The sequence below is a fragment of the Passer montanus genome, unplaced genomic scaffold, assembly GCF_014805655.1.
Source record: "Passer montanus isolate IOZ18808 unplaced genomic scaffold, ASM1480565v1 scaffold5, whole genome shotgun sequence".
Taxonomy (NCBI): Eukaryota; Metazoa; Chordata; class Aves; order Passeriformes; family Passeridae; genus Passer; species Passer montanus.
Window position 1 is genome coordinate 10198292 of NW_024369929.1, and position 72089 is coordinate 10270380.

The 72089-nt window shown below is 44.9% G+C and overlaps 1 protein-coding gene across 4 annotated transcripts; it reads right to left on the reverse strand.

Annotated features, from left to right (window-relative positions):
- Window positions 1–29795: 29795 nt before the first annotated feature.
- Window positions 29796–48099, reverse strand: MINAR1 (membrane integral NOTCH2 associated receptor 1). Of its 4 annotated transcripts, none has more exons than XM_039723556.1 (4): window positions 47931–48099; window positions 38705–41060; window positions 37038–37292; window positions 29796–33535 (listed from the first exon to the last, which is right to left on the reverse strand). In XM_039723556.1, the coding sequence occupies exons 2-4, from the start codon at window positions 41012–41014 to the stop codon at window positions 33338–33340; spliced, it is 2763 nt and encodes a 920-aa protein (XP_039579490.1). In that variant the 5' UTR covers window positions 41015–41060; window positions 47931–48099; the 3' UTR covers window positions 29796–33337. The 4 variants fall into 4 exon arrangements, with proteins under 4 accessions (XP_039579490.1, XP_039579489.1, XP_039579491.1 ...); XM_039723555.1 differs by having other exon boundaries at window positions 47772–48099; XM_039723557.1 differs by lacking the exon at window positions 47931–48099 and adding an exon at window positions 46541–46930.
- Between the last annotated feature and the right edge of the window lie 23990 nt (window positions 48100–72089).

Sequence of the window (72089 nt, forward strand, 5' to 3'; positions counted from 1 at the left end):
TGACAGGACACATGCATGACCTGCAGCAATGACAACATCCACATGAGCGGGCTGTCAGTTTAAAGAATAATTTGCAAATCTTTACAGGTTTCCAACACCCTGCTGACCTCAAAGTGTTCCTCTTCTCCTCAGACCTGTGACTAACACACATTTACCCACAAAGTGCCATTCTCCAGGTGAAATAAGATCCGGATGAGAAGCAGTTGGCTCCAGATCAACTGAGAGAAGAGCAACAGCCGTTGGTGAGCAGCTGGGACCATGGCAAAATAATGGAAAAAACCCAGTTACCTCACCCTGTGCTCACAGCATCTCTGCTGTTCAGGAAGATGGATGGTCTTGGGGTCATAGAAGCCTCATCTGCTCTGGTCACAACCATTGCCAAAAGCAAGTGCTGATTGCTGAGTGAATTTCCACAGGCTCCTTTTGTGCCAGCTCCCTGAAAACAAACCACCTCACACATTCATGTGCTCAGTGAGTGTGGAATTTGGGCTCTCTGTACCGTGGGGTGCATCCTCATCCTGCCACCCACACGTCGGATACGAGGCTGAGGAGTGAAAATCACCATGTCCCCCTGCCTGGAAATGGTTTTCCTTGCAGGAAGCAGAGGTTTAGCTCCATCCCTCACGGGCAGCAGATGGCCCAGCTGCCCCAGAGAACTGGGGGAACGTGTGCTGGACCAGCTCTGGCTGTGCCCTCCCAGGACAGGGAGGCAGATTGAGATGTCAAGGGTACATCTCTGGTTGTTGCTGAGGCAGCCCAATGGGCTCCCCTCTTTTGTTGTCTACCCAGAACCCATTTCTACATAGTAATATGACTTTTGGAAATATAAAAGATGCTTTATAGCTTTGATACCATTCTCAATCTCAGATTTATTGGCCAGGTAAAGCACATGAACTGCCCACGAAAAATACAACATGGGGCTCCTGTGACAAGGGCAGTGTGAACAGACCAAGAGGGTGTGTATAAGACTTACAATAACCAAAGCAGGAAGTTTTAAATGAAAAGAGAAGCAAAAGGTAAATTCAGCAAATAACTGTCGACTAAGTTTCCTAAGGATAACTTTAATCATCCCAGAAAATTAAGGTAACATCAGAAAAATCCATGAGCATGTGAAGACAAATATCAGAACTTCTGCTCCCTTTTAGTGCCCTATTGCTGGGTTTAGGACAGTAAAGACATTCAGAAAGTGCAGCTGATCCACTGTAATGTGTAACATCACAGCTGCTGACTTGTACTGGCTGGGAAAGCATATTCTGTCCTGTTCTCTTCTGCTCAGCTCACATTTCCTGGCACAGGTAATTCATATCCTGACTCTGTGCCCTACAGCAGCAGCATGAGCAGCACAAGTGGAAGATTTTATTTATATGAAAATTTTCTTGCCTGCTTCATAGAATCAAAAGTCTGGAAAGAACCTCAGCAGCTCAGCAGTTTACTCTCTCTAGTCCTTTCCCCACAAAAGCTCAGCCATGGCTATGGTACTTTTGATAAATATTTATCTAACCTCTTCTTGGAAGCCTCCAGCTGTGGAATCCCTGCAGCCTCCCCAGGAAACCCTCAGCCTTGCCATTAGAAGGTTTTACTCTTATTTAGTCTGAATCTTCCTTGCTGAAGTTTAAGCCATTACTTTATCTGGAGAGAAGAAAAGATTATTTTCTTCCTCTTCACAGCAAACTTTATAAGTCTCTCCCGTTAAGCAGAAGATCAGGGAGGCAAGGCAAAGGCAGAAGCAAAGGCTGAAGCAAAGGCTGAAGCTGTTTCTGCCCCTTTTGGCAGTTCTCCTCATTGCAGGGAATTAAGTGTAAAGAGGTACTTTCTCCCAGTGCAAGAGGCATGCTGCTGACATGCAAGTCAGGCTTTGTGCCAGCTGAGCAGATGCATGTGTATGCAGGCAAGGGAAGGCCATGTCTGGGCATCAGGCATGGAAAAGGAATTTAAATCTAGACAGAAACAATCAGGCTGTTTCTAGTGCCATATTTTTGCCAGAGGGGAGAAAAATTTATGTGGGTACAGTATCTTATCAAACCATGATGTTTCATTTTTTTCCCCTTCATTTCTTTGAAATCAGAATTATGTAAGGTGCTACCAGCACTCAAACACCAGAGCTGGAGGTGCAGCATTGAGTGGCACCAATATTCCTGCAGAGGTGGGAGATGCCCATCTCCAGGACTACCAGGCAGTGACAAATCACCCAAACCCTAAAAGTCACAGCTGGCAAGAACCCCTTTCAGAGCACCAAAGGGCACAGCTCTGGTGGCTGCCATCTTCATGAGCATGGCAGAAGTCTCTGACATAACCAGGTCTGTCCAGCCTTCCCTGCTCCCAGGAGCAGCAGCCCAGTCCAGTCCCAAGAGCTGTGTGGAGATAACAGGAACCAAAGGGGCAGCAGGTGGTTCCAGCTGACTTCATCACATCTTTCCCCAAAATAATCTGCTGGACAGCTGTGAGGAGGAGAATCTCATCTGGCTGCAAATCAACATAAGCAGGGGAGATGGGATGTGGAGTCAGGCAGAGAGGCTGTCGTGGATTATTTATGGTTCTCAGTGGATGGACAACTTTCCTAAGTTAATAACCCTGCAGCAGAGCTTTTTTTGCTACTTCAAGAGCCACAAAGCACATCTGGTCTTGCTTCCCAGGCTGGTAAGTACTGAATTGCCAGGGAGACAGTGTCCTTGATGCTAAGAGGACTTTTTATCTCATTTTGGAGTATATATCAATATAATCAACAGCCAACACTGGGGAAAGAGAGTTTGTCTCTGCCAGCCCCTGGCATATTACAAGGCTTAGAGGATGCTCTTCTCTGCAGGGCTTTGCAAGAAGGGAATTTCTGTCTGTCTTAGCCTGAGAGCTGCAGATGTGTGCCAGACCAGGGCTACAGGGAGCAGAGAGCAGTTCTGATTGAAATGTTTTTATCTGATGTCACACACAACAGCTTTTCCTTTTGCCATCCCATATTTCTGAGGTGGTCGCTCCCCTTTTGTCTTTTCCTTGCAAAATCTCTTCACAGAGTGGATCTTTAGCCTGAACGACTCCTGAAAATAATTATTTTTCTAATTTCAGGAAGAGATTTTGAGTTTTAAAACTCCCCTTTGGTGTTTTCCTTGCAAAATCTCTTCACAGTGGATCTTTAGCCTGAATGACTCCTGAAAATAATTATTTTTCTAATTTCAGGAAGAGATAAAGGAGATTTTGAGTTTTAAAATCACTCCCAAGGGCCACAGCCAAAGTACTGAGGCTTCCCAGAGTTTGGTTTGTGGGCTGGAAGCAGCACCCAGCAATTATCTGCTGTGCAGAATAAGCTGTTCCTATCACATAACATTTCTGTGCATTAAGCTGATCTGTGTTGACATAAGTGGGATATTGGGGAGTGTGTACTGGGACTCCTGATACTTTGCACAAAGCAGACATGGATAATTGAAAAAGATGTTCCCTTCCACAAAGCACTGCAGGCCACCTCATCATCCCTCTCTTCCTGTTCCTCTGCATGGCTGAATGGAAAGTGAGAGCACTGCTTGCCTCCTGCTGCTCTTCCCATGTCTCCCTTTCATGCCACAGGCAGCAAAGCTCACTGCTGATGGATGGTCAGGTGGGAGATGTGCATTTTGCCTCTGCCATCAAACCATGGCACAGTGGCTGGGACCTGGGTGGTCAAACAGGGCAAACCTCTGATAAAACCCAAGTGAAGACCACCAGGAATCACATCTTGTTCCTCACAGCAGCTTCGCTTCCTTATGGCTTCTAAATGTTTCTGCATTTTCATTCAGATTAAACAGTTCTCATTGCACACCAGGCCAGGTAAGAAACCAATCCCAAAACTCATGCCCAGAGGTCAGGGATGCAGGACAAGAGCTTGGACTCCCGTGGGATTGACTCCAGCCCACTGGACCATCATGCACAGCCACATTCCCATCCTCTGCTCAGTGACCAGAGCAACTGTGCTGAAAGAGAGGGAGAGGAAAGCAGAAACACAGAGTCCAGCACCAGGCTGCTCCCACCAGGCGCTGGGATGACCAGGGCAGCAGCCGTGCTGCCTGCACCAGGGCTTCCCAGGGATGCTGTGAAGCTGGTACCACTGAAGTGCCATGATCTACAGCATCAGCCCAGCCCTGCTCTGCCTGGCCCCTATCGATCCCCAGCCTGGGCCCAGGGGAGCTGCAGCTCTCTTCCAAGACAGTTCTGTGCTGCATATTTTGACTGGAAGGTATGATTAACTCTGAATGTCAAAATGTACTTAGGGGTTGAGGAATAAACTCAGGGGAGATGAATGTAGTGAGACATGCTATTATTTAAAAATACCCAGAATGATTTATGCACCTTCTGCAGCCCTCATGCACCCCCTCACTAATGCTTATGCATTTATGGACTTCAGTTTTCAGCTGGCAGTGAGGTGTTTCTGCCTTGAGGAGCAGGAAAAAAAGTTCCTGACATCGAACTGAAGCTCATAACCCACTATAAACCCAGCACTGCATGGACCTGGCCATCTTCCACACTTAGAAACTCGGAAGCACCCAGCAAAATGATCAGGCCACAGGTTTACAACAGTCAGGAGGAAATATTTTCCCTCCGGTGTGCTTATTGAGTGCCATGGAATTTTGGAGACTAAAAGATAAATAAATTCATGGACAGATTAGACAAATGTATAGAAGACAGGACCAAGTAATGGCTATTAATGAGATTATCGAGATGAAATCACTGCTTAGAAAATCACCAAATTCTGGTTAAAGGAGAGGCAGAGGAGCTGGATGCTTAGGGAAGTGCTGCTCTGCGTGTTCCCCAGCTTGTACTCTTGTTTAAGCACCTTGTTTAAGGCATGAGCTGGAGATGGAAGGATGGCTGCTCTGATTCAGAATTAATTACTGTTAAAGTTCTTCCTCCAGCCTGGTCGCCTCCCCACAGGCACCATCCAGTCCTGACTGTGACACCCCAAACCTGGTGCTGGAACTGCAGTGGAGTCACCTGGCATCAGAGCCAGGGTGTGCCTCACTACCAGCAAGAGTCTCTTCAGCAGCAGTGAGCCTTAACTCTGTGAGGAAAATAAATTATAGTATTCATTTTGGGGGGTTATAAAACCAGTTCATTCTACAGATATAAACATTATAAAATAAAGTGTAAAATAAATCATTAAAAATGGGAACACGGCAGGAGAAGAAAAGAAGTAGAAAGGAAAGGAGAGGTAATGAATCTGGAAGGACAGATAAGGAGCTGAAAGATGAAAGAGGAAAATAAAATCAGAAAACAGACCTGCAGTGAAAGGAGAGTGTCACAGAAATATACATTTGAGGGGCAAGCTCATTTGGTGAATAAAGTCAGTGAGATTTAATGTTACCTGCAGATTTACAGCTTAAACTTTCAAGGAAGTAAACTTCTGAGTGGTTACAATGTCATCTAACCTTCCAGAAACATCACCAAGTGGTTAATGTACACATACACACGCAATAGGTAATTTTACTGAGGTATACATACACACACTATTTTAATATGCACTTACATATGTAATTGTTTTAGTACTTTTTTCCAGAGGAAAAAAAAAAAGCTTTTTGTGAAAAGTATCAAAGTTTACTGCTGTCAAAGAGGGAAAGCTACATGCATTTCATCTGCTGTTACTTCCCAGCCATGCCCGAGGTATATCACCAACAAAATGTTACCCAACAAAGCCTGGGAATGTGACAACTGAGTGAAAGCTCTGCAAAAACAGACCGAGCGATTTGTAAATTAATCTGGAATGAGACAAGTATGTCAAACATACCCTTCCAAAAGCACAACACATTTTAAAATTCAATGCTATGTCACCAGTGATGGCAGTTTCTTGAGAGGCACAGCCATGGGGGGATGTTCCAAAGCTCCAGCTCCCTGCACACAGCTCCTGCCTGTACCTGGGCTGGAGCTTGGGGTACAGAGAGTAAATTCTTGTGCTCACACACTCTGTAAGAGCATAAGCCATTGCTTTATAGCAGCAAGGCTTTCTCTGACCTTTAGAAATTGCACATCAGAAAATGGCACCTCATTATGCAGCTGCAAGAAGTTGGAGTAAATGGGCTTTTTCCACTGTTAAAAAAAAAAGAACAAAAATAAAACCTACAAAACAAACAAACAAATCCAAACCTGTCCTGCAGCCAAAATGCATTTGGGTCCTTTCCTCAGTACAAATCCTTCTCTGTGGAGTAATAGAGCTCAGTGAATAAAACCTGCCCCTCCTTCCTAATTCACTCCAAAGTGGAGATGATTAAAATGAACCATTTATCTTGGTCCCCTCTGCACAGGGCCGAGTGCTCCGAGCTGTGAGGAGAAGGTGTAGTATTGCTTAGCAAGGAAATTCCAACAAGGACATGGCACAGTTTCTTAGGACCAAATCCAATTAAAACATTTCCATTTTCATCTCCTGACCACCCAAAGTAAAGCAGAGAGCATCTAGCTCCGGAGCACTTCAAAGCACTGTTTAATTGTATGAATATTTTAAATGTAACACAAGAGAGGCAGATCCTCTGCTGCTTTCAATTAGCACAGCTTCACAAAGTCAGAGCGATGCACACCAGTGAGGAGACTGGCCCCAAATGGGGTTTAGGGGAAAAAAATCCACTGAAAAGCACAATAGCGCAGTACTAAAATTGAGCTTTTGCAGAACATTTGAATATTTCTAGTGTTGCTCCTCTGAGTGATGCTCTATATAGTGTTAAAATTTACACATATCTGATTTTGGCCATTTTCCCTACCTGGCTAACCTTGCTTGTAGCTGGTGAGGGTACAGCCTAAACCTCTCCTGAGTCCTGCAGAGCTGGACATCACTGTGTCCTGCCTTAGAACCCCTGGCTGTAAGGGAAGGTGCATCCCCACTGACACGAGATTAACCATTTCTGAAAGTCTGAATTCTCCAGGCTTTAGTAGGAAAAAGAACTCAAATACCACTTGAAATGTGGTACAGAGTGCTGGCTGTTGGAAGGCAGCCTCGCCTGCAGCATGTCATGTATTTCTCTGGGGCTCTGCGCAGTGTTTCTGGTACAGCTGCTCTTGCAGTTGTCTCATTCAGGGAAAAAAACACAGCCTGAAAAGAGCCTTCTGCTGCAGAGCCCAGCTCAGAACAGTCTGAAAGGGCCAGGGAGATTACGAATAAAATACTTGTGTTTCCTTTTATGTGGAACAGGGCAGAATTTCAGGATCTCAACAGGAGAAGCTACAATTTACAGGAAAATATTCCTGGTGGAGTTTGAGATTTACATTCCTGCAAGAGACCTATTTTAGATGGTTACACTCCCCACAGACAGAGTCCAATTATCTGGGGTTTTTCAGCCATTTCTGTAGAACCCTGTTAAATTTTTATAGAATCCTCAGAATTCCCACTCTGGTGGATCCTCCGAGGTTTTGTCATTAAGGCAATTCCTGGAAGAGCGCTCCGTGTTAGAGGGAGGAAGAAATAAAGTACGAGTTGCATCCCCAAAGAGCCCAGACACACACAGAGCATATTCACAGGGGCTGCAACAAGCAACCCAAAATTGTAAAAGCTGATGGCACATCCCTAAGTTGCTCTTTAGAGAACTTTGCAAAGTCTTGTGCTTGTATCAGTGATAATGAAAGCGATTAGCACAGTACGATTAAACTCCCCCTAGGACTTTTTTTTTATTTTAAATTAAAGGTTGGAAGTTAGATTTATCCTCTTCTATAATGACTTTTGGATTATACTCTCTGAACTGCACAGTTTTAACTTGTATAAAAATATTAACCCATGAGAGAACTCACAGAGGGTGAAGGTGCTATCAAGTTGTAGAATTCCATCTAAAAACTTCCCTTCGCCACCTTTTTTTTTCCCTTTATAGGTCTTTATAGTAACTCATAAATCCTCATTTTATATGTTTCTTAACCTCAAGATATTCAAAGTAGTATCAAGTGCAACTGATCCCTGCAAATTTCAGCTCCCCCAGCTGCAGAAAAATTGAGTTAATCTGAGAAGGGAAGTAAGAGAACTTTGTACTTTAAACAAACAAAAAAGAAAACACATAAAACCAAACTCCACACACAACCACCTCAACCCCGAGTAAGAGCTTTCTCAAGGTGAAAATTAAAATCATACCCCTGGCACTGGTCACTTCCCTGCATGGGAAAGAGCACACTGGAAGGGGCTCTTGGCTCAGGCTTGGCAGCTCCCAGCCCTCCTCCTGCCAGCCTGAACCCCTCACAGCTCAGAGCTCCAGGACAAATCCTGCTCCAGCATCGTGCTGGCAGCCTCTGAAAATCTGCAGGATCCCCACAGTGCACTTTGCTCCCCCAGAAAAGGGTTTTCCACCCCCCTGAGCCTTGCTGGCTGCTCAAAGATCTGCTCAACAGTACAAGCTGCAGTGAGTGGATGCTGCAGGGCTTCACCACATCCATCTTTCCAACAGTTTCACATGTCACTGACAGAGTAGCCTATTTAGTTTCAAGGTCTTTGAAGAATTAGCATGTGCCAGACCCATAGTGCTAAACAGACTCTCTGAAAGTTAATGGGTGACAAACTGCATATATTAAGTGCTCGGAAAATTGATCGGATGTCAGGTGAAGGAAATTTTTCCACAGATACTCTCTTTGGGCAAACAGCTAGAAGAAAGGACCTCAGACATCTCCCATTTTATGTGTGAGGGATCTTCTCAATCCCCTTTTAATCTGAGCTCCCCTGCAGCAGTGTCCCAAGGATTTCTGCTGCCATCAGGCCAAAAGCAGAGCCCCAAAATGAGGCTGTGGAGCCCAGCAACTGCATCCCACAGATACACACCCAGTAAGTCCATGTTTCTTCCCATCCCAGACTAATTTTTTATTTATTGCCCTTCCAAGAAAAATATATTTGCTGGTTTTGTACCCTGATCTGAACATTTTTAATGTTGAGATCAATTTCCAATTTCTGGCAAATTTCAGGATCAAGTGGACTTCTAAACATAAAATAAAACAAAATTCCAATGGCCAAAACTTCTCCCCTATATTTAATATTAAAATCTAATCTAGTTACCTGCCCATTGAATTCTAAAGTACAGAGATAAGGTCCAATATTTGCTACTCAAGACACTGAGAAGTCTGTGTCTCTTGCTGAATAAATTCTGTCTCTGATTTTGAAAACAAGTGATTTACTCTTTAAATATTTGTGTAACATTTTGTTAGTATGAAAATAGTCTTTAGATATCACACTTTCATAATACTTTTTTTGAGAGTTCAGGTTTTCTTTACTGTTAGTCATCAAATCTGCCGTTTTCTACTCTCTTGACTTCCACTGTGCAATGCCTCTCCTAGGAGGCAATTATAGATGCTTTTTTAGTATTCTTAAATGTTATCATATGCCTCTGAAAAACAGTTGTCAGATCTCTTACAAAAATCTAAGGGATTGTTGTTTTGCTTGGAGTGCCTTTGCTTACAATAAATCAGATAAACAAGACTAACTAAGTGCAGCTTAACTCTTCCCACTGTGACTTGAGACTTTCCTGAACTACACGTGCTGCACTTTTCAAGCTGTGCCAGCTATTTTTACCCATTAACTGAAAATGAATTAGGGAAGAAGCACTCCATAATATCCTTTTTTTCCCCCCTCAAATCAGCATGAGGGATGAGCAGGGTGCCTGGCAGTTGTCTCAGCACATACCTCTTCCCTTGTTAGACCAACAAAAGGGGTTGACACCCCAAAGCAGTGACTGAGGATAGTCTGGGTGCTTGAATTCCAAGAGCTGCCCTCAATAAACACACCAAGCTCCTTTGTGCCCTATGTTTTGCCCCTGCTTTTGTTGCAGGCTGCTGGGATCCTGGCAGGAGGCTTGGAGCCAGGGAGGCTCCTCCTGGGCAGTGTCCCTGTGTCCCCCCAGCCCTGTGCCATGGAGGAGAACACCAGCAATCCCCAGACACCTTCAGCTGAGTGCACCACAGTTGCTGAAAATTCACCCCAGAGATGTCTGTGTCACCCAGAAAGGCAGCTGGGACAGGGGTTTGGTCCCCTCAGGCACACAGGGACCTGTCCCCTGGGCTTTGCCATCCCCAGCTCAGGTTCAGATCACAGCAGTGAGCAAAACCAAGAGGCCACCTCTGCCTCTCTGCCTCCAGCCCCAGCATCAGGCAGGTCCATCCGCCAGGATCTGGGACTGGAAGGAGAACCCAAACAGAGCAAGAGAAGCTCCTGAGATTAGGATCTCAAGGCACCAGCAAGCAAAGAGGGTGCAGACACATCTCTCTCCAGCATTTCCTATTGGATCACCCAGGCAAGTCTCTGGCAGGCTGCAGACAACCCTCAAGGGAATCCCTCCTCATCCATCCTCACCCAGGGGTAAAACAGGAGCTTCAGAGAGCACCAGGTATTGCAGCTTGTTGACAACAGCCTTATTAACCCAGCAATTAAATTTGACCAGCCCTTTACTAAGAAACCACTTGCACACAATGCTTGGGGTATTTAACATTCCCTGATCACTGCATAGCTCAATTAACTTGTACCATTCATTTCCTGAGTTTATAAAAACAATAAATAAATCAATATGCAGCTATCACTTCTCATCTGAGAAAATGAGTGGCATCATCCCTGTGTTAGTGCCTTGAGATGGAAAAGAGTAGAGGAACAGATCACAGAGAATTTGCAATAAACAAAATATTGTTACCATCAAAATAGAGAAAAGACAGTGGAAATAAAGTAGAAACACTTATCAGCAAGATTCTCATCACTTGAAAGGGACCTGGATTTCATCCTGCCCCTTTCAGAGCATGGAGCTCAGACAGGGAATACACAAACACCTCTCCAGAGAAGCATTGCCTTTCACACACATGAGAATGTGCATTTGTAAGGAGACAGATGTACAAAACTTAGAGCTACTGCTTTCCAAACAAGCCACTCTCATTGAAATTCTTGATGGATTTGTGTTCCCAGATATTCTCTCAAAAAACCATGTCACTGTCAGCAGGGGAGTGACTGGGAGGAGAATGCACAATCTGTATCCTAAATCAGAATGATCTCAGCAAATGAGCTGGCCAAGGAACAGCACAAGAGAAATGGGCCATGTGATGAAAACACATAAATCTGTCCTCCAGCAACCTTGATGCCACAACTTCCTGACACCCTCTCAGAGGGCTGGACCTCTTGTTTCCCATTCTTTTTCATGAGTAATTCAAATTCCTGAAGTGGACTGAAAACTTCAGCCAAACTTGTATCACCACACACTGTCCCAAACACACGTAGGACCTCTGCAGTGTGAATCCCTGTGCAAACTGGTGTGTCCATAGGTGATCTCTGGCCCTGGAGCCCAGCCCAGAGGCGCTCAGGTGATTCAAAAACCAGTAAGTCATCACACAGAAAATCTATTAACCCCTCTGACCAATGACTTGTGGAGCAGTGATTCTAGGACTGAGCAATCCAAAGGCAGACACAGTTTCAGCAGATCCGAGCCACCAGCAGATCTCTCCTCAACTTTGCAAGGTCACAGCCCTGTGACATCTCCTGTGCTCAGGTGGGAGGTGCTGCAGACCCCCAGGGCACTGCTCTGAGCTGGTGTCTGAGGGTCCCCCAGCCCACATCCCACCCCAAGGTGGCACACAGCACCTCCATCCTCCTGTGGCTTGCCCGCATGGGTAGGAACCACCACTCACCTCCTAAACTGCCTAGCCCCAAGCAGGAAAAATAAGGATGAGAACAGAGCAACAGCAACTTTTTAATGCACTTTTCCAATGTAAAACCCACCAGCTCATTCACAACCATCAGAGAAACTTGCACCAGCTCCAAAGTCTCTTCCTTCAGGCCCAGAATTCCACTGAAAAGGTTAACTCAGAAAAACTCACTGTACTAAATAAGTTGCAAGGCTTTTCCTGTGATCCTCGTCTCTCACCTGGGGTATTTCCTAATTGCTTCATGACAGCTCAGCCACCAGTGCTGCAATGGGTGCCATGTTTCCATAAATGCTCTGGGCTGAGCCTGGCCACAGAGAAGCTCACTGAGAACAGGAGTCAAACCAGCTGTTCATTTGACCTATGTATTTTTATTTTTTTTAATATGCAATTGTAAATCTTATCTCTTCTACACATATGGCTGTTCTACAGAAAAGGCTTTTTCTGCTAAGAGACCCTCCAGGGGCATAGCATTAGCTGCAAGCAAGCAATGCAAATACTGAAATGCTTTATAACCATACAGAATAGAAATGCAAAAGCAATATTTGACACAGACCTAATTTCCAAATTACTTATTTAAAAAAAAAAACAACCTGGGTGACCAAGTCCCCTGTAGGTACATCCAAATAACAAACAGTACAGTTTAAAAAGCAAACTGCTTAATACTACCAGTGAGACACAGTATTTAAAAACTTAATTCCCTTTATTGTGACTCTTCAGATGACCTACACCCATAAGTAAGCCAGGCAGAAATCAAGGACAGGGGAGAACTGAGGCATTTTGTCTGCCATGGAAAACTGAAGGCAGGAGGCTTCTGAAGAATAAACATCCTGCTGTGTAACTTGCACACATCAGAGCAGAGAAACAAGTTTTCAAGGAAAAGTTGAGTTTTTTACCTGAACACAAGACTACTCATGCAGCCTTTCCCCAGGAGACTAAATTATTGCACTGCTTGGGAAAAAATAGATCAAGTTTAGTGCAAGCTAAGGAACTCCACGGAGCAGTTTGGAGCAGGAAGCAATTACTGCTGCCATGTGGGCTGCTGGAAGCCAGAGGCAGGGACAGGGACAGAGAGCTGGGTCATGTCAGAAGCACCATAGATATTCAACACTTTCCTCTGGGCAGCTGCTCAAGATACCACCTCAACATTTCTGAGAATTATTTTGTTGGGGTTTGGGCTGCCATGTGAATTCCCAATAGGTTTTTCATGGTAAGTTTCTGAGTTCATAGAGATGATGATTTGATTGAACCCATAAACTCAGCTGAAACTGCTGAGCTTCATCCAATTATGAGGTAAACCAATGTAAAATCCAAGCAGTGTCTGGGCAGCTGAGTCAAAGGTCAAAATTTATAGGAGCAAACCTGAGGTAGTTTCGTGCATTTTCAGGTTTCTGACACTGCAGAGAGAGTTTTTTTGTATAGTTATTTGCATAGCTTGACAACTTTTTAAACAAATATTTTAATATCATTTCAAATGTCTAGACATCCCTGAGTACTTTAGCACCTTTTTGGCACCTGCCATAACCCAGCTAGTTTTACAGGGGATACTTATGGGTTTTTCTGGAGTCTGGGTCCAGCTGGGTTTATGTGAACCCAGCCTCACACCTGGAGACGTCTGCCAGATCTGTGGTTATCACCAGCACTGCTGCCTTGTCATTCTTGGCTGGAATTCCCCGTGTTTGGTGATTGAGAATGAACCACAGACCGTGACATTTACAGAGCCAAGATTAATCAGAGAAAGGAGAGCAACCCATTTACAGGTGAGCAAGCCTTTACAGAGTGAAACATTTTCCCTCTACTGCATGTGCTTTTTATTTTCCCTCTCAATTTATTCCTCCTCACACTCCTCCTCATCTGAAACTTCACTGTGGTTTTGCCAAGGCTCACTTTGGGAGATGAACCTCACCTACTGGAGCACCTTTGCCAGGCACTGGGTTATTGCTGGTCTCTTCCCAGGCCTCTCCTTTCACTGCAGCCATCATTATGTGCACAGGAGAAGCCCACAAACCTCCAAAAAATCATCCTGTGCAGAGGCTCCAAGCAGCACAGGATGCTGCCTAAGCAAACCTCCTCTCTTCAGTACATCTATATTTATTTTTCTAAGCCACTGAGGAGACTCCAACAAAATGCAAAACCCTCACAAGTGATTTTCTAAGATAAGTGAGTTGTCAGCTTTGCTGTTCACATCAGGTTTGACAATCTCAGGTACAGGCTGAGCTTTTGCTCTGCTTTTAGATTATTTCTGAAATCCACGAGCAGCCTGCCAGCGAGCCTGACTTTGATAGGTAGCGAGCCTGGGTCACCTCACTGGCAAGTTTTCACTTGGGTATCCTTCCTAGGATGAAACATCCCTATTTATCATGCAGGAAATGACATTTTCATGTTACTGCAGTAGTTGGCTGATTTGGTACCATCAGAGGAACAACTGAGGTACAAGCTACCTCTCCTTTTAACTACAACGAAGAACAACAGAGAGATTCATGCTCTTGTCAGCTTTTTTCTGATCTGCAGAGGCAGTTCCTCAGCATTCACCAAGGTGGGAAATGCAGAAATTCTTTTCCTCGTGGTAAAGACTGCACCATCACTGATGATCACTGAGGCTCTGGTTTTATCATCAGCCAAACTCAGTTCCCTGACCAGAAAATGGTCTCATTCTTGGAGGGGCAGCAAGATTTCTGCACTCTTGGATGGGTCTACATACACAGGAATGAGGGATCTGCTCATATCTTTATCTTTCTGTACAAGAAAAGAAAAACACTTAAAGCCTGGCTAGGGCAGAGACTTACCCAGCACTTGGTCTCCCTCATCCTGGTCCAACCACCAGAAAAACTCAGCTGACCACATTAAGGTAGTAGAAAGCACTTTAAAGTTTATATCTCAAATAAAACTGCAATTAAATGAGTGATTTCTTGCTTAAATCTCTCATGGGAGCAGGGTGTGAGAACATTAGGGGCTCCCCACACAGAAGAGAAAAAACTCCTGGCCCGTCTATGTGTGTCTGTTCAGACATGTGTGCATCAGGGAGAGAATATCTACCAACAAATAATGATGCTAATCCTTCTGTTAGTATTTAAAAATTGGAAAAGCTGTGTACATCTTCAGGGAATACTTGGAGCAACATCATGGAGTATGGCACATCTGGAGCGCAGCTGTGATGTATGTAATGGTGCAAGGTGCCAAAGGAAAAAGTGTCACTTGGAGCTGGGAGTTCTGAGCACAGCGCCAGCTCTGCAGAGCCTCACCAGGGGCAGGCAGCAGATCCAAACACGGCCCTGCAGTCTGGATATTATTCATATTTTGCAAACTGAGGGTGCCCCTGCTCCCCACGTTCCCACAGCTACAGGGAGATGGAAGGAGGAACGTCCTGTTCTCCCCTTCCCAAGGGAGAGATGTGCCCATTCCTCTTCTCTGTTACAAATCTCATGGCAGGATCTGCTTGTCTAAGGTTTTCCAGGGAATCTTAAGGGCAGACTAAAGCTGAATCTGAAGACACATGATTGATTACGAGCCTGAAGGTGCTGAGCAAAGCACCAGGCCAGCAGGAACCACCTCTCACTGCTGGGGAGGGTGGGGGTGATAGCCTGAGTCTGCTGAAGTTCTTGGTAAAACGTCCTTGGTGAGCAGGATTTCACTTCCCAAGCTTTCCTGGGAGTTTCATGCTAACAAACCATGCTGCTGGTCCTGCTGCTGTGCTGCACAGCAACTTCTGGCTGAGGGAAAATCCATACCATGTATCAGCTTCTTTTCACACTGCTCTGCAAGGGGCAACCAGGGGGGATCCTGGCTCCTCCTGCCTTCCTGCAGGATTTCAGATAACCTCTTAGAAGAGCAGGGATGAAGCTGTTCAGAGATGCTTCCAGCAGCCACTGGCAGCATGGAGCACTCAGCAGCATTCAGGGATGACAGAAAGAAAAATTATCAAATTTCAGGAGGGAATTAGAAGGAGTTTCTCTGTTTTCTGGCTTGACAAAAGCAAATAATGTCAGTGTTTAAAAAAGACATTTCCTGACTTTAATCACACAAGTCAGAGGTTCATAAGCTTTTATTAAAGGCTCAGACAAGAAATCTGAAGTAGGTGGTTAGTGAATGCTACAAAGCCAAATTGGAAGTGTCCTCTCTTTCCAATAACATGCAATCATGTAAAGCTAAATCATCTGTTTGTGATTTTGGAGGTACAGTGGGATAAAACATATTTCAAAGTAATTAACAAAGCCAAACGAATGCGTCAGAATGAACGAATTGTATGTATGGCTGGAGAGCAAAAACTGGGGGTTTACTTTAAAAGGAACCAATGCCTCATTTTTTCCTACTGAGCTCCATAAATCCTCTTATTTAAACACAGGGGTAGTGAAGATTAGCACTTCTGTTTTCTAGCTTTCTGGATTGGGGCACTTTGCCCCTCATAGTCCAGCACATGAATCACTCAAAAAAAAACCCCACTACTGTAAAGAACAAAAAAAGTAGTTATCAGTGGTTTAGTCACGACTATTGGAGAAAAAAGTTTGCTCTCTTCTCTTTCCTCCCTTTTAGCCTCCAGATGTGGGTAGAAGGAAAATTCACTTGAAAAATGCTGCTGCTCTTTGTGTGGTGAGCTGATTGAAATAAACCTTACCTGCCTTTGCATATGTTTGCAGTTTAAAATGGATCTGTATTTACACTAGATGAAATATTTACCAAAATGATTATGCACATTTTTCATTTGCATAAGTCAATGAATTATATCACTAATGCTGTTTGAAGGATTGGAGTAGTTTTTGCAATGAGAAGCAATGCTTTGGCAATATTCTTTTTTCATATTGTTAAAGAATTGGCTATTTTTGGCAGGACATTTGCTATCAAACAAATATTCAAAGCAGTTATGAAGGTTTCTCATTAGCAATAAATATTAGAGTCTCAGTTTTTAAGTCCTTGCCACTTATTAAGAAACTCAAGCAGACAGCTCTGCACATTTAAGCTCAGGCCCGCTTCTTAATGCAGTGGGGGAAAAAAAATTCTGAGAGAAACCTGTTGCTGTCAGCAGAGTCACCAGAGGAGAGGAAAAAGGGAAGGAGAGCAAACACATTTAAAAACTGAAATACCCACAGCAAAGCCAGGCTCCCAACAGCTATAATTTGCTGTATGTCTCCAAAGGCAGAGGAACATCACTGTGCCCCAGCAGCCAAGGCTTTGCCCACACTGCCATGCTCATACAGCTCAGCAACAGTATTTCTTCTCTGGCAGAGACTCCATCTGTTGTGCTGTTGCAGCATCTGAATTTGCTGGGGTACTGCCAGACAGGATGTTTTCTTCTCTCTCTGGAGAAACAGCCATCTTCCAGATGATCCTTGCTCTGCTGAGCATGAGGAAGCCACACTGAGGTGTTCTCCAAAGAGAAAGACCCCTTGGGAAAGTGCTGTGCCAGCCTTTACCTGAAAAGGTGGCTTGAACTCTCCAACCCAGTTTTGGTTAGTCCCAAATCTTCCTTCTTGTGCTCATTTGAATGGGAGGCTCACAGAGAGCTGATATATTTACACTGTCCAAGTGTTGTTCTTTGCTGTAGAAACTTATGGTGGTAATAGCATCATAAATGCTTTATTACACATTATTGTCAAATTCCTTACCTTAGTCTTCCAAAGGGAAGAGGAGCTTAACAGTACAACAGCAGCCTGGAAGCATTAGGGATGCTGGAATAATCTTTCTAATTGATCTTGGAAGAGGTAAGCAATGATTTCCTTTGAATGATTTTCATTAACTGAGCTCCTTCTTATTGCTTGGGTGTGGGTTATGAATATAACAGTTTTCACATGAGTGTGCCTTCAGTTCAAACACAGTTCAAACACAATATAATCTGCTTCAGTAAACAGGTGAAAGAATGCAGTTTTCAGCAGCATTTTTATTAAGTACTGGCAAACCCTTGTGCATGTTAATGCTTGATAAAAATGCAGCCAGCCCAGATGCAAAACACTGTGATGAGTTAAAGCATAAGGTTAAGCAAAGTATACCCAGTACCAAATGATGCCAACCATCCCTGCAAACTCAGGTCAGAAGCACTAGGAAGAGGAAGGGGTGTCTGTGCTCCTCAACGTGTTAAATTTCAACCATCCACTTTCTAAAAAACTGTAATTTATCCCAGGGAGGCTGTCTAAATAACCTCCACAGAATAACCTGGTTAGACATTTGCAAGTGGATTGCATCTTGTACTGTTGCTGAACTCATTCTGTGGGAGAGCATTGACAGCGTGTCACTTACTTCATATTCACATTTACAAACACAGTGAGAAGAATGGGAAATTAGATGTTCTTATACCCTCTAGATACTAAACCCTACAATTTCCTGTTATTTGCCATCAGGTTTTTTTATTCACTTTTGGTTATGTATGTAGCCTACACAAAATGAGCTGAGGAAATCACTTGGTTAAGCAACCAGAGAATGGTGTGTCCTTGACCACAAGCAGTTGAGAACATGAGCCATCACCTATTTTATATGAGAGCTCTGTGATCCCTTTAAATCATTGTAAGCTGGCTCTGCCACCAAAACAGCTTCTGCTGTCCTCCCTTGCTTCATCCTGTCCCACCCCTGCATTTCAGTCAAACATCTCTACAGCTGCATGGCAAAACAGAGAAGGGATCTGAGCCAGATTCAAATTACCCTGATGAAAACCAACAACTGTGTCTTATGGTGGCCCTAAGGCATTAAGAAAGGCATTATTCTATCCTGGAACAAAATCTTACAGGATGTTTCCAAGTATATTGTAGTACAGCATTTTCCTTGCCTGTGAGAATAAGATATTTCTATTTAAGCAGTAAATACCAATCCTTCTGCAAAACCAGCTCTGTTTCCCAGTTGTGGTTGTTCCAAATTCTGCACCACCATGCTGATTTCAGAGCTCTGGGGCAGATCTGATTTAGTGTGACCATGTGCAAGCCCCCTGGGCCCTCAGGGCTGCTGCTGATTTCATTGGAGATGCACAATTTTGCAGCAAATGTGAGGCTGTGCCCATCATCCACGGCATTCACTTGAAAGACTGCAGCCACCCTGGGATAAAATCCATGGATTTCACCAGGGGGTTACACCAAGAAATGCTCTTAGCCCTGGAGTTCGATGAAAATACAAGTAGCCTGAGCTGCAAGAGCAACCAGAACTGGTGAGCAGTTCAGAGATGCTCTTTCAGAGAGTTGTTTTTGCTACATTACCTCATTGCCATTTTTCTTCTCCGTTAGACTGTGCTGTTATGACTCTCTCATTTAGGGTCATCTCAGGTCTGCAGGACATAGCATTAGAAAGGAGAGAGGGGGGTATTTTTAGGTCTGCTGTAGAAAAACATGAGTAAGCATAGATGTTTACAGTAAGGCTAGAGAATGGTACAAGGAAGAAACACGAAAATAAAAAGATTTTGCTACACATCACCCTTCCCTGAGCAGTAGTCACAAATTAAGCTCATTTAGGCAGGAAGATCTGGGAGTTAGGGTAGAGTTGAATCCAACTACACCATGCATGACCCACTCTGGGAATGACTGGCATGACAGGACTAACTTCAGTCAGCTATCCAGTTGAGGCTAATGCGAATCTGTGCCCTGCTTACATCCAAACTTCCTCCCCAGCACAGGGAATCCATAGAAAAATCAGCACCAGGTCAGTATCTATCACAGCTCTACTACAAACACGTGCTCTGCCCGTGCTGGGGAGCTCAGTGATTTCTTGGGGGCAATGAACAAGTCAGTGCTTGTTGTTTCTTGCTCCTGTGTCAAGTTTTCACTGTGCTGCTTAATCAGTACTGCTGCAAGCAGGGAATGAGGGTTGTGCTAGTGCTTTTGCTGCATTCCTGCTGCAGGGAAATTGTGCTGTTTATAAGCTGAAGTCTTCACCACAATGACGGAGGGAAACAAGGAATTTAATGCTTGGTGGTATTTTCACAGTGTCACTGAGAGAATGCGCGAGAGCAAAAGCAGCTCTGATCAATTTGGGTTATTTAGGAACTACTTGAAACACTGCTAAAGGACTATGTGATGTAATTAGGCACCAGGTCAGAAGAGCTCCCAATACAATTAATAACTTAGTTTTGGAAGCATCTTTTTCTGTTCATTAGGAAAAGCAAGTGTTAGGCAAGTAATCTGTCTCTTCGTTGCAATTTCAACACAATATATGTCATGACTTGTCTTACAAAATGAATTACAGGGCTCCCTGATAAGGCTTCATTTTACTAATAGTAAAGTGGCTCCATACACCCAACAGGGCTTTGTTAAGATGGAAGCATATTGTAGCACTAATGAAGCATGAGTTCAGCCTAATTAACAGGATGGCAACAGCAATCATACAGCCTTTTCATTCACTTTTATACATTCTGTCAGAGTAACAAAGTTGTGCTTGGACTCTGCTGGAACCCTCTGGCTTTGCTCCCTCTTTGCAGGCCTGCTAATCCCACTCTTTGTTCCAACGGGCCGGGATCCAGCCGAGCACTAAGCCCATATAAGCAGGGATAATAAGGCAGGACCCCTGGGCAGTGGCTCTGCCCAGCCACCCACCTGCCAGCTCCCACTCCTCACATTTAACTTCAGGCACGAGAGCTGGTCCCTTGCAATCAGCAGGGCCACTCACAAATTTCCACTTAAGCACATATTAAAGTGCTTTACTGGATTATGGCCACGGTTTGTATTGTATGAGGAAAAGTCACAGCAGAATTCATTTTCCTGAATAACCTATTCTGGCCATGTTGGAAAACAATAGCATTCTCATTACCCACTTCACAACTCACCTGAATGAACAGGAAAGGCTCCTTGCCTCCAGCTGCTCTTCCATTTGGGCTTGTAAGATGAGCCTTTGAAGGGCAGTCCAGGACAGGTGAGTTCTGCCTGATGTGGGTATGATGGAGGAGATATCCAGAGAGAAACTAACTTTGTTTCATTAATTTCAACACGTTCTGTCAAAATCCCTCATTTGAAGTGCTGAAAACAAGCCTGCAGATGGGGAGCCACAGATCCTCTGCCTTGGCCCAGCTCCAGCTAGGGTAATTACATGCTGTCTGCCTGAATCCCCTCATATGGCCTCACATGGAAAAGTCATCCTCCACTCCTCCTGAAATACTGCCATGTAGCACAGCAGTCACAGAGTGACAACTGAGCAGTGTCTGCAGTTCAGCGGTGGTGGGAGCAATCTCTCATGGACTAAATAAAGGCTGAATTCCTTCAGTAACCACTACAGCTCCCCTGGAGAAGATTTTTGTTTTTCAAGGTATGGCTCCTGGCCCATGAGACCTTCCAGATGGCTCAAAATGTGCACAGATAGGGCTGGTGGAAGGATTAGCACAGAGACACCCCTATACCACACAATCCTGGGGAAGGATCATCTCCAACTCTGCAAAAATGAAACCTGACTGCAGAAGGTCACCTTTCCACTTCATTGTAGCCAATGGTGTGCTCTGCTGTCAGTCACTTGGGGCATCCTCTCCAGACCAGCTGCTCCAAAGTCATTCAAGATCTACACACAAACTCAAGCTCAGAGGCTGACCATCTCCCGCCTTCAGAATGAATTTGTCTTTCCCTGGTTGAAGTAAATCACACACTACATTTTTACATAGAGTAACTTTGTAAGCAGCATGAAAAGAGATGAAGGAAGCTGTGATCAAAGCTTCCAGTAAGACTACAGTCATTGAGGGCACCTAACAAGATGCCAGATTTTGCTCTTGTTCTAAAGTGTTCTTCAGAAGCTGCATTTTCGTTTGATCACATATTTAAGTAAATCAGATCACTGCAGCAGAACTTTCACTGGAAGAATTTTATTCTCTTCTACCAGTTACAATGTATGGCAGAGAGATAGGAGCAGGAAAGATAACCCACTCTTATTGGGGGAGACTTGAATAAAACAAAATTCAGATGGAAAGGCTGGGCAGCTTTCATAGGCTGACAGTGTGTGGGGAAGGCTGTCTTGGTTAATGCATTTCAGGTACCACAGTGGCTACTATTTTCTACTACAAGGAAGCTGGACCAAGAAGAGGGGTGGGATGTTTGGACATCAAGTGACATCTCTCATGCCCTGTCCTTTGCTGGACTGCTTCTTGCTCTACATTGCCATATTGTCCCAGAACACAAAAATGTTTGCATGTTCCATCTTTCCAGTGTTCCTGAATGGTTATATTTTTTCTGCACCTTTTCTGAAACATAAAGGATTCCTGTAACCTTGGCATTTTCCATCCTTGAAGAGTTTTAGCAATATCACCTCAGCTTCCTGCAAACATCAACAGAGTGAACAGGTCTCTTCCCATTGGTCTCATCAGACAAGCTAAACACTGAATAAACCCAAGCACTAGATTATCCTCTTATTCCTAAGGGTTTGTAGAGGAATTCTTCCAGATTAGAGATACATGATGATAAAATCATAAACACAATGCTGTCCTTTACTTGACCTGAATACAGCTCTTCAGTTCCCAAGAGGTTCTTCCCTTTCCTAAAAAAGACACAATTCATGTGTAAATAGTGAAAAATAATTCTTGTGTACTAGTTTATGTTAGAATTATATTAAAATCCCATTCTCTGGCTGGTTTTTTTGTTACTTTTATTGAACAGCAGAAACACCTGCAGTGAAAGTAAGATGAAAAGCTCCAAAAGTATTACTCCCTTAAGGGGTTGAAAACATGCAAAGAACAATTTCTTTCCAAGTGTTTCAGTTCATACTAATCTTACAGGAAAGGAACATGACAAGCTTTTGCTAAGTATGGCATCAAAGCAGAAATCAGGAATGCTCAGGATATTTTCAGTAACAGGCCCTGGTACAGCACACACCTTTATTTTCAAGTATCTTCTCCCACATCTGGGTCATAAAGTGTTACTGGAACTCCTGAGAACTGAAGAAACTGTTTTGGGAACAGAATGTAATAATACATTACAATGAAGCCTTTTACAAGTAGGTGTCAAACCATTTTTGTTGCTCTGAGGAAAAGATTAGAATAGGAAATGAAATTGTGAAATTATTAGAAATTTAAAAGTTTGAGACAAAATGTTGGCAAGCTCAAGACACAGACAAATAGTTACAAGATGGCTTTATTCTCCCAGGGAACATAGCACCATCAGCAACAAATATGCTGCTTGTCTGTATTTATATTCCAAACAGTCTTGTTTCCCATAAATCATTTATTCTACATGTGCCTGGGTTTTGTCCTAGTTTTTTGTTGGTCTTTTTTTCTGAAATAAATCATATCCATTAACACATAATGGCATGGGACATATTCCCACACATAGGCAGAAGTGTTTCTCTTAAATCTGTCCAGATACCCCAACTCCTGGGACATTTTAAGTTGTGTGACAGTGACACTCTCACAGCACAGTCATCAAAGCAGATGCAAAAGAACTGATTTTCTCAACAAATGCTGCCTCTGCAGATGGAGCTGGCAGCTCCATGGCTGAGGAAAAAAGAACATGAACCATCGTGGGTGCCCTGGGTGCAACAGGGTGTTAAGAGAGGGGGATGAAGATGTAAGAAAGGGATGAAGCCCAGCACTGGATCTGAGACAGTCTCTGCTCAGGGCTTGCTGACCCCCATGGCTCTGAGTGAGGTTAAACTGCAGGGCCTGGTGGTGAGATGCTGCCTCTTCAGAAAAACCTGGGAAGCAGGCCTTCAATGACTCCAGGATCTCACCCTGGCCATTGAAAAGGCACTGATTTTCCTGTTATAATCTATTTCTTCCAGAAAATAAGGCAGTTTGGACTCTCTCTTATTTGAAAATAATTTTTTTAATGTCTCCCCCCCTTATTTGAGAAGATGCAGGGTCAAAAATAAATACTACTGAAAATACTACTAGAAAAATACTGGGAGTAGGAATGGGAAAGGTTACTCAGGTCATGCTTTGACTAGCAGAGCTCCAGCTCTAGACATGCACATACAGATCAGCAGATGGCAAAACACCAAACTTTCTTTTGTCTAAGCTGGGACAGGAGCTCACATGCTGTGAGTTGAGGTTTCCCATCTCTCCATCCAAGCAGGTCCTCTGCTGAACTCCTCTCCTGCTTTACACCAACCCAGCCCCTCCAGAGCCAGGAGGCCACCAAGGGCAGCAAGTGGACACACAACCTTCAAACCACTGCTTGTTCTCCCAGCTCTTTTGCTTTGAACCCCAATTTCAGGTGGCAGCAGCCAGGGAAGAGAGGAGCAGGGGACATTTCTGCAAGGACAAGCCCTGCTGCAGTGTGCAGCACAGAGCAAGTGACCCATCCTATCTCACCAGCGTGAACAGGAGCTCCTGCAAGGAAAATGACAGGGGAAAAGCATTCAAGGTCTTTTTTTAAAATGTTCTTCCAATCTTCTGAATTTTGTTCTCTATTTCAGGTAGCTGATTGAGGAGTTTTCCCCTTTACCCACAGCTGGAAATAAGAAACCCACGAGGACAGCCCTCATTGCCAATAAACTGCTCAGAAACTTCCCCAGCTGGGACCTGCCAGGGCAGGCAGATTACAGCAACCAGCACCAACAGATTTGCATATTCAAAGCCCGTAATTGAGGAATAAGCAGTAATGCCATTATGCAAATCCCTGGGCTCTGAGTGGCCAGAGCCAGAGCTCAGTTTACACATCCTTACTAAAATAAACCCACGAGAGGCAGCTCAGGGCAGGCACAGCCAGGGATTGCTGAACAGCAGGAAAAGGCACCGTAATTCATCGGGAACTAGCCCTGAACTCCGGCAGCTGAGCCACCTCCTTCCCCCCTCTATATTAGATATATTTGAGCTCACAGTGCTCTTCTGGGTCCGTGGTGAGTTAGAGGGCAAAATTATTGCCTGCAACAGGAGAAAGGCCATAGAAGTATATCAGTAAAACAACATCCTTTCATGTGCTACCGGTGAGCTAAGCAGCCACTATCATGGTTCCTTTCTTATTTTTTTCTTAACCCTTTTCCACCTCCTCATCAGCAGAATTGGATCTGGGAAGGTGTATTTCATCTGGAGGGTAATTCTTCATCAATTCCACTTGTGAACTTGTTCTTCAAGGCCAGCAAAGGTTATGGAGAAATGAGTGGTTCAATTGGCACATTTAAAAGCAAGTAGTAATTACAGGAACTTTTTTTTTTTCTTAAAACACCTGAAATACAGCCATGCCTTCAGAAGGATTCTGTTCAAGTCTGTCACATATTGTTTTCCACAATACATGGCTGACTCTGCACCAGTAATTCACTTCACCTTGATTCACGAATAACTATCCCTCACTTCCTACTGTAAATACAATTCTAAACATATGGGAGAGAAATTATAGTGAATTAGGGTTGTACATTATCACTGTGATTAGCTGCATTTCTTACCCAGCAGATGTCTGAGTAGTAAAAATCCCCCATGAGGAGAGTATCCTGGAGTTTCCCAATTCCTTGGTAACTGGTCCAAGAATTTCTCAGTCCTGCTGTGCTCTGATCCTGGTGGCCCAGAGCAGATGCTCACTGTCTGCCTGTCTTCTGCAGCACTAATCCCACTCTCCCCATGCTCCCAGCAGGGCATCACACTTCCCCTGCTTTTCTCTCTCATGTTATCTTCCCCCAAAGGCTTTCCCAGGGACATTCATCATTCTCACAGTACCAAAACACTTTGACAAACTGAGCCAAACACCTCCCTGGTGTGGTATCACTGATTACCACCAGAGTTACAAATCTGATGACTGATCTGGCTGTAAATATTTATGATACTGGCAACGCCATCATAAGCATCAGGGTGGTGCTTGTAAGATTTCTCAGCCCCCATTTGGCCCCTCTTTTCTTGGGCATCTCAGGACGCCACAGCAAGGGACAAGCTCTATTCCAAGCACATGCCTGAAGAGAGACACAGTGAGTAACTGGCACAAAACGAAAGCCCACAGAGATCAAGCAACTAGTCCCAAAGCATGGAAGACATACGGTACTGCCTTGAGAGCTTTCACATGGAATTATCTTTCCCACTGCACTGCTTTTTTCCCATCCCACAGGTGCCTTACTTTTGGCAGCTCAGCTCTTCCAGCAGAGAAAAAATAAGTGTCACTGTCCCCCACCTCCCCCCAATGGCTCTTGTTCCTAGAGGCTACAAGAATGTAAATGGGTATTTTTGTTCTCTTTGCAGGCTGCTGCCACTGATCACTTTGTCTGCTGTGGTTGGAGCCACCTTTGGGGCCAGTGGGCTCATGCATGGTGTGACTTGGACATACCCAGACATTTGCCTGCCCTAGAGCTCCAGTACATCTCAGCTCCTCAACACTTCATGCTTCTCAATCCCAAGGGAGCAGCTTCCACCTCTAACAGCAGTGATCTTGCACAAACCACATCCCAAACATCAGCACCAAGATCACGAGCAGCGAGCTTTCTTCTGGCTGTCAGACAAAGCTTTGAAGAAGTAAACAAGTGCTGTCAGATACCTTCTAAATTCCTGCCTCAGCATCCTGAAAATATTTTTCCAGCCTCTTTTCTCCAACATGAGCAAGCCCTTATCATCGGTCATTTGTCTTATGTCATGTCTCCAACCTTGAACATCAGATTAGCAACTATCTTTAAACTGGTAAAAAGACTACAAACACTAATTCATCCTTCTAGCAGAAAGTTACTTTTTCACACAGTAAAAAAATGAAAGTTTAAAAGTAAGTAATGCCCATTAATTTATCACTTACTGAACAGCTATTGTTCACTGACTCCAAAACAGCACGAGGTGTAGCCCTCAGGCAACACTAACATCCAGTTCAGTCTCTCCAGAGCAGAATCATGGTTAAAAGACCCATTTTTAATATACTGCATCCATAGACATCTGCTTTTAAAACCTGGAACTAAAAGCCATGCAAAGCAGCAGAAACCCAACTGAACCAACTCACTGGGCCAAAATTTTCAAGGCTTAATTGCATAAACAAAAATATATTAAAAATACATATTTGTGTTTGTGCATGTATCATTTTTTAACTTTTACCTGGCAAACTCTTGAAGGCAGCACTGTTTCAAGGAATTAGGAGCCGTAAGGTGAGCAAAACATGAGCCCTGCTTTATTGAACAGCCATTAGCCATACTTAAAAACTGCACCATAGCATTAATTGTGCAGCTACAAGATATTGGCCTTGAACAGAATTAATGCATATGCACATATTTGCTACACAGTCATAAATTTTACTAATGCAATTTTATGAGCCTCCTAAATGGTAACCATTGCAAAAAAAAATTAGTAACAGGAAAAGCAGGGTAAAGTTCAACAGCAATATTTCATTACCAAGACAAGCAAAGAAGACAAATGACTCAGCTTCTTTGGTTCTCTCCTCTCCCCCCAGCATTACATGAGGAAAAACACGCTGCACAACATGAATCTCTGTTATTGTTGGAAGTGTGGCAGTCTGGCAGGACAGCAGAGCAGGAGGATTTTTCAATGCAGAGATATGTCTGTCACTAAAGCAGAGTTTACAGCAAAGCTGTTCAAAAAGAAGCAGATTTCACATAATTTTGCAGGGACAGACAAAACAATTAGCATTTCTCTAGTCCCTCTTTTTTACTGTATGCAATTCCCTCTTTTCCCCTTCTTCCAGGGGGACACCTGCTGTTGTGGGCACAGGCTGGAGCCCCACCACGTGCTGGGGAACAGCATGCAGACAGCACACTGCACACAGGCTCAAAATGGGCAGGGAAAACAGAGCAATTCTGCTGTGAATAGCAGGATTTTCCATTTTTCCTGAAGAACCAGCAATCAGAACTGCGTGTTCCTACCCGAGGAGTTCACCCATATATTTCCATCCTTAATAAATGAAATCAGTTTTCAGCTCTCTGGTTGCAGAGACTGGCAGGAAATGTGGCTCCCACAAAGCCCAGTGTGAAAGCAAATGGGACTTGTTTTGCAGCCCTGCCATTTCCAGGATTGTCTCATGATATTTTGGGGGTGATGAGAAGAGGGGCCAGGGCACATTCCCTTAGTGCTGTCAGCCTCTCCAGTGGGACAAGGAGATCACAGACCTTGGGATTTTTTTCTTTAGCTGAGGCCAAAGCATGGATGTCTGGCAGAAATTTCCCTCTTTTTACTGAGGAAGTTTTACTGGTTAACTTTGAGAAAAGGCAAGATCTGAGCCTTCACTGTATATGCAGAGACCTGCTTAGTGCCTCAGAGTAATATCCCAAATTCCACAGGTCTAGGGTGCAGGAGGGCAGGGAGGAGCAGGACTGGGGATGGGTAACTGCTGCAATGATGCTTTTAATTTCTAAAAGCCTCCAGCCTCAGCAGCAGCCATGTCTCCAGACACCCACCATTTCCTCAACCCTGCACCGTGCTGTGCCTTGTAGAAAACTTCCCTGATCCAGAGAGTGCTTTAGACATCTCCTGCCCCACCAGGACCAGCAGTGCCATGCACAACCCAAGCACAGCTGCTTTCTTGTGCTGGCTTCATCCAAGGCCATGAGCTGGTCTCCCTTGAAAGTCTCAGTCTGTTGCTGCTGGGAAACTGTGGATGTACTGTTTCTTGTGGAAGAGCTTCATGCCCCTCCTGCACACAGTTTGTACTGTATTGAAGAACATAAATAAAACCATAGGCAACTTACTCATGGGTGCAGTTTGGCTGCTGACAGCCCACTTCTTCCTTGTTTGAAGATTTTGTTCCAGTATCTAAATGAATGTTGTAGATTCAGATAACAGCCTGCAAGATACCAAGTTATCCAATGTCTCAGAAGTCATCCCAAGTAGCCAGGTTTGCTGGAGAACCACTAGCAGAGCAGCACTTTACAAGATAGAGTGTCCTTTCCTGAAAAGACAGCAAGGAAAAAATGAAATTAAAAAAATTACCTCATCTCCACAATTAGTTCCCCAGGTGCTTGGCTTTTCCCAAAGTGCACACCAACACAACTGACCTTTCCTTTCAGTAGGAGTGCACTGCTATGCACTGCCTGCTTCCCCTTCTTCTGTTTGCAGATGCAATTGGAGGGAGACACAGGAGCTCCTCAAAAGGAAATGTATGGCCCTGAGATCCAATATTCTGCTTGTGATTTGTTTGTGCAATAGCCAGAGCCATTCACCAGAGCTTGATCTGAAATCAAGGATTTATTCAACCAGGACAATCAATTGCTGTGATACATTCAAAGCAGCACTGAGCTCGTGGGGCTGGGCCTTGGTTGCCAATACAACACTGTGTGTAGGAGTTTTCTTCTACCTTGAGACTCAGTGACTCCATCCAGCAGACAGAAACCTGGCAGCTGCTCCATCTTCCAGCACAGCGATGACCCAGATGAGATCTATATATCCAATATACACAGCTTCATGGCTGAGCAATGCTCTGCCAGAGTGCTTAGGATTTTTGGCATGAGCCTGGTTCCACTTAGCATTTTTATGAATGTTCCTGCTCCTGGATCATGCTGTAATGTAAAAATCAAAAAGGCACTCCTACTTGTAAGCTTCTGGACTTGATGGGTACAAGAGAAAAACCTGAAATTGATGCAAACCCACGATAAACCATTGGTGCAAATGAATGCAAAACTATCTCCAAAAGTGAAGGCAACACCAAATTGTGACTGACAATCTCTCCACAGGGACCTGTGGTGGTTGCAGCCTGGCTCAACACGTGAGCAGCCAAGGTTGGAGCTGCTGGTCTGACCCTGCAGAGAGAACTCAGCATTGCCCATCCCGACCAAAACTACCAAAACAACAGGAGAGGGAAGGAAATCTGGATCTCACATCTCTGTGTTTTCATGTAATTGCCCATTGTTGATGTGTCCTCTTCCACTGCTGCCTCTGTGACCTCTGACAGTGGTAGGTTCAGCTCTACCTGTGTTTCAACACCTGGAATTTTAAGACAACCTGATTTTGCAATTAACAACTCGCAAGCAGCAAATTAAATTCATACACGAATCCTAAGTAAACTGGCTGCCTGTTCACAGGTGATTATAAACACTTATCTATAGTACTGACATAAAAGGGCCAGAGGTTGCATAAACATGTAAGTTAAAGAGGTACCAAAATATTAGTCATGACCTTGTTAAAACAGTTGATATGGCAAAACTCAGGTTTGAAATAACCTATAAAATGAAATATGATTAGTGTCAAGAGCTAATCTTCCAGAAGCCCAAACAATGTGATGCAAAGGAGCTTTTAAAAGAAACCAAACAAACTCATTTTTCATTATCTTCTGCCATCTTATTATTTCACAAGTTAGAAATCCATTAGCAATTCTGCCAAGAACTAAATAGGCTGCTTAGTTATCTAACACTGAGACACTCACATCCCATGGCTATCTTGATGTCCCTGGGGAAAAAAAAAACAGGAAAAGCAATGGAGTAATAAATTATTATAACTGTTTCATTAAAACTTAGGACACTCTAATTTTCAAGTTTATTTGGTGTTATATTTAAATGAACCAAAAGGCAACATTGTACAGTAACATTATAAAATAAAATTATTACATAGTACATTAACCAAAGCCCCATTTAAAAAAAAAAATCCTAAAAAGTCATTTGGGGACATATCCTACTCTTGCTCTTCTGCACACATGATTTATTAAGCTCATTTAAAGCAGCACTCTTATTTTTAGGAAAAGCAAAATGGAATTTGCCCCCAAAATGGAGTATCTTTTCTTATAGTTTTTGCAGTTCCATTTTATCATGTGTAATATATCAAGTTTATAAGGCATAAATACGAAAAACAGTTCAATATGCTGATCATAATTTTAATTAAGTAATACAATCTAGGACACTTTTTCAATCACACCAAGGATTACAATGTACCTATAGCTTTAATTTCTTTTTTTTTTTTTATACAAAAGTCTATCATATGGTATACAGTGTATTCTAGTTGGTAACTGGTTCACAAGGTGGATCACAATATTCTTGCAGGTTAATATGTCAGGATTTCACCTAGTTTGTGCACTCTGTGCAGGCTTCCTCCTTCCCTGGCTGCTCTCCTCCAGCAGCAGCATCCCAATGCTCCATCTCCTTGCCTGTTTTCAGAAGGGCTCTGTGCCAGATGCAAATCCCACTGGGAATGGCTCGGGATGCTCATCCCAGGGGTGCCAAGGGAGCCAGGGAGTGGAGGAGATGGCAGGGCAGTGGCTCACAGAGGTGTTTGTGGAGCAGGGAGCCAGGTCTGCTCTCCCAGCTCCCCCAGGCTCCTGGAGAGAGCCCTTGACAAAGCACAGTGTGGTGTGTAAGGAAACCACTGAGCAATGGAGCGGGTGCCACCGGCTGCTTGTGCAAAGTAAGGATGGGCAAAAGCACCTCAATAAATTAGGAGGCAGCATGGATGTTTGGGATGTTGAGTGCTTGGGTTGGGCCAGCCTCACATCACCCACAGCTCCACCACCTGCAAAGCCTTCCCAGGATTTTGGGCATCTCTAATGCAAGACTCATCTGGTGCCAGCTGGATGAGTTGCACAGATGAACCCTGTGATCACTAAGACCTCCCCTTGGGCTGATATTATCTAAAATCAGATTACTGAGATGCCCTGGTGAAAGCACTGCTGATTTGGGGCTGGGGGCAGCAGGGCCAGACCATTCCTGGTAGTGCAGAGGGGCTGGAGAGGGCAGGGGCTCTGTCCCCACTGCCCCTCCAAGGGTCGTGTCACTGCTGCTGTGGGCAGATGGGGGATTGGCACTGTCCCCCCACAGGACCACACTGCTCCCCCAGCAGCCAAGGAAGGGTGTCAGAGGGTTCCTGACATCACCTGAAACCAGGAATAGCTTTTTCTACATAGACAATCAACCTAAATTGTGCATGAGGCAAACTGCAGAGCAGTGTCCTCCAGAGTGTTTTTCCCATGTCTAATATTAGATATCTTGCTGGCAGCTCTGAATTGTCCCCAGAGGTTTCTCTACCTGCCTATATTTACTACGCACGGATCCTGAGCTCCTGTGCTCAGGTGCTCTGAATCACACCATAACCAAAGGCAGCCTAAAATAGACAGTGTGAATTGCTCCCTCCCTGCTGTGACTCCATCCTGCAGCATCTGGGAGGAAAGAGAAATTATCTTAGTATTATGAATGGGCCAAAGTCACAGAATTTGGGTCAGGATTCAGGCCAGGCAGGCACAGGTTTTGTCTGTGGGCCTATTCTTGTTCTCTGTTTGCTGATGGGACATCCAACCCTGTGCTTACACTTATTTTTCTGATAGATTAACAGTCTCAGGAATCACCTTTCCCTAAATAAAGCACAGCACGTGAGCAGCACACAAACAGCTCTCCATCTGCAGGAAAGAACTGACACACGTCTAAAGTCACAACAAAGCCTTCTCCTCCCACACACCCTTCCCTCAATACTTTTTTTAAACCAGTCAGAAACAAACAGTGAGTGCAGCACATCCCAGAGAGCCAGAGGAAAGAGCATCCAGTGCTTTCTTAGCTGCTGTGTCATTGTGTAGGGAGGCTGATTCTGAAAAAACCAAAATTACCCTACATAAAGAGCATTCACTAAAAGAATCTCCTTCCCCTTCCCCTTCCCCTTGGAGGACCAGCAAGATCACACTATTTCCTGAAAATCCTCTTTTTTTTTTTTTTTTCTATACTTGACAGAAGAGTAATACTGTCTGGATTTTTTGCTTTCACTAACCATGACAGGCAATTTCTGTCCCAGCTTGAGAATTCCATCAAACCTGCTATTTGCATTTGGGATAAAGCATCAAATGGACATTTCCCATGGGATACAGACTGCTTGCTGTCCAGCAGATTCAACCATCATTCTTAAGTACATTAGCAAGAGGGAAGCAAAAGATCTCCCTGTGCTGAATGCATTGCACCAGCAGCAAGTTTCTACCAGTGCTGAGAAATTGTGCCCTTAATATAAGTGCTGAGTAACCACCAGCCCTGCTGCTTGAGGAGCACTTGGGACTGTATAGAAGGCTTGCAGGAAAAGGACTTCCATTAGTACCCATTATGCTGTGATTTATGTTATGGGCTTAAAATAGCAAAAAATTAAACAGTTCTATTTAACCTAGAGTCTAAAAAAAGGCACAAAGATTTTGTGGAAAAAAAAAAAAAGTAACCGTTCAGATTACATTTCCAAGAACTTTAACAGAGTGTTGCTTTGATTTGCCAGCTTTGCTTGCTGGCAGGAGTGAAATTGAGACAATTTCACTGTCTGCAGAGGTAAAGAATACCCTTTTGGCAAGGCAAGTTCTCCAGCTCTATGCAAATGTTATTCAACAGAAGTAACTAAAACCTCTTGTGATTGCTTTAAAACATAATCTTTTTGGTCTGCAGCACATTGCACTTAACTAAGTACTCAGTGATGATACAGTGGGTCTTAGGGCAAGACCAAATACAAAGAGCCCTTTTTAATCTGAACGTAGGAATGAACTCTGTTCACAGCTACACAGTCTGCTTTCAAACAAATGATCATGAAGTACATAAATACTATAAAATAAATACAATACATTCAGAGTTTTCAACACTGTAGAGAGCTGTTAAGACTTCCCTAGCTCCTCAATGTAATGCATATAGAACATTCCCTTCTATACAGTGCTACCTCCATGTACCCACACCTCCTTTAAATGCAACATAGCTCAGACAACTTTCCTCTCTTCCCTGGATTCTCATCAGTCTCTGATTCTGTAAAACATTATATCATTTCTTTAGGAAAAAAAATATTGCACTTCTAAAAATGCATAAAAATCGAACCGAGTTCCCATTAACTCCACCACACTGTCTGTTATTTAAAATAGGACTTTTCCAAAAATGTATCTCTAGTTGTTCTGCATTCTGCCTCCAATCTCCACTGGGATATTCTCAGAACATCGTCCCTTAGCGAACTCCTTACAGTTTTGCCAGCAGCCCTTTGACACACAGCGCGAGCTATCCGAGACACAGGTGGCTGGGAGTCACAGGAGCGTGCCCAGGCTCAGGATTTCATGGTGCAGATGGGAACCACAATGACCAGGATGACCGTGCAAGCGGCCGCTGCGATCAGGGCAGCGATCTTGCAAACCTTTGCCCTCCTGAACTCGGCTTCTTTCCGCTTCAGCAAGGAGTCGTAGCCAGGAGTATAAATGTCTTCCATCCAGTACTCTAAGTTGTTTGGGTTTAAAGATTCTTGAGTCTAAAAATTGAAAGGAAACGGTTGTTAGTTGTCTGGGGTCTGCCATTAACAAAAAAAGTGAACAAAGCAGATGTATCCAACTGCACCTGGATCTGCTGTCAGGATAAAGTGGGTTATTGCCACTTCTCACACCCCTTCATCTCCTGGTCCCAATTCCACAAAGCTGACGAAAGTCGTAAAAAAATACTGCAAAAAATAGACTGCTGCAACAGTAAGATTCTGCTCCAAAATCCCTCACGTACCTCTGATTTACCGGAAACTTCGTCATCTTGGATGGCATTTAAATAGGATCTCTTTAATCTGCTCGACAGCAGAGGTGTCAGCAAGAGCCAGCCTGTTACTGCTAATAATTTTTAAATTATTAAAGCTCAGCTGATGGGAAAGGTTCTTAATATATGCTCCTCATGCAGTACATTTTATAAAGCTAACCCTAATTTTGTCACCATGACTTGCTTGCAGGGCATGATAACCCAGTCCCATCCAGCTCTGCTGCAGGGGCAATTTACAGACCCCTCCTCTGGAATGGCATTGCCTGGGGACACAGGCAACCTGCAGAAATTCATCAGTATTTCCATCTGAATTGCTTATTTTTTTATGTCTTACAGCTTTTTGTTGCTAAGTATTTATGAGCTCTTAAAGCTTTCCATTTCAACCTTGCTTGTTTTTTTCCCCCTTTAACCTGTGTTAGAGGAAAATAAGGGGAAAACTGGGGAAACCCAAACACTATGCATTATATAGAACTTATCAGCAGAAAGGAATAAGGCAAAAAGAACATTTTGAAAAATGACAGCATTTCCCCAAAGCTGTCTCCTTTATCTAAGGCTCCAAAAGCCCATTTCTTTTAAAAAAAAAAGAGATTCCATATAAAAATATTACAGTGAGAGTACCCTAACACATACCATTTCTGTGCTAGTAACAGTCTTGATCCAAAGCTTGTTGGACACTGCAAAGAAACTCCAGCTGACTTGAGAAGGATTTGACTAATCCTTCAGCCTTTAATTGACTAATTCAGATTTTGTGGCCACAAGCTACTGGCTGAAACTTTGTTTTTCCTGACAGCAGCATTTGTTTTATGTAAAGAACTACTAAAAGAAGTGATTCTATAGCTATCTCAGAAATAAGCAATGAAAATTGAGCAATGGTTTTATGACCATTTAATGGACACCTCTATGATAGTGTTAGGATGCTGAAACAGAGGCCATCAGCTACATCTGTGATTGTATCTTTAGGGCTTTGAATGACCTGTTTCAGCCTTGTGAAAAAAAGGCAGCAATCTCATCTCTAAAGGCATCAGAAAATAGCCTGATACTGTTTCATCCCAGTGGATCATCATACACAAAGCAAAGCAATGAATCTCACACAGAGCCCACACCTGGGACAAGCTTTGGGCCTGACTAGTTTTGCAATTTCTTTTTTTTGGAGGAAAGCCCAGCAGACTCGTCAGGCTCCAGGAGAAATTTTAAGTAAACAAAGGTAGAAAACCCCCAAAGATAGGCATAGTATGCTTCAAGGAAATTGCAGTTTTGGACCCGTCTGCCTTGGCATTGACCTTTTAACCACTTCAGAAGGAAGATGCATTATTAAAAAGGCCCATTACTGTTAATCAGCTTCCTTTCCCATTTCATTGCCAGACGTAGGAATGTTCATTAAGGCATAATGTATTTACTTTCAGTTCTAATAAACTTAATCACTGGGAAAAAAAGCCCCCACTCATCAGTCTGTGTCTATTTTTTAAGTTTGTCAGTAAGCTCCATTACAAAGTCTAGACATGGGCTTTGTGGGGCAGATGCAATTCTGACAATCTTTTTGGAGGGAGAGAATCAAACCAGTAAACTTCTATCACCTTTATCCTAAAGATAAATGATGGCAATAAGCCGATTTCTCTGGTTTGCTCACAGTCATGCAGAGCTGCTTACAGAGAACAAAACAGCCCAACGAGGAGCAGATGGAGAACACTTCTCCCAGAGGGGCTTTGCTTCCAAATATCACCTCCCTTATTGCCTCACCCAGCAGGTAAGTGATGCTTTGTGACTGCCTGCTGCAGAGGAACTTCTTCCAGCCCATTCCTATTCTAGCACACAGCCTGCAATGCCAGGGTTAGGAATTTAGTAAGCCCTCTAAAGCTTTTAAGACCCAAAAAGCAGCAGGGAGCTGAGGCAAGATGCGGCCTGCTCCCTGTGCTGCTTGGTTTCTCTCCGAGTGCACATTAGTCACAGCAAGGAGCAGGGGCTGGTGAGGACAGGGAAGTTTGCACGTGCCAAGCAAGGAGGTGAATTTGTTGTGCACAAATTCCTGCACAAACACTCATGGGAGTTGCACAGCAGCACTGTGTGGGTGATGGTTTCAAATCCAAATCAGCCAGCTCAGGGTCCTGAGGCACAGCATCCTGATGCTTTCCTAGGGATTAGTCTGATGGGTTTGGAGCTGGCTTAGGTACCTCAGCACTGAGCCATTGAGGGCTGGCGTGGAGCAGCAAAGTCTCAGACTCTTCCCCAGCAGCCAAGCTGTGAGACAAGAGACTCCCTCCTGGAGCACAGCTGTACCCCAGAGACTGCTGCCCACAGACCCCTAAATGCCTGAGGTCAGCACCAGACCTCCCCACTGATCCTACATTCTACTGTCAAAGTGCATATAAAGGATACACAATTATTTGCACATCAGTGTGCATTTCACTGTGTGACATTTTTTTGGTTTTGAGACCAAGAAATGCAACGTTTCTTTGGTCTTTAACTCATTTTGGACGTCATTCTTCAGGTCTCCTCTTTAAACCTCTGCTCAGATATTTTCCTTACTAAAAGATATGTTCTGTTTATCAGACTATGCAGGGTATCCAGTGTGGGTGCTCATTTTATGTCAGGTTTGTGATTTCATGTTGAGAAAACATTAATGCAAAATTTGAATGTGACTCCTCTGCTTGTTGCACAAGAGCCTGCACACTTACAAGCTGAACCAAAATGCAAACTAGACACAGCATTAGTTGCCTGGCTGGTTTCCAGCAGCCACTTCAAAGCTTCCACAGTGACGTGTTTCAAAACCAGTCGTGGTATTGAACATCTTCTACAAGTATTTGATGTCTCGTGTTCCTAGTAAAATGGAAAAAACCCCAACCCTAACACTGCAATTCCCTGTGAATAATTCAGAGACAGAGGAAAAGGCAGATCCTGCACCACTCTGCCTTGCTGCAGTCAGGGACCAGCTCACCTCTGCACTCCCTTATTCCCCAACTCTTCTTTAGAGGTACTAAAGCCATCTTCTAAGATGGCTTAGAAGACATCTCTCCATTGCAGAATAAGCTGGGAGCATCAGCCTGTCAAGGATCACCATTCAGCAATGAAACATTCACATTCCTCATTGTCCCTGGCCAGGATGGATAGGGATCAGCAAGATTAGAGGCTCAACAATCCACAGCTCTTTCCTGAGCTATCCAAATCCCTTCTTAAATGCATATTCTGGCAACATCCATTTGCAATCAAGCCATTCAAATTAAACAAATGAGACTCACTTGTAGATCCAAGGCTGCAATCTTGCCTTTATCCCCCGAATTCCTCGTGTATTCCTCTATGGTCCATGATGGCTGGGCACGTTTCACTTCAGCCAGCTCTGTCAACCTCATGTCTGTGTAGAGAGGGTTGCTTTTCATGTGTGACTTGAGTGATGCAGGGTAGGGATGAGGACTAAAGACTTGTTCAATCAAGAAAGCATCTTTTGGTTGTTTAGAGAGTCTATGTGGCTGTGGGATTTCATATTGCCTGTCTGCCTGCAATAGGGTTTAAAAGAATTTGAGAGAAAAAACAAGACTATGAGGGAGTTAAACACAAAAGACAGAGATATTCCTTTCAGAAGCACCATATAATAAAAAATAGACCAGCTAGGATAAGGTTTTTGGATGGCCTTCATCCATTTGCCCACCTTCTTCTCACAAACAAACCAAAGAGGTATTGAGGTATTTCACAGACACAATTCCAACACAAACACAATGCTGACACAGCAGAAGAATTTTAGAGATAAAAAAAGTATTCTGAAAATGGCCCTGACATCCAGAGGAGCCCAGCTGATCTGCAAAAGCTGAGAGACACAAGCAAGCTTCCAGGTTTGTGTTTCCAGATCAAATCCTAACATGAAGTATTCTTCAGGGATGGCCCCAGCCTGACACTGCAGCATCCATGGTACCATCCAGTGTCAGCCACAGGCCACTGAAGGGGTCTGGGAGGGACTCTCAAAATCAGCATGGCATCCTAAGCAAAGCAATGTGCACAAAAGCCAAGGTTTGGGCTGACTGAGGACGGCCTTCCTCCCCCTCTGCAGTCTAGCAATAACCCATGCTTTGTGGTTTCCTGTTCACCCAAACACACTTCTTTCCACCAAACCTCTGCTCTCAACCCTTCTCTGCACCCATACCCCACTGCAGAAGGCACAGCATGCCTGCTGTGTGGTCACAACTGACCAGGGGCTGCAGGACCCCTCCCCAGACAGGAACAAGCACCCCCCTTGTGCAGCTTCACAGAGCAGCACCCAGAGCCCCAGGACATCCCTGGGGTCAGTGAAGGAGCACAGGGAAGATGCTGGGAGGATGGGCAGAGTTTTTCTGCCCAGCCAAACCGAGAGCACAGCTACACTGCAGCTCCACAACAGGAGGCATAAGACTCATTTAAATGACCATGAAAGTCGGATAGAGAGAACATAACTACAATGAGCACCTCACTGTTCACATACAAGGTTTTTTTCCTTGAGGGATTTGAATCCATGAATCTATTTTATAGAATACATACTTCTCTGATAAAAGCCATCACAATTCAATTTCAAAATATCCTTTCTAAAACAATCACTAGACAATTTCAATTTTTCCCGCACCCTTTTCACCAAGGTAATTACCAGGCCTCCTTACATTGCTGTAGATGATGGAGAATACCATCACCTTCCCAAGATGTCACCCACATTACCACCCTTTCTTTGCAAAAAAGCAAAGCTTTTGAGAAGCAGCTTGGCCATTTTGCAGCTGCCAAGCAAGAACCTACAGGTACAAAACCACTCAATTATGATAACAATAAAGGCAGGCATAACATGGCAGGGCAAAGCATTGTCATACCCCGAGGCTTGTGATGACTATGGAAGGCATTCATAACCACATTATTTTTAAGCATTTATTGTGTGAGTTAAAGTTGAAATTACCTCTTTAGATTTCCTGTGCCAGTCCTTATTTTCTCCTCCATCTCTCTCTTTCACCTCCTCCTCTGTAATGCCAACTTGGTTGGTGTAAGTAATAGCTCTCCAGTCTCGGGGAGAGTTTGAAATACTTGCTATTTTGGATTCGGTTGCACTGTTTTCTTCTGTTAGTGATCTTGATGATCTCCTAGTAAACAAACTTTTTTTTAAGGCTTTTACTCGAAGACTCTCACTATTACTTCCACTGGCATCTGAACAGCACCATTCTGGATTATTCTCCAGTTTGCCTCCATGAGGAGTATTGTGGCACTGAAATATCTGCGGGGAGTTGCTCTCATCTGACGCGGCATCACTTGTCAAAGAGTTGAGATCTATTTGTACACTGACCTTCTCTGGCTGCTGGATTTTTTGATCCAGCTTGCTTAATTTTCCCAGGACTTGAGAGATTTCTTCTCGGACACCTGAGAGAGATTCCAGTTTCTTCTCTATTTCACCAATCCTCAAGACTAATTTGCAGACACTCGTTTTCAGTTCATCATCTGTGTTACTGACATCTGTCCTGACCACTTTATCCAGTTTGTTACAGGCACTCCCATTGGAGATCTTTGTCAAATTGTGCTCAGGCGAGCTCTCACAGTCTGATTTATGCACCTGAGACAAGGAACCGGTGCTGTTGTAGCAGGAGGACTGCATCACTCCCGTGGAGCCGCTGATGCTCATGTCATCCAAGAAGCGGAAGATGTCACTGATGTCATCACTCACGATTTCAGAGTCGTCATCCGACTGCTTCAGAGAGTGCCGCTCGCCGTACTTGGCTTGGCCTGCTGCACACAAATCCTTGCATTTCTTGTGCTCCAGAACCTGCTGCTCCGTTTGCGTCCCAACACTCATGGTCCTGTCAATGCTTAAGATCTGGACAGAAGTACAGTTAATGCTTTTATCCTTAAACTTTTTGACTGGCTCGTGTTTCTCCACATCCAGAATGGAAGGAATTTCCTTAGGTTTATGCCCGTTGGGTTTCACAGCATAGTTTGCCTGCATAATTGGTTGCTGATCTTTTGCATTTAGGTAGGACTGATGCCTGTCAACTGAAGGAAAGTTTGGAGATGGGTTGCTTGAGCTCTGGTATCGTGGTTTCTCTTCAGACTGCTTCCTATTAAAAAATGAACGTTCAAAGTCAGGGACCTCCTCAGTATTTAAACTCCAGCTTTTAGCTGGCCAGGCAGTTTGCTTGGTTGGCTTTCCAGTCCATTTTTTTGTTTCCTGTGGTCCAAGAACAGTAGTTGGGCCAAAATACGTTGAAGCTTGAAGATCATCTAAACTTTCATGCTTCACTCGCCTTTTGTCCGGTATAGGAGAATAAATTGGATTCAAGTACTGGCTGCTGTATGGCATTTCAAAGCTGTGGTTGAAGAAAGTCTGCTTAGAGCTTTCTTTCCTGTTCTGAGGCTCTCTGTGTCCATCTTCTGGTGTTTTGTTGGATGGTATTAAGTTGGGAGATATTGTAATCAGATTATGAAAATCTTCTTTGAATATATGTCTTTTCTGGACACATGACTGCATCATGAACGGCTCATCATTTGAAATGAAAGTTTCCTTTATGCCTGCACTTATAGGCAAGGAATCCTGGTCTGAAATAGATTCATTTTCAATGTTCATGGGGAAGTACGTACTCTGCATCTCACAGGGTGGGGACGTGGCGATGGAGTAGGACGCCAGTGCCTGCAGCCTGTCCAGAGAGGCAGCCCGGCCCTTCATGTCCTTATTAACACCAAGCAAGAAGTTGGGTTCTGATGAGGGGACGAACTGCTGGCAGTCTTTGCAGTCCATCTTTCTGCATTTCGAAGACCTCCTGACAGGAAAGCCCCGGCTGAAGTCCTGGTCGTTGAGCTCACAGTTGGGCACACAGTCAGGCACACAGTCTGCCATATTGCAGATCTCCGTGTCAGACCTGCAGGACTCGAAGGACTCCTTCTTCTTCACTTTGTGCCTTGCAACTGGAAGCTTCTCCTTGGCCACTCCCCCGTTCATTTGTATGAGGTTGAATATTGTTACTATATCTGCTGCAACCATGATTTTCTTTGATTGCTGATTGTTTACAGTGCATCTCATTTTGTCTTTGAACAAAGTCGCTGGGAAATTAGGATCCAGGCAAGCAGTATAAAACAGCACGCTTCTGAGCTTGGCCAACTGGGATAAATCAAACCTTGCACACAGGGACTTGCAGAGATCCTGGTAAGAAACAGTATTCTGCTTTGTGTCCAGCTCCTCCAATATCTTCACCAGGAAGAGTGAGGATTCCTGGTTGGACTCCATGGCTTAAGCGTATTTTTCCGTTTAGCCTGGAAACCACGTTCCACTTCTACAGCAACACAAAAGAGATTGTAAGTCACCCACAGGTAATACCCAGGGCCTTGCAACTCAGCCAGAGGTGGGGCCTGACTCCCTAACCATGCCATCCAGGGCTTGCTTTTATAACCCATCCTCATGCTCTGAACTTCAGGCTGCAATCCTAGCATCCAATAAATCAATACTTAAATGGCATCGGGGTTTTATGCAAGTAGGCTCCTTTATGCCAATGTCTGCTAAAGCAACCAAGTGAATAAACAGAAGAAGCTTTGGAGAGGCTGAACTAATGGCAGATACACAATAGCCTGCACAGAATTTCAGCACAGAATTTCTTACCAACTTATGAGAGGTTCAAAGCACAGTTTGAGCATCAAATTGTCTGCAATAATTCCACTCCTAGCCTAACCAGGGCTGATCTACTGTACCATGACATGTTTTCATATCTGAACGCAAATGGCTCTGAAGAAGATTTTCTGTCAATAAACTTCTGACATGTTTTTAGAAGTAATCTGAGAACATAATTGCCATCTTGCTTACTTTAAACCATTATTTTCTCCTCTGCTCTGAATTATCTCCTTTGGGTACTTTGACATATTTTTTTCCAGAAATACCTTTTCTTAAATATAAGATTCAGGAATGGAAAATTTGCCAGGTCCCACATGAAAAGTCTGTGTGGGCCCCATTTCAGCTCTAAAGTCCAAAATTTAGCAAAGAACAGAAGGAGTTAAAAAAAAAACAACACCTTACTGAACCTTGAAACCAATCCAGCAGATGCTAGAAGGCTGGCTGCCAATCAGGATGGATTTGAAGACAGAGAAATATCAAGGACAGAGAACATCCTCTTCAGTGATGTGCTCCCAGTGAAGTCTAGGAGTGCATTTCCATTCACCATCCCGAAATGACAGGGCAGAGGTGAAGAGCAAAAGCTTCACATTTATGTGGATAACAGGAATAGCTCGAACAAGCACAGCTAACACTAGCAAACATCTTGGAGAGAATATAAACCCCTGCACTTTCAGAATTGAAGCCAACCTTCAGCTATTATGGATTAGGAAAGGATGTTGACAATTTTTCATCCACCTATTGTGAATATCCTTGTCGGTGTCTCTGCTGCTGGCTACTAGGAAAGACAGAGCACAGGCTGATGCAGTCTGCCAATTGCTATGGTTGGTCACTCTGTCTTTGTTATTCTTACTGATAGGAATGACAAAAATCTTCTCAGTTTCCCAAAAAAGTATGTTATCTTCTCCCATTCACTGCCACCCTTAGATGACCCCTGGAACTGGCCTCTCCTCCATCAAGTGCAGGATATCCACCCAAATGGCAAAGCACTGAAGTTAACATTGCAAGGTTCATTATTACTCATTCTAAAAGGCACCTTTTGATCAAAAACCTCAGGACTCCTGAGCACCACTCCAGAATCCAGGGCTCCTGTTTCATCTCCTGCCCTGACATTACACATCAGTGATTGCTATCAGTGTCAGGAGCCAGAGTACTTCAGTTTTCATAACAAATAGTTACCCAAAGGAATACAGAACAAGTCTCCATATGAACTCGGTTGTTTATTTAAATGACATCTTTCTACTGTGTGTGATCAGGAGCTGAGCAGCAGCAATGTGAATGTATTTCTGTGATTATAAACACAACTCTCAGAAAGCAATGGCTACAGGGATTTTCCAACACCTCTGCTGCATGCCTGTTTGCTTTTAAAGCTCCTGTATTATGCATAGCAGCACAACTCTTCTGCCAGCTGACAAAGGAAAAAAAATGTTTTACTGTTCTGTGCTCAGCTCCAAGAAGTAATGCAAAAGGCTGGAGGAGGGTGCTTGTATCCTTTTTCTCTCAGCAGTGTGTGCTTGGAGGCACAGCCTCTTTCACAGCCTGCCTTTGTATTTCTCTGTCATGTCACCATTAATGATGCTCCCATGCTAGGTCCAAACTCTGTTAGTTACCATCAAGGCTACCAAGTTCTCAGAGAATAAACTTCACGTGTGGAGCTCAGACATTCCCAGCTGACAGGGGACTGGCATTCCAAGTCAATTTTCTGCATGTAATAAATCTGCCACTTGGGACAGGAGTGAAAATATGTCTTTTTGTCACCTCCAGGCTGAATACCAGCAAAAGCAGCTATCTCCTCCTATTTGTAAATTCACAGCTTCTTGCCAACCCCTCACCTGGATATACATTTTCACAGCCTGATGCACACCCTGTGCTGGCCTGCCAGCAGCCTGCCTTCTCCCCACTCACACTCCTGCTAAAACACCCAAGTAGCCAGTCTGCACTAATGTATTTTTGAAAAGTGTCAACCCATTTTGTTCCCCACCTTTCTGTCTCTATTCTCTCATCCCAGTGAGGATATCCTAGGTACAGCTTCTTGAAAATTTTTGCTTTGCACCAAGTCATTCTTTGCGTCATCAGAGGTTTTAACTTAAATTCAGGTTTCTAAACCCATGAATCTGGTAAAACTCAGCTGCAGCCTGATTTGCAAGGCTGCTGAGTGATGACAAGCTCAGTAAGTTGACTGAAAGCCCTGCTGCATACCCCCAGTCTCATGTTGCTTGTACTTAGCACCAACAAGGACCCTTGTTTTGGGGACCCCAATCCATACACAAGCAGTAAGGCAAAGGCACTGAAGCACAGACCCAAAGCAGAGAGCTCAGCTAGGCTGGGCTAGCTCAGTCCCACCCCTGGGCTCCCAGACCCAAGCCTGGCAGGTGACAGTCAGCTACAAAGCAGTGAGAGGTCAGGGATGTGACAGAGGCTTTGAGACAAGGGTGACCAGCAGAGAGCTGAACCTGCTCAGGTGGGAATTCAGCCAGTTCATTCAACTGAGACTCAGCTATGGGAGGTGGAAGCTGAAAAGGCAGGTAACAACCTCAAGACATAGGCCTTGAGGAAAAGAAAGCGAGCTAGGAGCTGAAATAATTTCTTTTTGACCCCTTGGCTGTTCACAAACAGCTTTTTGGTGTGAGAGAATTTTAGGTGTGAAAGATATCTCTGGGCTTCAGCCTGAGCATGGAAATTGGTGCTCCCTTGTGCCAGAGCATCAGAAACATTGCTGCTAGTGGAGCACCAACAGATTGGGGCTGTGAAGAACAGGATGTACTACCCCTAAGGATAATATATAAGGGCCTTGGAATCTTGTTTCCTGGTTCAGGGATGTAAAAACCTGGCGCCGGAATTTTTAGTGGCAGGAGGTATATAGGCCTTGAGGAAAAGAAAGCGAGCTAGGAGCTGGAATAATTTCTTTTTGACCCCTTGGCTGTTCACAAACAGCTTTTTGGTGTGAGAGAATTTTAGGTGTGAAAGATATCTCTGGGCTTCAGCCTGAGCATGGAAATTGGTGCTCCCTTGTGCCAGAGCATCAGAAACATTGCTGCTAGTGGAGCACCAACAGATTGGGGCTGTGAAGAACAGGATGTACTACCCCTAAGGATAATATATAAGGGCCTTGGAATCTTGTTTCCTGGTTCAGGGATGTAAAAACCTGGCGCCAGAATTTTTAGTGGCACATTAAGCTCCTCTGCCTCTTGTCAAGCCTCCTAACAGCCTGCGACAAAGACAGGTGCTTCTTGGCAGGCCAGCCCAGGAGCTGCCACATCCCGGGTGCCAAGCACTTGGCCATGCACCATCTCAGCCATTATGTCCACGTTCATTCAGCATCTCTCAAAGCAGGACCAGAATAGAGCTAGACGTGGCACATAAATGCAGAGCTCTGAAATAAGCTCAGCAAGGCCTTTTAAAGAGGGTACAGGGTCACGAATCAGTCAAAAGCAGCAAAGCAAATGGAAGCACCCACAGCAAGAGCAGCAGCACAGGGTCTGCTCAGATGGCCTCAATTCCACCAAGGTCCTTGTGCCTTACCCTCAATGCCAGCAGCCACACACACCCTCCAAACCCCCCCTCAAACTGACTTTGGTCTCAGACACGTGGAGCTCCCTAGACAAAAGGATGGGATCTGGCTTTTTTATCTTCACCAAGACCATCTCTGACCAAAGGAGCCACTTAACATTTCATCCTTAATGATTTTGTTATATTAACATTGGAAGGGTCGCTTTGACTCAGCTCCCTGAGATTTGACATTTGCTGCTCTAATAGCACAATTATATCCCAGCATGGGCTTGCAGAGCATCAGATTGCACAGCCAGTCGATGGGGGCTGGCTCTCCTTGCACGCAGATGAGCTCCAGACTTACCACAAATCAATGTCTTCTTGCCCTGCACCAGGAGCAATGAACTGAGCTCTCATCTTACCACCAACCCACTGTCTCAGCCTCTGGAGGAGAAGTCCAAGAATGTTACAATTGCAAGCTCCATCCCCAGAGGAGCTCTCTGCTGCACAAAGGGAATATACTGTTCTATTTTCTGGTGTCTTTAGGAGCCAAGCCTCCATGAAAACTCTCCCCTGTGGTTCTCCAGACCAGGGGAATCTGCAGACTCTTTAATGCATCTTGCTTCCTTGCAGGAAAGCCAGAATGCACTTCCCATCCTCACCACCTCCCAAATCAGCAGTGGTGTGGGGGTGCTCCCCTCATCTCCTGCCTACCCTATAAATTTGCCATCCACAGGAATTAATGAAATTAGTGCTGCTTCCCAGTTGCCCTGGCTGCTTTCCTGTGACTCCTTCAGCCCAAACCCTGCCCTGCCAAAGGGTCTAAGGGCAGCACACATTGGGGCAGATAAACCCCAGCACAGGATTCAAGAGAACAGTCCCACCACTCGACTTCCCTGAGCAGCTGCAGGGTGGCAAGGTGCCCTGCACGAGTCTGAATCATGGCCACTGGCATACAGACCACGTTATCTCCCTCCCTTATTTCCTCCTTCATTTCCTTCCCTGTTCTTTGTGCCACTGACATTTGCTCTCCCCATTTCCCAATCTCCACAGCAGGTTCAGCTACCACACAGATGTGGCTTCTGGAGCTGTCGTTTCCCCTCTCCCCTTGATTTGCCAGCCAAGAGGGAAACAGCATCCTGGTTTTGTTCCCCCCACGGTGACTACCGGGCCACCCCGGAACGCCACTACGGCAACGCAGCGGCAGAGCGAGCCTTGCATAAATCCCCCAGAAAGAGGCAGCTACTTCAGCACAGCAGAACATTAATACAGAGCCAGTGATGTGCTGTTTTACTATTAACTTCAGCTCATAAATCATTCAGCCTGCCTTCCCAACACCAGATACTATAAAACAAGGCAGGCAACGCTCGCCTCACAGGAAATGTAACCCGCCAAGACGGAATTCAGTTTTTGTTTTCTCCCTCACTCATAAATCCATTTCTCTGTCAAAATATTAAGAAATTTCTGAAGGAATAGAGACCTCGAGCCCCATCTGGCTTCCACTGCACACAGACACAGAGCTGGCACTCGGGGAAACAATGCCCATTTCCACACACCTTACTCCTCCTCCTCCTCCCTCCAGCCTTCTGCTGCTCATTAGAAAGAAAACTAAAACACACACTTTGGAGCCCTGCCCGTGCAATGGCAACTGCTCCTCTCCACCTTTCATTGAAGAGAAAAGTCCTCCTGACCAGTCTGGCACGGGCTGTCTCCTCCGGACGCTCCTCGGCTGCGCAGGAGCAGGGTGGGCTCAGTCCCTGGGGCAGGTGGAGGTGGGTGCCGGCTCCCGGGTGTGGTTTTTATCCATTCCTTCAGAGCCGAAGGGAAGGATCACCTGCCTGCCGGGAGCTCACGGTGCCTGTGCACCCGCTGTGGCCAGCGGCTCGCTGCTGCTGCTGTGCACGGGAAGGATGCACAGCCTGCACCTTCCCGAGCATCCCGCTGCCAGCAGCCTCCGGGGGTCACCGGGGGTCGCTGGGAACAGCACGGGAAGAAGCTGATGTTTTCTGGCTCTTATCTTGCGTGAATGAGCCCTGGAAAACCGCGCTTTACAAACCCAGCTCCTTACCGGAGGCAGGCTCTGCTGTAAAAGGACTCTGCACAACACTTCAGCTTCCCCAACAACCCAGAATTCAGCGGTTTTTAAAGGGTCTGAGTGCCTAAATTAATAGGGAACTTGTGGATAAAAGCAGCGGACCCTCACGGCTGTACAAGAGCTCAAGTCGAACGGGGTTTGCCATTGATTTTTCTTGCACAGTAACATTAGGCTGATTATTTGCATGGTTCAGTTATGCAATCCAGGTAAAGGTATCTCTACGATCTGGGAAAGTGCAAACAATCATTCTAAAACTGTGAAATAAATTACTTGAATTATTACTGCATCATATACTCTTGGTTATTCTTTGCCAACTCTTGGCCCATTCAGACATACACAAATACTGTCCTCCCAATACATTATTAGAGCACATCCAAGCCACATTTTTACCGGAATTTTTTGCATAAGGAGACACCATTAAAAATACTGACAGACAAACACAAAAAAGTCTAATTGAATTAAATGTGAGCAATTTATCCCATCTGTGGGCAACCTGGATTTTTGCACAGCAAGTCTCTAACAATCTCACTGCCACGCTGCCCCCTTGCCCTGGTGGGTCCAGTTTCCCTGATCCCCATCCCTTCAGACTCCGTTTGGGGTTGGGGTCCCTGGTGCTCAGCCCAAGGGTCACCCACTTGCTCCTTTCGGGCAGATCAGGATGTGCGGGACTAAAGAGGAGCTGCCAAAGTCCCAGACGGAGTTTCACGATTTCGGAGCACCCCCTTTCCTAGAGAGCTCCACCAAGAGGCAGGACCCCGGGGCAGCGGTGGGGACCACAGGGGCTGCGGGGTCTCTTACCTGCGCTCACTCCTCCTTCTCGCAGCCCGGCGGGGGCAGCCGGTGCTGAGCGGGTCCCCGGCACCCCCGGGTGCTCAGCGCCTGCCCGGGGCTGGGGAGCATGGGGGGCTTGTCCTCGGCGCCCCTCTCCCCCAGGCACCTCCCGCACCTGGGGCTCACCTGCGGGCTCCGCCTGCCGCCGGCGCGGGCAGCGCGGCCGTCAGGGCTGGACCTGCCGCTGCAGCAGCCGCTTCCCGGCTCCGGCCAGGAGGAGGAGGATGAGGAGGAAGAGCCCGAGCCTGAAGCCCCAGCAGGATGCCATAGCGCCGGGCTGCGCTGACAAAGGCGGCAGCAGGTTGGCATGGGAGGAGGGAGAGAGGGGAGGAGAGAGGAAAGAGAAGGAGGGGAGACGGGAGGGAGGGAGGGGGCTGCACAGGCCGAGCCTCCCCGCACCGCCCCCGGTCCCGCTGCCCCGGCCGGCCCCGGGCGCTGCCGCAGCGGCTCCGCAGGGACGGGGCGCGGGGCGAGGCGAGAGGCAGATATTCCTCTTCCCTAAACCATCGCATCCCTATGATTTGTATTATTAGAGTGAGTCCCGGCGCTCCTCGGGGGATGAAGAGCGCTCGGCTCCAGCCGCACCGCTGTCCGGGCAGGGAAGGGGGTGCCCGGCGGGAAAGGGACACGGACAGCCCCTCTTCCCAGCCCGGGACATGCACAGCAGCACTCCGAGGAGGAGCGGCTGAGGGAGCTGGGGCTGTTCAGCCTGCGGGAAAGGCGAGGCAAGGGTGACTTTATCGCTCCTTACAACTCCCTGAAAGCAGCTGGTAGCCAGGTAGGGGTCGGTCTCTTCTCTCGGGTAACAAGCGACAAGGGCAAGAGGAAACGGCCCCAGGTTGCACCAGGGGAGGCTGAGGCTGGATGTTAGGAAATACTTCTTCACTGAGAAGTGAAGGCTGGAACAGACTGCCCCGGGCAATGGTCATCTCCCTGGAGGTGTCACCATCCCTGGAGGCACTTGTGGACATGTACATGTGGCACTTAGGAACACGATTTTGAGGTGGACTTGCCTTTTAGTGAGTTAACACTTGGTCTTGATGATCTTAGAGGTCTTTCCTCACCTAAACAATTCTGTGATGCTGTGACAGCATCCAGTGCCCACCCCGCATACCCATCGCCCCCGGGGCACCAATGCCACCACTGCACATCCCTGCAGTGCACAGCTGCCCTCGGGCAGGTGGTCCTTGCCGGGATGGGGTCTGGCAGTGCAGAAGGGGCTGACGGTGTGGGAGTCCCCACCCCAGGTGTGCTGTGGCACACGTGCAGTGCCCACGACACGCACACTCGGTCTGGGCAGGCGAGGTCTGCCCTCAGCCACAGCACTGCCTCTTCCCCTGCTGCTGGCTGGCTCGCCACGCCACGGAAATACTGCAGAGAGTTTTTAATAGAGGTGTTGCTGGGTGAAATAAAGCAGTAAGATGTCAAAGGCTCGACTTCTCCTCTCACTTGCACTGTTTGGGGAGTGGACTATCAGCTTTCCTTTCTCAGATGAGCTAATTTGAAGGGTTGTATGCACAAGCACACCACAGCCCTCAGACCCCTATGGACAAACTGGCCTAAAACTATGTGGTTTACTCATTCTGACAACCTTGGGAACAGAGCTCTCTGCTTTCCTAAGAGAAACAAGGAGTCAGGAGGGGGTTTTTGTTTAAAACCCACTGATGTGCAAGAACTTCCACTGACTTTGAAGAATAATGTGTGTGATGCAGTGTATACATAATATCTGTAAAGACACTTAATGCACACAGCAGCTAATACAAGAGGAGAGGGTAAACATACATCCTTGGAAATGGAAGAAAAACATGTTTATACTACATTATTCTTACCACTGCTTAACAGCATTAAAAGAGGGAGTGTCCTTGGGCCCCATTTTCCATGCTTTTGTCAGATATTTTTTTTGTCTATAAGTATCCATTTACTTGCAAATTTCACGGCTGGATGATTTCAGCCCGACACCACTTCCTAGAGTACATGCCTTCAGGTCATCAGAATAGTCAGAAGAACTCTCTGTACCCTTCAGAACTGCACACACCAGAGAATAAATAGAAAACATTTCTTAGGCCGAGTTCAGGTGTAGCTGATCTTGATTTTGCCCAGGTTTCCAGAGCCAGCTCCCATAGCTGCCACCAGAGGAAAGTTTGGTGACTTCGCCTTTTGCCTTCCTTGCTTGCATTTCAGCATGCAGAAATTACATTTAATTGATGGCAAGGGTTTCATTATCTTTTTGTGCACTGTGACTGGCAGCATATAATTAGGAATCACCTGCAAAAATTGGTTTGAAACAGTTAAACACGGTGCAGACTCATATACACAAGATGCTGATTTCACACTGGGAGCTGTGTCCCAAGGGCTCCCCTCGGGGCTGGGGAAATCCTCTCTGAGCACCTGGGGTGCTGCAGCTCTGCAGGAACACCTGCCCCCCTCCCTCTCCCTTGCCTTCCAATCTGGACTCCAGCTCTCCTCCTTCCCCAGGCCAGATTTGACAGCAGCTTCAGTGGGAATTTCGTCCAAATTTCGTCCAGGATCAGCTCTCCCTGTCCCCATTCTCCATCTAATTTTAGTGCCATCAACTCCTGTCTCCCCTCGCCACCTTTCCTTGACATTTCTGCTTTGTTCTTCACTCTTCCCTTTCATCTTCTCTTTCCTTCAGCAGCTGGCACATTTACCTTGTCTGGCTCCCCCATAGCCTCCACCTTCCCTCCAGGCCTCCCAGCTTTCTTTTCCTCTGCTCCAGCAGCTCCTTCCAAACTAAACAGGTGACCCACAGCATGTAGATGTCTCCTCGTGTCAGGAGTGTCCAGGATTGAGCACCAGTCCCAGTTTGATTGGCACCAGTCCCAGTTTGATGTAGATGCCTCCTTGAGCCAGAGGTGTCCAGGACTGAGCACCAGTCCCAGTTTGATGTTTGGCATCTCAGTGCTGCAGAAACAGTGCCCAGTTCCTCACAATCTCTGCCCTACGTAGCACAGCCCTAACATAAAGATATTTCAGCCCAATTAGGTTGCCAGGGCCAGAGCATATTCCTCATTCATACGTGATGCCAATTCCAGCCACACAAAAATGAATGCACTGCCACTGTCCTCTCTCACAGCAGCAATGGTGCTTTTTATTTGTGCACAGGAATAGTTCCACAGGGCTGGAAACACTGAAGCTGATGGATGCAGAAGGGGAAACTGATGTTGAGGGTAAGGTCTAGCAAAGAAAATCTACCTTTCATCATTTCAACACTCACTGGCTATTTCTCTGAAACTTTTTGGCTCCCTTTCCATGTGAACAACTCCCTGTGGAGAGCAGATTTTTTCCACTCATGTTTTATCCACAGTCTTCTGCAAAATTTCCTCTCTGTTGCAAGCTCTCTAGAGCAGTGTGCATCCAAGGAGCCAGCAAAAACACCAGCAAGCCTGGGCTCAGGGCTCTCATTTTGCCTTTTCTTGTTAGCAGTGGCTGCAGCACCACAGAGCTGCTGTGTGCTCCTCCTTGCAGAGACTCAGCAAGCCTGGGCCCAGGGCTCTCATTTTGCCTTTTCTTGTGGCAGTGGCTGCAGCACCACAGAGCTGCTGTGTGCTCCTCCTTGCAGAGACTCACACAAGTATTTATAAATTCAACCCAAGCTGCTTGTCCCACTGACAGCAAAGGGACTGCCCCAAGGGCTCATCTAAAAGCACTAACAAGTCTTCATGCAGCAAATCTTTTCTTCACCCTCTTTATTGTGACCTCTGAGCAAATTTGTGCCTTTAGAAAAGTGAGACCAAAAATCCATCAGTCATCTTGGTGTTTTAGCTGCTTTCAGGAACCCCCAAACCATTTCCTGGTGAATTTCTTTCACTAAGAGGTAAAAGAAAACAAATTCCATTAAATGGGACATGACTTTACCTAGCACCTTCTTCAGCACAGACATTTCTTAGACAGCTAGCAGCATTCTAATGGTATTAAACTGTAGGGAAAAAAACAGTGCTTTGCCAATTTCACCTTTAGTGCAGAGACTAGTTTATATTTTTCAGTTCCAGTAGCAAGTCCTTAATCTCTTCTGGGTTTACTTTTAAGAGAAAGAGAATATCTAAAGCCCAAAGCATAGCCTGTGCTGGGAGTACAGTTAGTTACACTCCAAGCAGACAAGTCTCTCTGAGCCTGCTGTGCTCCCTGAAGTCTTTAACCAGGATTTGGGAGCGCAAGGCAACCTCTGGGGGAAGAGCCAGACAACCCAGGGCACTGCTTTCTTCCTCTCTGTCTCGGTCTGGGTGAAACACTGAATCCTTCCCTAGCTTAAAGACAAATACTAAAACTTTCTGCATCGTAAAATAGCACTTAGCAGTACGGAGCCTGCAGATTGCTATTTTTATCGAGTACTCCGTATTTGCACTTCCTCTGAAATCTCAGCAGGGTCTCAATATTGCTGAAGCTGACTCCTGCAGCCAGCATGCACACAGGCTGTGCCTGGAAAAATGCATCTTGGAGCTGGCAGCAGTTATCAGTGAGTGATTGATAATGGGCAAACTTCTTGTTCAGCTAAACGGGCTTTGGCACAGGATCACTTGAAATATAACAACAACCAGAAAAAAATAAAAAAATCAGTCTGTTGAAGAGCATCCACCCATACCAGATGTGCTGACTGGAGAATATGCCAAATTCCTCAAAGCAGTACAACTTGACAGCAGTTCTAGGCAGAAGTGATATTTTTCCCCCAATGTATTTACAAACAAAAAGAACAGTAACTGTAGAGTAGGATGGGTAAGATAAAATATTTTTGTGAATATTGGTCTAAATTTTTTAATGAGTTTCCCTCTGCTAAACTGAATTTCTTTTCGGTGGGTGTGGCAACAACTGGCTTTTGCTGGCACAAATATATGACAAATATGCACCTCCCATGCTGCATGTTTGAGCATTTGTAAAGTGCACTTTTAAAACCATGCAGAAAAATGCTGATGATTAAAGTGGCCATGGGCTAATCCATCAGAGAGAAGAAATGTCAGATTTAGGTTTGTTTAACCAACTCAAACTCAAAACCAGAACAATTTCATTATTTATATTCATGACTAATACTTCTCTAAACGAGCCTTCACTTCTCAGTTCTGGTCTTTGTGAATGCATTGCTAACCATGAGCAAAAAGGGTAAGATTCAGACACTTCTCAGGTGATGGCACAGACAAGCTCCCTTCTGGAGTGAACATGCACAAAAGCACAGGTGCAGCAGATTTTAGGTCAAAAGCGAAGGAAAAGCTAATCAAGGGGTTGCTTTTGAAGTGCAGCCCCCGGGAGGGAGTGAGTGCTGGGGCTGGGCAGATGGAGCCACTGTGGCTCACGTTCATCCGTGCCCTGCCGTCACTCCGGCAGCTCCCTGGGCACTGCTTCCCCATCTCACAGGGGAAGGCAGCAGCAAGTGTGACAGGTAAGCAGCTGCCACTTTGCAGGGCTGCCTGGAGCACAGCCCCAAACAGGCTGTGTGGGATCTCAGCTCAGGGCTGGAGAGGTGTTTGTTCCGTGTGAGCTCTTGGGAAGGTGTTACCTTCCACAGCGAGTGCCAGAGAGGTGAAGGTGCCTCCAAGCTGTGCAAACTACGTGCAGGTTTCTTGCACGTTCAGGTGAATTTTCTGTGCAATCTGTCTCTCTCTTGGTTACTGGCTCATCCCCAAGCCCATCCAGGTTTTCTAAAGGAGAATCAAAATAACCTTCCCAAGAGAGTCAAAACCTGAAGGGAACCTCTGTCATGCTCTGGGATGGAGGGTGGCACAGCTCTGCCTTCCTGCTGGCTTCAGCCCTCACACAATTTCAGAGCTGTGACCTGACCAAATGTCCACTGAGGCCAGAGGAGACTTTGCAGTCATATCGATGGATGTCTGATTGTGCTCACTGGCACTTAGTGATACACCAAACAGTCTCCAGATTTCTTGTGGTCACCAAGGAATTCACAAATGCCTTAGCTTTTACTGCCCTGAGTAATTATTTATTGGGATGGCCTTTTTATAGAATCTCCTTAAAATGTCCATCCAGGTTTTAAGGCCAGTAGAGACTATTAGCTCATCAGTCTGCAAAATAACATATCCCATAGCATTTCACTCAATAACCACCACTGTGTTTAGCTCAGCAGTTAGCATTTGATTAAAAAGCATCTTCCAGAAAAGCCTGCAGTCTCCACTGAAGCAATAAAGAAATTAAGAAACTACCATTTCTTTCAGTGGTTTATCTGGTGCTTCGTCTCCTCTTGGGTTTAAAAGTAAAATGGTTTTAACACAGAATATCCCCCCACCTTTCAACACCTCTGGACACTTGGCTCGGGAGCACCAACCTCTCTAGCCCAGCATCCTCACATTTGCATCCCCCACAGCAATGTGACAGAGAGTTTCTTGCAGAGAAATGCCTGGAATTGTCATAGAGGATTGAGCTCTTCATCCTAATTCCAGCCTTGCAGCCTGGAAAAAGAAGGAAGAATCTTTGCAAATTATTGTTGAGGAAAAGGACAAGTTCCCATTTCTTCCAGGTGGATTGGAGGAAAGCAACTATTGCTGTGATGGAGTGGTTTCATTCTGACTCCTTCTCCAGCTGAATCAGAAGTTGCACTGCTCTGCCTTTTTCTCCCTCAGTATTCCTGTCTTGCTTGTTCTAAGCTCCAGTTTCTCATCTCCTGTCAGTTTTGCTCCAGGAAACAATATCACATTGTGGGAACAGTCCAGTTTGTTCATGTATGATGGTGGGCAGGGATGCACCTCCACTTGACCTTGGCTTCTTTGGCCCTGCTTTTATTCATAACCATTTCCTGGATCTTCACTGGGGGAATAAGGATCATGTATTAACCAGATGCTCCAGGGCTTTCAAGGGATGGAGCAATATGTTCTGGCTGAGCCCATGCAAAGTGGAGAGTCAAAAGTGAACTTTTGCAACAACAGCAACAGCTGCTGTGTGGGGGCCAAGGTCAGCTTCCCTGGGAGGGGAAGGCCTGTGGGAGAGGATCTGTAGAAGCTCTAAAGGAGCTTTTTTACAGGTTTCAGCTCAAATCTCTAAATCGTTCCCTGTTCCTAGCATCCATACCCCTGACCTGAGTTTGTCTGCCTTAAAATCCTTTGAAACGATGTTTGTTTTTGTGCTCCCAGAGTGAAGAATAGTTCAGAGTATCTATGGAAAACTCATTCTTTGCTGGCTTCTCCAGGCCACTTTGTACCTCAATGTGGTGCAAAATTCACTGGCTGCCATCCAAAGACCCACACAGCAGCACACATCAGGTTGTGTCTTCAGGCTTGGTAGGGTTAAATCACTCCCTTCATTTGAAATTGTCAGCAAAATCTTATTGATCTCAGCAGCCCTGGGATTTCTCCAGTAGCTGCTAAGACTGGAGTAGGCAGTGTGACACCACGGACTGCCCCTGGAGAGCAAGGGAACAGTGTCCCCACATATTCCCATTCTCTTGTGTTCCTCCCCTGTGGCACTGGCTCACTCACATCACTCACAGGAGGGACTGCATGATATAATAAGATGCATCATAACAAGATGTCTTTATAAGCCAAAAAGTCATGCTTCTCCATGCTGGGAAAACAGCAGATGAATGACCCATATGGATCACAGTAACTTCAATTACATTATGGAGACAGTGAACTGTTTGTGGCACATCCTGTACAAGGCTCTTGAACCACAACAAATGGATTGAAACCTCTCTAGCATTTAATCTTTTCTCCCATTGACCATGGGCAGGTCGTACAGAAAAAGAATCTCTCTGCCTTCTGTGTCTGAATTGCATTTTATTAGGTTTGCAAGGTTTGCTCCCTGTGTGAGTTGTTCTAAGTCCTTACTGTTCCCCTGTGATGTCCAGGGGATTATACTCACACTGCAGCCCAGCTCTTCCATAATTGCTTTATCAGTGGGGACCATGTAAAACCACATTTTACATGGCACTTTTGGCATAATTTGTGTTGCTCATGGGAGAGATAAAATACTTAAAGGAGTTGCTCTTCTGCTCTGTACCAGAGAGGATCCATGAGGTGTGTCATACCTGACCTGCCTGTGTGCAACAAATCCACGAGGACTCAGGAAAGTCCTGCCTGGAGGTACAGAGACAAGTCCAAGGAGCAGCAGCATCCCAGGGAAGGAATGCCTCATGCCAAAAGCTGCATCTATTCACAGCTGGGCTGGGGCTGAGCAGGTTTGCTCAGTGCAAGAAGGTACCAAGAGCAGTCCAGCCTGACTCCTGGTGCCAGCTTCTGGGCAGTAAATGCCAAAGTCAAGGATGTACATGCCCTGTGAGCTGCACTCACAGGCAGTGATGCCGTCATGCTCCCTGCTTTCAGCTGCCAGCTGAAGCTGGGAAGGATGGAAATGCAGCTGTTACCTCCCACCTCTATGCATAGGGAAGGAACAGAGCTCATCCTGGCTTGCACTTTCACCCCTAAGCTGCCCTTCAAATGCTTTTTGAGGTGGTTTCTCCCTTTACCACAATTGAACATTTGCATCGAGCCCAGCAAGAACCTGCTCCTGAATTTTCAAGACAAAGTTATTTTAAAGTATCTTTATTGTGTCCAACACTGATGGTGGTATTGGAGACCTTTTCCTTTAAGTATCAGTACTGTAAAACTTCACCATCACCAAATATGACCAAAGATTAAGACCTAAAACAGCTTTTTAAAGTCTCTTATAGACAATGATACTATCTAGACTTGGGGTGATAAACATCAGAACCCTACATGAGTTTTGGGGATGTCCAGAAATAGAGAATAGGGCTCAGAGGCACAAAAACAGTGATAAGACAAATTTAATTTCTTTTGGTAGCTGGTTGGTCTGGTTTTGCTCTTTCATGGCTTACTCTCACCTCACTGTGAAGGCAGTCAATATGTGTTGTTTTCTTAGATGAAAATTAAGCCATGACTATGCATTTCTGCAGTGCTCCCCAAAATCCCTGCTGCTGTCACCTCCAGGTGACAAAGTCTCTCACTGGAGGGGCTCTTCTGATCCAAACTGCCACAGCAGTGGCCCTGCTTCTGTGCTCCAGCAGGGCATGCCAGACTGCATCCAAGGATAAAAAGGTAATTGATCCCACAGAGGAAAAGGAAGAGCCTGAGGCGAGAGACAGACACACAAACTGGGAGAATGCTACATTCATACTTTTACCTAAATCAATAGTAACTATGAGAAAGCTGCTCCAGCTGCAGCCTCTTAGGCTGTGGCTGAGTCTCAGACCTGGAGAGGGGCTTGGAAATCCTTGTGTGCAAGAATGAACCTGAAAATGGCACAAAACTGGGGTGTGAAGAAAACCAAAGCCACCAGGAATTAGCCACACTTACACACAGGCACAGAGAGGGGCAGAGGGCATCTTCCTGCTCCAAGGTCATGCCCTTTTGGAGGTGACAAAATGTAGGCTGAGACCATCAGCTCACTTTGCATGACACAGGTTTCCTGACCTGGGCTGCATTGGAGGAGACAGATCAGACATCCATCAGCACCCCACGCACTCTGCCCACTGGAGATCATTTATTTTGGCTCCAGTGGCAAGCAGCAATATGTGAATTCATCACGGTCAGATAAACACTAATAAAATGTCCCAGCTTAGAGAAATAGCGATTTTTCTGTCAAGCCCAAACTGAATAAAAAGCAGAAAAATTTCATTTTCTGCTCTGAAGCTGGAAGGACCAAGGTGTAGAAACAGAACAAGAACAAACTACATGAATTCTTTGCAAATAGCTTCCTCTCTTCTAATTGCATTTCCCATCTAACTCCACTTTCGCTATGGCTTGTGGAGGTAACAGCTATTGATCTACAACTATTTTGACAAGGAGAGGTGCTGCAGAAACAGCAGAAATCTCCTCAGGTCGTTGTCAGCTAATCTGGACACACAGTAAGGGAGAAAACAATTAACACCAAGCACTAGCTGCTGGGCTTATCATTATCCAGCAGTATAAGGTCCTCTGAGGACTTGAATTCACATTTGGGTCCAGCTCATAATACAGAAGCCACAGTTGAGTGACATGTGCTGGCAGAGCTGATTTCACAGAGTACAGAAATACAAGCACAGGAGCTGCAAACATGTTTTCCATTGACTGGAGCATACAATGTCTTATTTATCACAAGCCAATTGATGACTAAACTCACCCAGCAAAGTCATAAAAGCATTAGTTTGTATTTGTTGTTCACATTCAGAGACATTATACATCAAAAAGGTCAATGCTTCCCAACTAATTCAATTATAACACAGCCATCTATCATACCAGTTCTGTTAATACCATGTTATCTTGCTGTTTCTGAGGAATGATAAAATTTGAAGTGTCCATACAGGATATTCCACTTCAATGACAAACCTGTTAGTGATAGCAGAGCTCATTGCAAACCTTTCTGCAGCCATTCTTTGCCAAATTCTTTGTGTATCTGAACTACTGCTCCTTGCAGGTGACAGGGTGTTTAAATGCTCTGAGGCACAGTGCTGCAGCCTGAAGCCATGCTACCCATACAGAGCTTGAAAAATGAGAGTCCCTAAGGATGTTTTATTTGTCTGCATTTGTTATTAAATGCATGGTGACTGGATTCATTTACTGGTCTTTTTTCAATAGATTACATCAAAGAAAGAACCATCATCCTCCCTGCACAGGTTTGAAAATCTGGATGTAAGATAGCTACAAGGCACGGATTTATTTAATAAATCTGTGCAATCAGATAGAATGAGAAAATATGATATTCCAATTTTTCAGAAGTGCAGACAAGCAATCTGGGCAGCTTCAGGTTCTCCAGTCTGATTTCACAAGCAAGCAAGGCTCTTTAATACATGATGAAGAAAAGGGGTCTGGAAGCAAATGGTGGCAGGAGAAAATGCACCAAGATAAATCACACCCAGGGACACCATTATGTTTCTCTGATGAAAATCCTCATTTTTTAAAGCAGCACACATAACCTATCAGGACTTCAGCAAAACAGCTGACATGGAAAATTAAGTTCACTGGAAATTATTTGGATTAATTCACAACTGCTAACTACCTCCCCACCCAGCCAGTAGGAGAGATGCTGACATGCCATTTTGAGAGGAGGAGGAGGAGCAGGCTGGGGGAGATTATTAGAGGAATTCCTCTGTGTCTGGGACCCACTTCTGTTACTATTTTCATTAATTATCTGTAGACAGAGCAGAAAGGCTCTAATGCCTCCAGTGGCATTAGACAGAGAGCTGGGAATTCTTGGAGAAATTGCACGGAACAAGAGGCTGAGAGATGGGTCAAACACAAAAAATCATTTATGATTCTGTACTGAAGGAGCAGCAAGAATATCTGTGAGCACCTGGGAGCTTATCAGAGGGGAAGAAGGGGAAAAGCAAAGCATTAGTCTAGCACAGGATGCTTATGAGCATTTGTCAGGCTGTGGCCATACAAAATCAAAGGGAAAGGGAAGAGTAGCTCTGCACACAGCTCCTGGGGAGGATGCTGACACATTTACAGGGCACAGATCATTGGGAAGGAGGAGCATCTTGCTGGGAACACCCTGCCCCACACGGTCCCTGTGCTCAGCAGTGCCCAACTCAGAGCAAAAAGCAGCAGGGATGAGCCAGCGCTGTAAGAGGAAAGTGGACAAGCTGCTCCATTTAGCTTTGCAAAATGAAGCCTGAGAGGGGCTGTGATTATTTTCTATAAATACATCAACGGGGTAAACACAGGGGAGAGAGAAGAGCTATTTCAGCTGAGGAAGAGTATTGGCACAAGAACAAATAGATGTAAATTGATGGACTAAAAAAACTTCTACAGAAACGTGAGTTTTCTGAACAGCCACAGAGGCAGGGAGAATAAGCTCTCGTCTCTGCCACAGCCTTTCTCTGCTGCTGAGTAGTTTGTGTGGCCCATTTGGGTGGGATGGCAGCACGCTGCTCCCAAGCCATCCTCTGGGGTCTGGGTTCTCACACTGAGCAGACACCAGACCTGCTAGTTGGTATCTCTGGCACCACAGAGATCTCCAAGCCCCCACTCAGCCCATACCATCCAGAGCTTCCAAGAGTTTCATATCCCAGTTTTATAATGGTGGAGTTCCCAGCACAGCTGTGTTCTCCTGGTCACAGGCCAGTGGCAGGGGGACCAGGGAGCTCCTGCCTTGTACCCTGGCAGGGGAGTGGCACAGATGCAACCAAAACCTGTTGATGTGCACACAAACACCTGCTGGCTGCTAGGACCAGCCTGCTGGCTGCTGCCCTGAGCCCCTGCTGACAGGCAGCAGGAGGGTTCACACAAAGGAGAGCTCTGAACCATGGGATTTTTAACATTAATGGGGATCAGAAACCATAATGATGGACTCAGTCCTTTTGCTGGTGGCAAAGCAGGATTTTAAATCACAGACAAGAACCATTATTCATACTTACACAGTAACACTACTAACAGACTCACCAAATATCATCCCTAATCATCACACACCATGACACTAAACAGTATGTGGGAAACTGAGGCACAGAAAGTCAATGTCACAACTCAACAATACTTTGATCACTCATTTCCAGCTAAATTATCCTGCTCTAGCCTTATAAGAGATGCAAAAATCGTGGCTGTCACTGGCAGGACACCTCCACAGAGAGCAGGGCAGCTTTTCCCAGCTCTGTAGCACCTTGCTCGAGCCCTGGCCATGCCCCCCTCCCTGTGCAGAGGCACAGCACCCCAGGAAGGCATTTTGTCAGGCTGAAGCTTTCAGTGCAGCACTTTCCACTGCTTGGATGGCCCTCCTCCACCAGGTAATACATTTTAGCATCTCCTCCAAGCAGCTTTTTCTCAGGGCAAACACATCATCTTCTGGAGTGTTTTTACATTATCACAGCAGAGCTGCTCTGATGACACACGACTAATGTGGGACTTTGCTTTTACATTTTGTTGCAGTCTGTAATAAAATTAGATGGAGGGCTCCTGAGATGTGCATTTTGAGCCCTTCCATATCACAATGGAAAGTGCCAACCCATCTTGCAATGAACGAGTCAAATTCAGAAGTGGAGACTTCAGTATAAACTGGTATTTCAGTGAGTGGGGCAATAATTCTCATTGCTTTTCCTCTGAGTCACACACAAAAACTCTCCTGCAGACCCAAATGAGCTCATCTATCCCTCAAGTGCAAATAGAAAATGCAGTCCTCTCCTCTGGACATCAACTACAAATTTTTGTGTTGCCTCATACTGTTCAGATCATGTTTTCGGCTGATATTATCACTTTTACCATGAAGTTTATTGGTTTTATTTATACCAACTGGAGTCATTCTTTTTAGCACAGACTATCACTGTGCTTTATAAATCTTATCACAAGGATAAATCAAGAATAACATTTTTTGCTAGTCTATGAATCCATAATTGGCATTTGCTCTCTGATGTTTTATGCAGATGAGGATCTTTTTCAATACATTACTACACATGCAGAAAAACCCCCACACTCTTGAAAACCTAATGAATTTTAAATTGAAACCTTCCAGATTTTTTGTGCACAAAGGTTGATTTTATTTGTACACTGAACAAACTCCTGGAAGAGAAACACATTCATTTCAATACCTACTGCTGGATCTTAAAGCATGTTATCTTTTACATAAAGAAAACATTCAGAAAAAAAATAATAATACACTATTTGCTCAGAAGCTCTTCTGGGTCTGGGAACTTTCTCTCTGAAACTGATGGAAGCACATGACAGGGCACAGGGGCTCCCAGGAGCTCAGGACCCACATCCTCCCTCCTCCCTTTTCCAAACATCAGCTCAGAAACCCCACAAGGGGCACGGGTCAGTGATGGCTCCAAGTGATGCAGTGACCACCAGGAGCTGGGAAACATGGCAGCAGAGCCAGCTGCACCCATCCCTGCCCTTGCTTTTATTCTGGTGGACTCTAAATCCTCCTAACATGCCAGGGCTTTAGGAGAAGAAAAAACTTGAAGGACCTTATTTTAGTCTGAATCCATTACAGGGAAAACAAGGTGTCATGAATGTGATACTGCTTGGGGGAATAGTGAAGCTTCTTCCTCTTTCCTTAGCATGATATAAAGAGTCTATTAAAAGGGAAAATACCACTCTCTCACAGAAAATAAAAAATCTATGCCCTATTGAGATGAATAGATGTCAGTCCAAACTGATGGCTTAAATTAAATATTAAAGATTAAAAAAAAACAGCAAACCTCCTGAACCAGAGTTTGATTTATATAGTACTGTTCCTTTAGAGAAGATTTGTGGAAACATGAACTCCTTCTCTCTGTTGTTCTTTGTAAAAGAAAAAGAACAAAATCAATTTCTATACAGCAAGATTATTTTAGGAGTCAAGTTATCAGAAATGCCTGCTGTATCTGGGACATCTGTTTTTCTCTCCCCCATCCTCTCTCTCATAAGGCAGTAACTGCAGAAAAAAAACTGAAAAGGATCCCAGAGCCAGCCCAAAACTAGGTTATTACCACTTTTCTCAATGTGATTAAACTTGTCTTTATTGCAATCTCACCTATTTTCAGCTAACATGATCAGCAGAAGCTCAGCTCTCCTCACAGACCCACCCTGGCTGCAGCCAGCAGCACCCCTGGGCCCACTGGGTGATTTTTCATGCTCTCATTTCAGTGGGACACCATGGAGCACAGGGGCACCCAGCATCCAAAAACCACCACTTTCCCAGGGGGACTGTCCCACAGACAGGAAGGGTGCTGGCAGCATTTGTTAACAAAGCCAAAACAATTATTTCTCCAGCAAACCCTGGACTCTGAAGAGGTGATTACAGGGTGATGTTTAATAGCAGTTATGAACCTTGTGCCCCGTTTCCAAAATCAGCAAATTTAGAGAACAATTCTTAGAGGGCTTTGGGCTTCTTAATCTCCCAGGCTCTTCTGGAAGGGATTGCAGCACCTAGCACAAATTTTGCAAAACGTTCCCATCTTTCAGGGGGATCTGGCACAGCCCGGGAGACAGGCAGTGCTTGTGCCCCTCGTGCACAGCCAGTGTTCCACATTTCATGGCTGGCCTGGCACCAGGTTTTCAGCTGCCCAAAGGAACCAATGCCCTGGATCTGATGGACTCCAGACCTGAACCATGTGAGGAGGGACCCAGATGGTGCCTGGGAGCAGGTAGGGAAATGTGAGTGAGCTGTGGGGCTGCAAAAGGCAGCCTCGGGTGTGGGAGAGCTTAAAAATTGTGCTGGGCACCAGCTGTCCATGGGGGTGGGAGGGTTAATCACACAACAGCTCCCATGAGGACCTGTCTCACAAAAGCTGTCTTTCACAGGCAGAAAAAAAAAAGGAGAAAACAGCTGCTAAAGAGAGAGAAAAGATGCTGCAATGTTAGAGAACTCCTCTGGGCTTGCAATAAGTCACTGGAGCAAGTTTGTTCTTGAATGTGTCTGAAATACCTCCAAAGCAAACATGTCCTTTTGAAGAAGGATGTTTTTTGTATGTAGCTTGAAAGAGATTAGCTGCCAATAGAAGAGCACAGCAGAAGAAAATATTGAAAAACAACTGGAGATTTTACTAATGGTTATCACACTAGTCAGCAATCAATATTAGAGTTAATGTTGTCACCATTAATTTTAATATTAGAAGCCCAAATGAACTAAAGAAACCCACATGAGCATAATGTAAATCATTCACCTGCATCCAGCCAACTCAGAGGACTTTTCTCCCATCCAGCATCTGCAGCCTCTTGTACAAGTGACATGTGAGTTTACATCAGAATTTCAGATGGAAAAGCCTGAAAATTGTTCAGCTCAAGTTGGATTTGGTTCCATGACTACAAATAGCAAATGCAAATCCTGTTACATGGTGCACACTCACAGCAGGACAGAGATAAAGCAAGGGAGATGCTGGGGTGTTCAGTAAAGAAACCACCACAAAATTTGGCCTGCCTTTCACCAGCTGCCCAGAAAGAGAGAGGCTGAAAGGCTGTACTTACTTGTTACTGTTCCCCATGTTTATTTTCTCCCCAGAAGATGCCAAAATATTTATCCAGCTGCTGTGTTTCAACACTGCACTGGAAAGGGACTGGAAATACTTTGCAGCTTTTTTGCAAGTTTGGTTCTGATGAAAAAAAAGAAGAAAAAAAAGAAAGCTGAGGATCCGTGTAGCTGGGTAAACTTCCACTTGAAGCTCTCAAGTGCTGTTAGGCAAAACAGCAGGGTTTTATTAAAGCAGAGATGTGCCTGCTGCCATACATTGCTGTGTGCCTTTCTGGATGCTCACAGATACAGATACTAAGGCTAGAGGAGGTTTATCAGGCATCCAGCCTGATCCATGTTACTGAGCTCAATAGCCCTTGAAAACAAACAAACCAACCAAAAAACCCCAAACACACCACCTGAGTTTTCATCAGCAAACCAGGTTCAGCCAGCTCCCCTTCACCTAATTAACCCAAACCCTTTAAATCTTACAGAAAACCCACAGGCTAAAATCACAGCCATTGAGAGACCAAGTCAACTGGCTTTTAAAGGTTAATTTCTAGGCACATTGGAAGATGCTTTATGTGTACAGCTCAGTTGGCTCCATTATTAAATTAGCAGGTTACAAAGCTGGTACACCATGCTCTGCGCTGGGACATTAAGCTGCAGGAATTTTCCTCTCAGCACTGGCATCTCATTATTTGCCTCTGTTGATTATTCAGATTGCATTAGATGTCAAGGCTTGCTGGATTCAAAGACCTCCCTGAGACGAAGGCAGTTCTATCCATCACAGACAACGCCAAGGAAATGAGTACAAAAGCTACACCACCCTTCAGGATAACAAGTGATGCAAAATATACCACACCCTGCCTTATTGAAGAGTCTTTTGAAATGTCAGAACAGCTTAGATTTGATAGGGGCAGGTGCAGAGGAGGGGGAAATCCATCCAGTTTCAAGAGGGTCTACAGCCAGTGAATTGCACTGTTTTGGTCCTCACATCTACAGCTCATACCCAGCTCACCTCTGCAGCACAGATTCCAACCCTGAAAAGTGGGAGGCATCTCTAAAACAGAGGAACAAACTAATTAAGATTAAACTTCCATCTCCTCCTCTAAACAGAGTGCTTGTTGTAGGAACAGGTCCAGCTCCCCCCTGCCCCAGCAGCTGGAAATATCCTCTAAGGACAAATGACAGCTGCACTAAAGACAAAGCAGCCCCGTGCCTGAGGTTCCCTGCCAGGAGCACCCCATTCCCCATGCCCTGCTGCTGCTCCCTCCTGCCTGCCCTGGGCACAGGGAGACTCTCCAAAAAAAATCAGAGACATTCGATCCCACACCCTCACTCAGGCACTAACAATGGGAAAGAGCCTGCACAGCCAGAAAGCTGAATTTGCTTTGGTTTAATTAAAAAAAAAAAAAAAAAAGTGGAGATTGCCTAATTGTTCTCTCAGCTAACCATTTAACCTTCTTTCCTCCTACTAAGTGAATATCTTATGTGATTTCTGTGCTAAAAGCAGCTGAATGTCAGAGACATTGATCTTGGCTCCAGCTTTTTTTTTTTTTACAGGATTTGGACCTACTCTGATTTGGCATCATGTTATTGGTATCTATCAGTGTCAAAGTGCCACTTTCTGTTTTCTTTTTGCTTGTTCACAGATCTCAGCCCTTTGGAGGGCAAGTGCCAGCCTAAATAGTCTGGCTAATTAAACTGTCATGGGAGGAGACTCTCCTCGTGTCCCCAGAGCATCCGCTGGTGCTTCCAGGGGACAGGAGTGTACCAGTGGGATGGAGAATTATTCCCAGAGTATTATTCCCTTCTGTACCAGAATTACTACAGACATCACATACCAGCACAAGGGGACCAAGCAATGCTGGTGGTGCAGCAGCAGGACTGCCCAACTTGAAATCACAACTTCAGTTTGGAAGAGGGCAGCTCTGCCAAAGGAGAGGGAAAATCCCTCTGCCCTGCACAAGTCCTGGGCTCACTGAATGATTTTTCTTTTTTAATAACTACCTTCTGCATTCAGAGCATCCTCATTCTTTTGTTTCTGTTGCCTTCTCCCTAAATAGTGGATGCTGTCTCAAGCTCCCTACACACTCTCCAGAAAACAAGTACAAAGCACTTTTGCCCTTCTAGGATGACACACTATATAAAACTACATAAAGGCACATTAATCACAGAGCTCACATTCATTTATTCATGCCATTATAGATGAGAAATATTCTTTGGTTTTAAAGGTTTCTATAACAAATGAAGGTAGAAAAGCCAAAAGAGAAAAAGAAAGAAGAAAGTGGAAATGAAAAAACTACATCAAAATATTTAACATGGGAGAATATCAAATCAATGCTCTCGTGGATTTCTTGCCAAAATCACTTGAAAGACTTTCACAGCTGAAATTGGGACAGAATAAAACAACTGAAAATCCTAAAAGAGCATGCTGAACAATTTTTTAAAAAAGGTGAACAGAAGGTCTGACTGAAGAAACTTAACTGTGATCCCAAGGCAATTCCCTTACCCATGAGGACCCAAGCTCTTCTCAGCAGCTGGTGTTCCCCTTCCTTCCCTGCCAGTACCAGGGGTCCTGTTTAGGACATTTTACTCTCAGCATTTACCACCCCAAATCATAACCTCAGGCTCTAGAGAAACAGCTCCTTCTACAGAGTTCTAAGAGCAGGGATGGGACCAATGTGGTGATAGCTGGGAATTAAAACAAGCAAATGTGAGTTCAGATTTGGGCTCAGGAGAACATCAGCAACCCCTTCCTGAGGAGCAGGTGGGGATGAGAAGTGCAGGAGCAGAGAGGTGTGGACAGCACTGGATCTGGACCATCTCTTGGGACAGGCTCCTGATTTCCAGCTCAGCCTGCTTTGAGGGCAACTCAACACCAAGTTTTGGCTCAAGAGCATCAAAAAGAAACAGATGTGGGTTTTGGAGGGAGCAGCAGGAACAGCCAGGAAGGTGCAGCAAACACAAGAGATTCTTGTTGTCCATAGTAAGAGCTTAACAAGCCAAAGGGCTCTGAACACCTCTTGTGGGATGATATTATCCACAGGAACAGCGATTGCTCTCGAAATCCAATTAGGCCTTGCCTACATCAAAATGTCAGAGGGAAATAAAGGTGTCTGATCCAGATTTGTCAAGTGCCTCCCAGCATTTCTGTAACAGATGGTGTGGTTTTTGACACAACTATGATGCGTGAAGTCGAGATTGATCTGCAAACTACAGATGATGAAGACGTGATAAAGGAAATAAGAATCAGTTTCAGAGACAGTGGTCTTAATCAATTAGTTTCCATTCCTTGAAAGCTTGCCAGTGTACAGTCTGTTCTGCAGGCCATTTGCAAGTGACTAAGGATACCTATGGTACCAGTAGCCTCCTGTAACAGCCAGAAAACACAGTAACTGATAAAGCAAAAGGTGAATGCAAGTTTCCAAAACCCCTGTTCAAATTTGAAGTTGGCTATTATTTTCTAGTTAATCTTCTGTCTGTTTGTAGTGATGAGGGAGCCAGATGTTTAATTAGTTTTAACAAAAAATTCCATTCAATTTTGTCTTGCTTCTACTGAACTAGATTTATAACCTGTGTAGACAGAGACAATTGAAAATCCCAAGAAAAATATTCTATGGGGAATCCAAGAAAATCTGTATCTCAGAACATTTTTCTCCTGTACTTGGGGACCTTCAAGGTCTGTAGACTCAGATAGAAAGACCACATGCATTTTTCAGCTGTCACCATCACTTACTCACTTAACAAAGGAAAAAGAAAAGCCTAATTACTCATGGGTCCATTTTTAATTTGCAGGGTTAGTGATGTTTAAGAAGGGGGGAAAAAAAAAGGAAGAAAAACACAGAGATGAATTATCCCTTCACTTTGAGCAGTAAGAAGATAGTGGTGTTTGCAGGCAGGCAGGTCCAGGGGGGAGTGCTCAGGAAACTTTACAGCCCAGAGCACTATTCCAACCAACATCACATGCAAGCTGCCAGATTGCAACCCTCTGCAGTTTGTTTGCATGCTTTTAAGCAATATTTTTCTCAGAGACTTGTTTCTGTGTTATTCTACCCAACCTCATCAAGGTAATCTGTATCCCCACCCTCCTCAGGCACAACTTCCCCAGAATCCTCATTTCAGCAGATCCAGCAAGCAGAATTTTTTTTTCTCTGTACAAAAAACTAGATGAAGGGTACTATTTTTTTATTTAAAATAAAAAGTGTCCTTTCATCATAGCCTCCCCAGCTGTTACAGGAAAACCCTTCACATGCAGACAAATTTGTTGTGCACAAATAACTACAAGCAGTTCCAAGCTAGTGTTTTGCAATCATATGTTCTACTATTATTCTGTTAAGCACAGAAAGACTTACAGTCATGGTTATTTTGTCTCTTCAACCCTCTGAGTGCCCCTCAGGTACTGCTGTGACTGAGAGCAGATCCATCCCCTAGAGGCTGCTAACATGATTTTCTACTTGTTGCAATTTTCTTTCCTCCTCTCCTAATTAACACTGTTGTGAATCTGGTTGCTCTCCCTTAACCTTACTGATTTTAACATATGCAACAGCATCGACAAACTCCTCCATTAATTATTTCAAAATACCAATACAAACATGTTTTGGGGCATTGTACAACCACCTCACTGTAAGTTGGACTGAGATATAAAACCATTCACTGTCTGAGCGGAAAGGACAATAATTTTGATCACAGAAAAAAAACTGTAAGTACAATAAGACTTTGGTCTTTTTCAGGCTGCATTCTCATGCTTTCTTGGATGGAAGGAAAAAATAAAATTGCAAGCGTGTTTCTTTCAGGGCAGATTTCAGCCTTATACAAAATTGAAACCTTTGTCTTAGATAACACTATCCCCCTTTGCCATTGTGAGGGGCAAACTATATTAGCCAAAAACGGTTTTTAAACTGCTGTTAAGAAAAATAGGTTCTTCTAGTAAACACAATCCCATTACTAGATGGAGCCTGAAAGGAATCTACTAAAACCATCCAAAAAGAAACATACAGAAACAGCATATTCTCCTGGAGGTTTTCCCTGGAGCTAAAGCACCTCCACAGGCTCAGCCCCAGCCCTTCCTCAGGGGGTTCAGATGCATCTAATGAGAGATTTTGGCCTCTCTCAGTGGGGTCAGGAGAGTTGTTCCAACACCTGACACCTTGGTCAATACTGGGATCTATAGAAGCTGCATCCCTGTCCCTCACCAGCAAATTCCCTCCCCGGCACCAGGGAGAGCCTTCGGAGCACCACGGCTCATGAGAAGCAAGATGTGTGAGTCAAACATGCACAGGGGCAGACCCCAGCAGAAAGGGGACTTCATGGAGGTCTTTCCATTTCCCTCAGGACCAGATTCCCCTGGTCCTCAGAACAGGGAGAACAGCTCCTGCCCCCGGATCCATCCCACTCCTGTGCTGGCCTGACCCAGCAAACCTCCACTGTCATCTCAAGGCCATTCCCCGCTCAGGAAAAGCTCAGACAGTTCAGATTATCCTCCTCCCTTTCTAAAATGTGTCTTGTACTTGTGCCCAGGGCAGGAGCAGTTTAGATAGCATAAATAGAAATAAATGATAACTATAAAGCAAATAACAGCTGCGTGGAGGGAATGGCATCTTCTGGAGTGTGTTAAGGCAGTGTTAAGAAACACAGGACAAGCTGCACTGAATATCAAATTAGGAAGAATGGCTTTTTTCTTCCTCCTCTTCTCCCTGGTGAAACCCCAAGGCATTTCTCATTCTGCTCTGAGGCACAGTGCCAGTGCCTCTTTCAACAAAAACTTGTTTTCTGAACAAGCATGGGGACTGGGAGACTCTGGCTTAGCTGAAAGTGTTCTGGTCTCAGTATTCCAGAGGGTACCAGGCTTTTCTAAACTCCTTTACTTCCCATGACAGCAACCTACAAAGTCCTGGCAGGAGGACTCTGTTTTCCCCTCATTTTCCCCAGTTAGTCATTCCTCCCTCTGCCCCATCTCACCCACAGGTCCCCTTCCCTGAGCACATCCCATTCACCAGCCTTCCCTGGGGACACTTCCCTCCTCCTACCCCTCTGAACTTTCATTCCCATTGGGAATCTCCACAGATCATTCAAGCCCTGGCTTGTAGGAATGAGCATGAAAGCACAGTGCGTGGGGGGATCTGTTCATCATAAGAATGTGTTTTCCTATGCCCTTTGTCCATTTGTTCCAGCCAGTGGAAATGTGTGGAGAGCACTTCCTGCAAAGGTTCCAAGTGCCCTGCTTTGATAATAAGGCCAGACATCAAACTACAAGGAAGAAAAAAAATGCAAAATATAAGGTGACACCAGTGTCACAGCAGACCTGGGAATTTCTTGCATCTCAAAGAAGGTGAACCCTGAGAGGATTCCCAGAGTGCTGCCCTCTCCCACCCAAATCAGGGCTAAGATCCCTGAGCATGGGGAGGGGAAGTGAAGAAACAGCCCAGGGACGTTGCAAGCAGCACGTTCAGGGTGGTGGTGGAGCTAACAAAACTTCACCTCACTGAGGGAATTGAATATGGAATTGAACATGGCAGGTGAGAAGCCAGCAAGGCGTGTGTGACAACACAACAACCCCGAGCCAGAGCTGCAGTGTGCAGGTGTATGATGGGATGGAGTAGAAAATAAATATAACGTGGTACAACCCCAAACCTAAATGAAAATTTAACTTCAATTTGCACTCAAAAAAGTGGATTTTGAGTGCTGGGACACAAATAGGATGACTAATATGAATGAGTTAATAGAAATGGAAATCACTTCCATCTGAAGTGAAAGTAAGAGCCAGAGCTTAAGGCACTTAAGTTCTGGGGACTGGATAATTCCTGAGGATAATGATAATTAAAAAAAAAATCTATCAAGGCATAAATTGCAGTGTGTGCTAGGAAACAGCAAATATAAAACTATGTTTAAGAGAAGCCCATTAATCCAACTGCACTAGTGTGCAAGATTTCCTGAACAAGTTATGAAGGGAACAATAATTAAAAGATATGGTGGCTAATGGAAAGCAGTATAAAATGTTGCATGGGTGTACAAAGAGAAGCTCATGCCAGACTGAATCCAATATCTTTCTTTAAAAAGATAACTCCTTTTCCACGGGAAAAATGTGGTAAGTCTAATCTATTTGGACATCTGTAAGGAACTTGGAAATAAAACTGCATGGGAAAGTGCTGGTTAGAGCTAGAAAAAAAAAAAAGGGTGCTACAAAAATTATTAGCAGTGAGAAACTCTTCAAGGAGCTGACCAGAATACACACATGCTGTGTTCTTGTCCTCCCATCTTTTATCTTAGCAGTGGCTTAATTCTTTAAGGTTAGTCTGAGTTTCTATGGTTGATGAAATTCAATTCTCACATCTTAGGTACTTAATAAGCCCACACATAAAATAAGTGCTTTTGGGGGGTTTTCTTTAGGGAATGTAACAATTTATTGTCCTTTGAAGTAGACAAGGACAGTGGTGTATGTCCTTACTTTCAGGAAAGTTCTGCGGAAATGTTATGTCCTAAACCATCCAGTTTCTAATGTTCCCCAAGCCTGTATTCCTCTCCACAGCTGCAGCACAGCTTTAGTTCTTCACACAGCTTCAGCCCATCCTCTCTCCTCTGCAAACTCAGTCACGTCCTTGCCAGTGATCAGGTGTGAAGTTTGCTTCATGCTGACAGAGAGGAGGCTCAGATACTCCGGGTTTACACTGTGGATATCCTGAGGCACCAGAGATGGACACCAGGCATGTGCCAAATCCCCTGCCCCACAAGGACCAGCAGCACTGAGGTGTGCTTTAGAAAAATACAACCAAGGGAAAAAATACAACAAAGAAAGGGACAGGGACCATTCTCCTGCCTCCAGACAGGGAAGTGGTTATGGCTGTTCTTCAGCACAGTCCCAGCAGCAGCCAAACCCAGCCTGCTGTGGAAAAGCCCAAAGAGCTCTTTCCCTGGGCCAGGAAAGCCCAGTAGCAAACAGGAATGACCTTAGCTGTCTGTGCTGCCCTTTGGGAGGCTTTCTACAAAGGCACCTTGCAGGAGCACATTCCCAACCTGAGTTTTCCCCAGGCACAGTGACTCTTCAGCTCCCAGATTGCAAGCACAATCTTCCCTCTCCTCTATGGGCAAAGTGGCAGATACTTCCTCAGCAGGAAAATGTCTGCATGGCTATTAAAGAAATCAAACCCAGAAAGGCTGCACACACCAAGTGGTACTAAACTGCTATAAAATTCAAATTAAGCTGCATTGCATTGCACAAACTTCCCCCCAAACCCACCCCATGTAAGGTTATTAAATGAATGTGACTCGAGTGCTACAGAGAAAAAAAAAACAATATGAAAATTCCTGAGAAGCCAGTGCATAATTTTCCCATCTCCAAGCCATAATGTAGCAGTGCTAGAAGGTTTCCTATTTTGGGAACATCAGGCAGGCACATTCTGTCTCCATCCCAGCATGTCTTAATCAAAAGCATCCTGATCTCAGGTTCAGCAGCTATTTGCAGGAACAACCAGC

Excerpts from the sequence above, each read along its gene's own strand:
- MINAR1 (XM_039723556.1), bottom strand. The coding sequence starts at position 41,014 with ATGGAGTCCAACCAGGAATCCTCACTCTTCCTGGTGAAGATATTGGAG. Across the intron at positions 37,293-38,704 it reads GGCACAGGAAATCTAAAGAG|GCAGACAGGCAATATGAAAT; the intron begins GTAATTTCAACT and ends ACCCTATTGCAG. Across the intron at positions 33,536-37,037 it reads TTGCAGCCTTGGATCTACAA|ACTCAAGAATCTTTAAACCC; the intron begins GTGAGTCTCATT and ends TTCAATTTTTAG.